We start from the raw sequence: 70,195 nt of genomic DNA, 5'->3' as shown, positions 1-70,195 counted from the left end.
TACACTTGAACCTTATTTTGTGGTTCATTAGGTTGCTGTTGTTGATGGGAGTTTTTCCTCTCTAATATATAAATGCCCTACTTGGGTAAAAATCCAGATTTAAGTGAAGGTAGTTTAGTGGAACGGTTTTTCATTTTATCTGGACTCGTCAGGCATTGGGTTTGGTATCTCAATGTTAAGACGGTTGTCAATATCTTGCTCCCATGGCTATATGTTTTACTCAGAATTTAAGATTGTTAACCAGTAAGATATCCATTTAATAACAATCTTGGGCTGTGCCTAGGTGGGTGGATAGTCGGTCAAATAAAGATTATGTGGCTTGAGATGCTTGTTGTCTAGCATTCTTTTTAATTTTTATTTTATTTAAATTTTTGGGGATCTTTTCCTTTTTGAAACTCTCCCCATTCTGTTTTGTATTATGGTATTACTCTTGATATCTTCTTCCCTTTATATATCTTTCTCTTTGTTTAGTGGGGTCCTTTGTATCGAAAAAGAGAAGACAATGATTGTCCACCTAATGCATATAAGTCACTTAATGGGCTTATTTTATTGCAAATAAGCCTTAGGTTGGGTTATGTATGTGTTGGGTCTTTGATTCTATGGGCTTTCTTTGTAATAGACCACTTTAATGAGCCTAAATTTGGGTAGAAAGTGATGCAGATTCTTCACCAAACTAGGCTTGTTTTATTAGGAATAAGTCTAGGGTTGGGTTGTATATGTGTCGGGCCTTTAGTCCATGTGGTTTGGAGTGTAATGGGCCACTTTTATGGGTCTAAAAGAGGGGCTTTAAGGTTGCCTACGGGATTACTAGTTTGTTTCCTTTTAAGTTGGGTTTAATTTAAGTTATTTTTGTTTTCTTAAGAGTCAAGTTATTAATTGAGTCTAGTCATTAGTAGTTAGTTTCCCTTTTCAGCTAGTTTATGATTTCGGTTTTTAGTAAGTATTGTATTAGGAGACTAAATTAAGGTTTCCTTTTTAAGGAACATTCTATTTTGTAATTCCCTTCCCCATCAACATTATAAATAAAGAAGAGGAGACTCCTAAAGCTCAGAATGATTTTAATAAAAAAATTAATGGCTGCTGCTATTGTCTTCTCCATGAAGAGTTGTCTTGTGTTTGATCAAGGCTGATGGAATTGGTGTTTGATCCAATTGACTCTCTGCGGTGTGAAGCCCGAGAGGTTCTTCTCTTCAAGTTATCTCTTTCTTCTCTATAGAACTCAAGGTGTTATAAATCTGTCCTAATTATACATGTATTTAAATCACTCTAATTCCATCCAGAGAAAAGAAGGTTCTGTGACAATCTTTCAGATTTTGCTCAGACCAAACCATCCATCGATTTGGGCTGAAATTTGGATGGAAGGTGCCCCTTACCTAGGGAAGAACACGATCCAAAGGGAGGCCTTTCTGGCCTGGGGTTGTTGAGATATACAAAATCTCCTTATTTTTGTCCTGTAGTGAACTCTAAGGCTGAAACTGGAATCAATAGGACTGTTCTACTGAGTTATGATTTCTATGCTCTTCTGTGCTGTTGCTCATATTAATTGGACTGTATGAGGTCTGTAATAGTCCCCTGCTAGGCTATTGGACCTACTTTCTAATTTGACCTGAGGAACCAGATCTTTTGGAATTGATAGTCTTATTGTGTCTTCTCCTCTATTCTGATTTTCTGTTATATTACTGGGCTGGTTATGGTTGTTCTTCTGATTAAAAAAATCCTACAGTTGAAGGCTTGGTAGTTTATCTATCCTAGTCTACATTAGAAAGTAGGAAAACGAGATTTAATTCATTAGTTTAGTTAGAATCCTATTTTGAGTCTATTTTCTTTGTTATTTCAGTTTTTTAGTTAGTTTAGGTTTCCCAATTAGTTAAGGCTTGGATTAGGCCTTTCCTTTTTAGTGTTCGAGTCAATTTTGAGTCTTCTATATAAGTTTGTAAGGGGCTACAACATTGAACACGAATTTGATTGAATGTAAAAAAAAAAAAAAAAAAAAAAAAAAGCTTTGCACTGGAAAACTATGAGAGACAACTTGGGTGAGATGCCCTAGGGAAGTGTGAGATATTCGACCCAACCTATTCCCCTACCTCCATTCTTTCCTTTATTCTCTTATTTCTGTTTTGTTCATACTATCTGTCATACTATCTTATTTTTATTAAATTTACTAAAGATCCTACCTGGGATTGGATCACTTGTGGACCAATCATTACCACCACAGTAGGCTTTTTCTTTTCAACAATGTCAATCCTGACATTGTCAGTTAGAAGCATGTTCTGTATCTTGATGATACAACTCAACTCAATTCATTCTTATCCTAACTAAATGGGGTCAACGACATGGATCATTTTTCTCCAATCAGCCCTATTCAAAGCCATACTTGTTACTTTTCCTATGCTATTCATGCATTTTCTCGCCACTTCTCCTAGAGTAATTTTAGTTTACAACTCTTTTAGCTCATTCGGTTTAAATCAAATCATTCCTCCGAGCTGGAGCACTCAAAGGCCTCTGTTGCTCATGTCCATGCCACCTGATACGACTTTCTCGCAACTTATCATGTATCGGAGCTACTCCTAAATTAGCTATAATTTGTTACTTCCTGATTTTATCTTTGCTAGTTTTACCACTCATCCATCTCAACATCTTCATTTTAGCTACACTAAGTTTGTTTATATGTTGTTTCTTGATGGCCCAACATTCGGCACCCTACATTATTGTTGGCTGTATAACAGTTCTATAAAATTTTCCTTTCTGTTTTTAAGTAATACATCGATCACACAACACTCCAGACACGTACGTCCTCTTCATCCTTGCTATTCTAATTCTTTGAGCAACAATCCTATATTTCTCCTCATTTATTTATGATTGACTTTAGGTACTTGAAACTTTCACTTTGTGGTATATCCCTATCATCAAATTTTACCACCCCACTTTTTAACCTAGTGTTCCTAAAGTTGCACACTATATATTCTGTTTTTGTTCTACGTATCTTAAACCTTTTGATTCCAAGGTCGAACTCCATAATTAAACTTTGCATATATCCCTACTTTTGTTTTGTCTACCAAAATAGTATCATTGGCGAAGAACATACACCAAAGGATCTGATCTTGAGCATCTCTAATCAGCTCATCAATGATTAACACAAACAAATATAGGCTTAGAGCTGATCCTTCATGTATACAGTTGTAATTGAGAATTCACCATGTTTTCCCCCCCATGGTTCTTACGGTGGTCACTAAATCATTATCATATATATACATATATATATATATATATGTATATATTCCCTATCTTTAATTATGTCTATATTTACTCAAAACACTTTTCTTCTCTAACATTTGCCAAATTAACTCTTTAGGGACTATCATAAGATTTTTCTATGTCAATAAAGACCATGTGGAGATCCACCATAGTTGTTAAGCCGTGGCCTAAGCATCAAATCCATGCATTATATATAATAATATATCTATATATCTATATATATATATAATATGAAAAAGAAAAGGGGAAGAGGCAAAGCTGCTGAGATCGAAGTGTGAGGGCAGAATGATTCCCACGACGACAGCCAGGTGTGGGACTACGTTCAACACTGTTTTGTTTCTTCTTCTTCTTCTTCTTCTTCTTTCATTCCTTTTTCTTTTCCTCCTCCTATGCTTCTTCCACTGCTTTCCGTTTTCCTCCCCCCCCCCCCCTCTTTTTCCTTCTTCTTCTTTACTTCTTCTACTGCCTATTTTTTCCACCCTCACAAAAATGGGTCATGAGTCCACAGCGGCTCAGCCACAGACACCGTGACACCAACACTTCTGTTTCTGTTTTTTTTTTTTTTTTTTTCCTTCTCTGCTGCTTCTTCCACCGCTGCAACTTTTTTTTTCTGTATGCAATGGGTTAGGAACCCACTCCAGCTGTCACCACTGCCACTGCCACTGCCACTGCCACTGCCACTGCCATCGCCATCGCCATCACCATCACCATCGTCGCTACATAAAAAAAAAGCTGACGACGAAGAAGATGGAGGAGGATTGATGCAGTGGCACTCGAATGGTTGGACTAGCACGACCAGGTTTGAAAACCCAAGCCCAGACGTAACAGGCTCAACTTGGGTTTTTGGTCTAATAACGGCTGGTAGTAGTTTACTTCTTTGGGTTATTTCCTTCTATAATTTTATTTATGTTGAGAGTTGTAGGATATAGTCTAGTTAGTTTTGAATTCAATTCTAGGTTAGAGTTGGAATAGGAATCTTTGTTTTTTTGTTCTTTCTTCTCTTTATATACTTGTAATCACTAATCAACGACAGTTTTGAGAATAGAACATGATTTTGACATTGGTTGGTTCTTCATGGTGGTGAAGGTGAGAAGATTTACGTGACTGCCTGTTTGTAAGGCAGTGCTTTCATCCTCCTCCTATTCTTGCTATATATTTCTGTTTCTGTATCCTAGATACAATTCCTCTTTCCTCGTCCTTTATTCTTCTTCTTTTTCTTCCTTATCCTGTCATCATTTTATTTATCTGTTCCTGTAACTAACATTATTGGCAGCCTTATGTCGTACCTCAAACTCCCTGGTTACTCTTATCTTTTGAGCCTGAGATTTGGGTCGAAGGAAGCCTATCTTTGGGTGACCAAACCCTTAGAATCTCTTCACATGCTACATGTAAGAACGAAGTAGAAACAAGGAGCTGGTTTACCCTTTACCGCTCTACCTGAGTTGCAGAAGTTATACTTCTTTTGATTTCTGTTCAAAATACCTATCAATGGGAGGCTGTAGACCATTGAGTGATCGAACCCCCTCTCCTTGAGTTTCAGCCCATTGTTCCCTTATCTGGGTTGAAACTAGTTCTTCTGCCTATTTTCTGCCACCCAAGGTTGTGCTTCTAATTCCTTTATATATTTGTTTTCCAAGATTTCCCCTTTCTTCCCCTTTTATTTTTGTCCTGTCCTTTACCTTACACTATGTTCCAAGTATATCCCTAGCCTTTATTTTCTATCACCTTTATATCCCTCCCCCATTTAACTTCCAACCTATCCTTTAATATTCCACCTATTTATAGTTATGCCATTCTTTTATGAACTTCAAAATAATTACAATTTTGACCCTAGTCCTTTGATTTAAGCTTTCTACTCTTTGTGTGGGCCCATAGTGATTCCGACCTTGGGATCACCATCAAGGAGAAAGAGAGAGAGAGGGAGCGTGACCGACAGTTGCCAATGGCTTGCTCTTCTTTGCATCTCATAGACAAAAAGGTTGGGCTATATGTCTTTGGCTGGACTTTTTATTTATTTATAAAAGGTGGGGCTGTCAAGAATTTGCTATCTCATTCCTCCTTTTATAAAAGTAGGTTGGGTGATGGATTGTCTTGGTGGTGGATATATAGCATGTAGGACGCTTTGGCTTGACCGATCTATATGGTACGTTAGGTAGACAGTCGGTAGACTCGGTACCTTATTATAGTCTATCGTTATAAGCATGTGGCTGATTTTCTGATTTTTAGTGGTGCGTCAGGTTGACAACCGGCACTTATTATAACTAGCCATAACTCTTCAATCTTTTTGCATGGATCCTTGCAATCGTCCTTGTTTGGAATCTCCATGTAGCCGACCCCGTTAAGTTGGGATAAGGTTTTGGATGTTGTTGTTTGCTGTATAAATAAGCCACCTGTATTTTCAATTAAATTAAAAGGATGGAGTTTCCCTAAAGCTACAATGAATAGGAACCCGTTCACCGCACGCATCAGGGCAACTTGGGGGGTGGGGGAGGCAGGATTTCCATCCCTTGGTTCACCGCCTGGTCAAGGGAAACTTTGTCCAAATTAAAAACATACTTTTTACGTTAGATCCCATATTCATATTTACAAGTAAGGAAATTAAGTCTTTTGTTTTGTACACAAGCCCCTCGCCCTTACTTACAACCACTTTGTTGTCTAGGCGGGGCGCCTTGTCGCCTAGGTGCCCTTCCAACCCCTAGGTTGCCTAATTGCCTTGACAACTATGCTTCTTACATTCTCTAAATCTTTCCATTTGTCTCCTAAGTAAATAAATAACTTCTTTGGTTGATCTTCCTAAATAAAATCAAATTAGTTATCTCAAAAATTAGTTTCTTGTCTCAGGCGAGTTTCAATTACTCTCTCCCGTAAGTTCATGGTATAATTCATAAATCGTATTCTTCTATGGTTATTACAACATTGAATATCACCTTTATTCATCTAACATTTTCTTATTGTACAACTTAATTAGCCAAGTTAATCCACAAATTCCTAAGCTCTTCGACACCTCTATTACCATCTATCCCTTTTGCTTTATCTATTTTCATCTTCTTTGAAGCTTCCTTTACTTCAGACACCCTAATTTTCTGTATATATCTAAGGTTATGATTATTACAATCATTTAAAACACAATTACTTTTTTTTTTTTTCTCTCTTTCAATTTAGTAAGTTGTGGAAATAGTTTTTCCATCTCTTTTTAATCTTCTCATCCCTTATTAATACGTTCTCATCTTCACTTTTAATGCTTCTAATATGGTTGAAACTCCCTTCCTTTCCCTTGTTGTAGCTAATTTATAGATATATTTTACCCCTTCGGTTGTACCTGAATTTTTATGGAGATCCTCATATTTCTTAGTCATTGTTTTCCCTACTATTTCTTTAGCTTCATTTCTAGCAAATTTATATCCTTTTTTAAATCCTCTTCATTCATAGACTGTTGCCAGGTTTCAAAAACTAGATTTTTTAGGCTTAATGGCTTCTTGAATTTCATCATTACACCAAGTTTCCTCGTGACTACTGTATCTTGATGATGGCATGGTAATTTCGGAAGCTATGATTAAAGCTGTGAGTGGTTGTAGAGCATTAACCACCAATTCTGGTGGCTGAAATAGCAATACTCATGTGACACTGAGAATCGAGCTTCAGATGTGTTAGATGGTCTGGTGCCCCATTACTATGTAAGGTGTTGAAGTTGCTTGTCTACCTCCTATTGCAATCATGGTTTATGCCATCTCTTCCATGTGGAGCAGGTTCCTCTCGCTGCTAGTGACCCCCATTGCAATCTGTTGGGAATAACACCAAACCATCTTGTCTTTGCAGGACTTGTAACCAAATTATGGATTTAAAGAATATCGATTTGTATTTTCGTCTTGCCTCTTATTATTTCAGCTAGGTCTGATAATATGCACTGTTGACAATTGAGATTTACTCACAAATTTGTTGGGGGATGACTTGGTGGATTGGTATTTAAGGCTTTTAGCTGCTGTGTGGGGAAATTCTATTCAGCAGGAGTGCAGGACATATGTTAAGTTGCTGACATGTGTTGTGATAAAATTAACTGGGTTGTAAACTATAAAGTTTCATTTGTGGCTGGCTGTTGTGTCCTCTGAAACTGGTGGATTGTTCTGTTCTTGCATTGTCGAGGACTTGGTCTTGTGAGGCCTTTTTATGGTGACTGCAAACTCACCTTCTTTCATGCTCTACTGGTCCTTTGTCAAGAACATTAGTTTGTAGTATCATGTCAGTAAACTGTGCAGATCAACAACAACAACAAAAAAAAAACTCAGCCTAATCCCAATTTAATGGGGTTGGCTACAAGGATCTATGCAAAACAAAGGAGGGAAAACTGAGGTCCAAGCAGAAAAAGAGAAACGTTAAAAATAGGAAAATAGGAAATGATAAAGAGAAATGACAAGAGAGATGAAAGTAAGGGGAAAGAGGCTGGAAAGAGGCACAGCCCAGCAAGTTAGGAGAAACTCAGCTAAATGGGGTCGGCTGCTACATGGATTCTAGCCCTCCAATAGGCGTTATCCAAGGTCATACTTGGGACAAGACCTAGACTGACTATGAATGTCATTCCTCACAACTATAGTAGCATATGATTATAACAGATGGTGGCCTGATTAAATTAGTTTTGCACACGCATTGGTTCATTTTCCTTTTACTGGGTAAGTTGCTGGGCAACTAGTCACTAGTCCCAGTTGTTTCCTTGTGGCCATCTACACATTGCACATTGGTATGATTTCTTCTTGATGTTTGTTTGTGCAAACATCCCTTTTATATGGAGGGCTATGACCATCAAATTCTCTAACTGTATCAATGAATACCATATTGGGAACAGAATCATTTTGGGAAGTTTTATGTTCATGTCTTCCATTTGTTCTTCTGAAAAGAAAATTCCCAGAATAACTCAATATTTTTCTGAAATGTGGCACTCTTGATTTTCCAGAATCCATATTCTGTCAACATCCTTTTGGCTGGCTATGACAAGGAGACTGGCCCATCACTATACTACATTGACTACATAGCGACTCTCCACAAGATCGAGAAAGGGGCGTTCGGTTATGGATCCTTTTTCTCTCTGTCCATGATGGACAGACACTACCACAGTGGGATGTCGGTGGAAGAAGCAATCAATTTGGTTGATAAATGCATACTGGAGATCAGGTCCCGGTTGGTTGTGGCGCCACCAAATTTTGTGATCAAGATAGTTGACAAGGATGGAGCAAGGGAGTATGCATGGCGTGAATCCATTAAAGATAATAGTGTTTCTTCAGCCTGAGTATGCTTTGTTTGTTTCACTTGGACCATCTATCCTATCTTATTGTTCTTTCAAAATTGGGCATTCTTATGGAACTTAACTTGTTGCACGTGGTTGACTCTTCAAAACTGTTGAAATGTCATGTATACATGCTTTATAACGGTTATAGCCCCTGAGAAGTTGCAGAGTTGCAGTAAAGGGTTGACAAGAAAGTACATTGGAGGAGTGCCAATGGTTTGCTTGCTTTGGAATTCTGATTTAATTTTGGACCAGCCACTGCTACCCCCATGTCCTTTCTGGATCCGGATCCTCTCCAATGGTGGAGGGTGCCCAGTGCGTGTCCAGTGGCTGAGTGCACAACCAAGGAGTTCCCAGCTGCTGGATGTGCGCTGGGTACCCTCTGGCGTTGGATAAGATCTCTTTCCTTTTCTGAATTGGAACAAGAAGTTTAGGAGTTACTCGGAATGCAATCAAGATATTAGTATTCTGTGGATTTCATAATTAGAGGTATAATAAGTCAATTTGTAATCTCTAATACCAGATTTTAGTCCAACTGTTGTTATCGTCTCTAACTTTTGTGACACAAGTCTCTCCATAAGTTAATAAGTTAAGAATTCTCACAACAAGGCTATTTGTCATGGATTATGCATTGATAAAATATTTCATAAGAATTTTGGATCGGGATATTTTTGTTGCCGCTGTGTAGTGCAGATCCAAGGACTGAGAGCATCTTCAGCTGTCTGTCTGAGGGCTCCCAACTCTTGGATCTGCACCACCTTGTACCATATGCTACGGACAAGCCTGATTCAAAAAAATTCAACTATTATTATCAATTGATCAGTTCATTATTAGACCTTGTCACAATGTTTATGTCGACGAATCTATAATTGTTGAATTTTATCATAAAAGGCTGGGCACCATTGCAGTATGACCAGCATGTGTCATTCTCTCTCGTACCTCCTTTGAAAAGACTCTCCTCATGGCCCATTTCTAGGTTTTCGTAAAAGGAGTCTTAGTTTGATGACCTTCCTCCTTTTTTTTTTTTTTAATGAAAATGACCTTCCTCTTATCCTCTATATGTAATGGGCGTATTCATCATCATTATTTATCTAAGTTTGAAAAGAAAAGGCTAATTGTGGTAGGAGCATTGATAGCGTATCCTTTTTTGGAAGTAAGAAATAAATGGGGTAGTAACATGGTTTCAAGTATACCGTATTAGATTGGTATCGATTGAGATCAATACTCAATCTCTAACTGATCCAGACATTTGAGGGGTCAAATAATAAAAAATTAGAACTTAAAAAAAAAAGGGGGCAAAATCTACTGATATGCACTGATCCAATCCTGATCGGCAATGGTATTAGTATCCGTATCTGCTGTCCCCTAAATCTATGGTAGTAATGAGTTAGGCTGAGTTTCCTCAAGCCTGGTGGAGAACTTCCATGACCATTGCTAGCTTCAATGGATACCAATAAATAGTGAAGGGTATTTTAGACCTCTAACAAATATAAAAAATAATAATTACATTAGATTTGTGGGGGTTTCATCACATTGAACGAAGTAAGACAACTTTCTTCAATGAGTGGTCCAAACTCTAATATATCTTGGGATCCTATCATACTATATACACTTATTTAATGGTTGGTGGTAGGAAACTCACTAACTAGAGTACTACACTATCCATATGGGTTTTTTTAATTGGAGAACCATGAATTTTTTCTTTTTGGTTAGGATAGTAATGTTTTATTATTATCTAAAATAATTTAAATTAGGGTGATAGAATGCCCTCTGGTTACGCGACTATTGCATCAATATGTGAGCCAATGGGAGGACAAGTAGAGATGGTCTTTTCACATCTTAGTGTGTTGGCATAGAGGGCACAACCAATGAGCAAGTAACATCCTTTATTATTTAAGTAAGAACATGGTGCATCCAACACATAGCCTATCAAAAATAGCTGTCATGAACAATTTTAATGGTTTGTTGTATGTTGATCTTGATCTCCTTTGTACGAATTTATATCATAATTAATTAGTAAAGCTTTAATAAAAGGCATCTAGTTTTTTGCCTTCCCCAATCCCCACCCCCTTACCGAGGGTGTCAAAAAGCAGTCGATTTGAATTTGATTGAACAATCAACTATAATTCTCATCTGTTTGGTACTTTATAATTTTTTAATGAAACAAAGCAAATTAAAGAAAACTACAGAGAAAGTAAATTGTTTAACATCCTCAAAAACCGGTTTGGTACTGTTTTTGGTTTTTAAAAACTGTTAAGAGGTGCACTCATCATTTGAATTAAAATAAAAAAAATTTAATGTTTTTTCTTCGGAAAAAGAACACTAACCATCTAACGTCTCTATGCCTAGACACAAATGGGCGTGAAAAAGACCCAATTGCCCTATGTGCGTGTGCTGAAAATACCTTAGTTTGTCCTTTCATTGGCCTGCACGCTGATGCAATAACCACGCAGACGGTTATCTTTCTTTTGCCATTTTTTCTTTATAGAAAAATAATCGTTCCTGATCACATGGCCTCCTGGAGGCATGCGCTTTGCTGACGAACCACCCACCAACTGACCTTTTATTATTTAAGTAAGAACCTAGTGCATCCAACACATAGTCTATCAAAAATAGCTGCTAGGGATAATGCTAATGGTTTGTTGTGTATTGAACTTGATTTTCTTCGTACTATATCATAATTAATTCGTAAAACTTTAATCTCATTGGGGAAGAAAGGCAGTTGTCTTCTTGCCTTCCCTACAATTTTTCTATTTCTTAAATGTTTTTTTTTTTTTTTTCTGATAATTGCAATTAGAGTACCCAAAGTTTAGAGAAACTGTACTTATGGTACCTTATGTTTGGAATTTTATGCTTGAGATACCTCGATTTTATGTGTATATTATGTTTGAGGTAGCTCACATAACAGCAATGCTATATTTGAGTTTTTTTTTTTTGGGTAAGAGAGTTTCCATCTTCAAAGAGCTTATTTGTGCACCACATGGGAGTCAAAAAGCATGTCAACTTGATTGAGCCTTCAATCAAATTTCTTATCGGTTTGATTTTTTTTTTTTATTATTTTATAAAAAAGAGTAATTTAAAGAGAACTACAAAGAAAGTAAAAATTGTTGAACGTCCTCAAATAAATTGAATAAGTTTGGCACTGGTTTTGCATCAACAATAACAATAGCATTCAAAATCTTATCAAAATATAATTGGGTTTGCTATATGGAGATTCTAAGTAAAGACCAGTGCGAGAATTGATGCAAAACAATTGAGGGGTTATTGCTAATTATAATAAGTGTCAACTATTAACCTGATGTACCATATAGATCGGTCAAGCCAGAATATCTTACATGCATTACATCTACCACCAAGACAATCCATCATTCAATCTACTTTTATGAAAGAAGAAATGACATGATGAATTTTTGACAACCCCACTACTCACAAAAGTAACAAATCAAAACACACTACTCTGAATTAAACTAGATATGGCATTATTGTTGGTTTCTGAAAATTGTTCAAATGATTGAACTTACATTTTAGTCAAAATCATAAAATCGATATGCATTTTTTTTAATATATATTTGGTAGTATTTTTTTCTTTTTGCACTTCCAAACATAATTGTTCAACATTCTCAGATATCCTGAACCGGTTTAATACTCTTTTTTATTTTTAAAAAATATTAAAAAGATCAAACTCATCATTTGAATCAAAATCGAAAAAATCGAGATATCTAATATATATTTTTTTGTTCTTTATGTGCTCTTGGACATAAAACTTTCCCTCAAAGGAAACTCCAAAGAAAGTAGAAATTGTTCAACATCTTTAAATACCTTCAACCGATTTGTTATTGTTTTTGGTTTCGAAAATTTGTTAAGAAGATCAAACTCACCGTTTTAATCAAAATTGAAAAATCAAGATACCTACTATTTTTTTTTTCTTTCAATGTATGAATGGAAGGAGACTACGTATGTTGGCGGCTTTCCTAGGGCTAATGACTCAACCAATGTGAGGATTGCGATGGGAGAGGATAGAGGACTTTTCCAAGGGGATGAAGAGAGAGATAGACACATATTTGGGTATATAGCTGGCATACCTAGCCTATATATATATATATATATATATAAATTCTGTCAGTCTGGCATAACAATTGGGTATTTTCATGTCCAATTGTGTATGGCATTCCTATGTCAGATCGACAGGTTTATATATATAAACTCTGTTAATCTGGCATAACAACTGGGTATTTTCATGTCCAGTTGTGTCTGACTATGTCAGTCAGGTTTGACGTAACAACTAGATATTTTCATGTCCCGTTGTGTTTGGCGTTCCTATGTCAGATCGAAAGGTTTATATATAAACTCTGTCAGTCTGACATAAGAACAAGGTATTTTCATGTCCAATTATGTTTGGCGTTTTTATGTCAGTCAGGTTTGGCGTACAATTGGGTATTTTCATGTCTAGTTGTGTTTGGTGTTCTTATGTCAGATCGACAGGTTTAAATATATAAATTCTGTCAGTCTGACGTAACCAAGGATTAAAGTATCGGTATCGATCGCTGTATCGGTCGGTCAAAATTAAGATACGTATCGGAGGGTATCGTATCGTATCGGAGATACACTAAGATACGCTAAAGATACACACATAAATGGATAGGAAACATTTTTTTAAACACTTTTGCATAAAGAATTTGTTAAAAAAAGCTATTGATAACATGTATTATGTATAAACACTAAATTGAGGGTATCGTACTAAGAATTCAAGGTTTGTAGTTGTCCCATAAATGTAAAATCCTTGTTCCCAACCTTGATTTCCACTTTAGTTAGAGAGAAATATGGCTGATAGCAACTTTGGAACAAAAACTCTTCAAAAAATCGTGTTTTTCTGAAAAATTACCCATCTTGGCCATTATATGACCGTAGCGCACTGTATCGATTCATACCGATACTCACCGATACGTATCGATATTCACCGACACGTACCGATATATATCGATACGTGCCGATATATACATACTGATACTCACCGATACGTACCAATACATACCGAAACGTACATTTTACCTCAATTTTATATTTTCCATAAAGTCGTATCGAGGCATATCGTATCGTATCGATGTGTATTGGTGGTATATTGATGCATATCGGTATGTATTGTAGGATATATATCGATACGAAAGGATTTTAAAAATTCCATGTATCGTATCGGTGTTTATCGTATCGGCCGGCTAAATTTAAGATACGTATCGAAAGGTATCGTATCGATATCAGAGATACTTAAAACCATGGACGTAACAATTGGGTATTCTCATGTCCAGTCGTGCGTAGCGTTTCTATGTTAGACTGACGAGTTCTTTTTTCCATATATATTTGGGAGTACTTTCTTCTTTATATAAAAAATTGAGATTGGACCGATACTGATATGTCATCGATAAAAAAAATAGTTCAAAGAATTGATTATGGACCATAACCGATCGGATCCATGGAGTTTCAGTTTGGTGTTTTGTAGATAAAACATCTTATCAGTCTGGTTTTGATCAAACAGCAAATATAAAACCCTACCACCCCTTCAGAAAAAAAACCAGACCGGGTGTCAAAACCGGACCCGGCGGCCGTTTTGACACCCCTGGAATGCGCTCCTTGATTGCAGGGTACATAACTGACGTGACCACTTGTACTGATTCACATCAAACCATTCAACATTCGATGTCTTCTGCTTCCCTCCTCTGTTTCAATAATCAGGTTCTGTTCTGTGGGGGCCATGAGTCGTATAACTTTCTGAGTTCTGGAAAAGCAAAAGTAACGTATCCTTTTCTTCTTGGTTCTGATTCTTCCTGAGGGAAGAGGGGAGCAGCCATTAAGGAACCCCAAAAGACGCTTTCTCACTTGCTACCTCCAGTCTCTACTGCTTTGAAGTCCGGAACCCCAAAAGGTATGGACTATGGACAGTCTTTGATTCTGTAGTTTGCTCAACTGAGTGAGTTCTTCTTTGTTACGGGTAAGAAAAGGGCCATTCTCATCTTCTCTCAATCTGCATTGGATCATCTTCGTCTTCTCTTCACATAATCTTTTTGGGTTTTGATTGAAAGGGGGAACTCATAGCATTTTTGTGCTCTTTGTAAATAGTGATGACGATGATGAGTATTACTTGCATTTCGGAACTATCATCTGTTTAACATCTGAATTGTAGTTGGTAATTCATATGGCTTGAACTCCTATTTCCCTTTTTAGGCAAAGGTTGGTTTCACATCTCCTATTTCTCAGTCTCATTAGCGGCTTATCTTTGCAGGGTTTTCTTCCCCAATAAACCCCATTCTGATTTCCTCATTTCCTCATCTGGGTAGTCGGGAAATGGGTTTTATTTCTTGGGTAAATTGTTGTTAGGATGCATCTCTTTCTCTGTTGCCCGCCGTTCTTCACATCGATTATAACCTCCATGGGGTCTCTTTGACGCCCTCTTTTCGTCCATCCTTTTCATCAACATAGTTTCAGTTGGTTCTTAGGCATTTAATCATGCTTTCTAGCAAAGTGCATGAAGTTATTCTATCCTTTGTAGCACTAAGGTGCCTGTAGCTATTCTATCATTCATAGCTTAAATCTTGGGTGTAAACTGCTTAGAGAATATTGTTTGTTTTTATCAGGGACTGAAGGTATTGGTTGGTATAAATATCAATTTTCTCATGGGTAGCATTAGGGGTGACGATTGGGATGAGGAATGCTCTTACATTGGAGACAAAGGAGAGATTGGATTTATTGATTACGAGGATGATAAATCAGTATGCAGCTACAATCCGCATGATGAAGGCCCAATTGTTATTTCTGTCCCATTCCCTTTTAACCGTGGAAAGCCTCAATCCGTATTTGTAGGGGAAACAGCTGCACATTCTATCACGATACATAATACCACCTCTGAACCAGTTGAACTTTGGGCAGTTAAGATTTACTGTTCAACCCCTGCAGACTCTTACACACTATCGTTGATGGAACCTCCTTCAGTGAATTCAGATATGGAGACCATTCGAGGCTTCTTAGAATCTTTTTCCTTGGAAGATAGAGTCCTTCAGCCAGGCCAGATTCTCAAAATATGGTTATCATGCAAACCGAAGGACATTGGTTTGCACACGACAGTGGTGCATTTTGATGTTGGTGATGACAGGATAGAGCGGGTTGTTTTTCTTTTGGTTGAAGATAAGGTTGCCCAATCTCTGTCTGCAGACAAGCCATATTCAAGAGCCCCCCGAAGGAAACAATTTGCAGTTAAGGAGTATGTGGCAGGTTCTCGTCCTGCAAGGGGAGCACCAATACGAAGTTTCAAGTATAGGCTTCCTCATTATGAGATCCCAAAAGACCTTAGGGATATGTTGGAGAGTAAAAAAGTCCCTTATGTTATCACAGAAGGTCTAACAAGGGAGAATTATGTTGAATACTTCAATGTTTTATTGATTATGGAAGAATTACATATGGAGGTAATTATCAGTAATTTTCTGAGAAAATAATAATGGAAATACTATCCTTTGTTTCTATCACTGAAATAATGAATTTCTACTTTAGGAAGAAATGAGGGGCCATGACATGGAATGTGTCACCATGAAGAAGAGGGGAGCTCAATTCTTGGCCCTTGAGGTACCTGGACTGGCTGAGAAAAGACCTTCATTGGTCTACGGTGACTATGTTTTTGCCAAGCTTGCTGCTTCAGATCTAGATGACAATGCCCCACCATATCAGGTTCTTTTTTTTTAATTTCTGCACTTTTGTGTTGTAAGCACCTTTTTTATTTGTGGTAGTAAGAAGACAATATATGTTAGTCCATTACGTCATCTTAAATCAATGCATGATGATTGCTGGTTTGTACTGGATGATGCAACACGAATCAGGATGCTGTAAAAACAAATATATGAATAGTTGTTAAAATTGATTCTAGTTGTGAAATCACAATTTGCTTTTAATACCAAATCGTATAAGAATTGTAAATCTTAGGGTTCTTTGCAATATTGTGTTTGCTATAAAAAATGAAGGAAAATTTAGCAAATCACAAATACTGACACAATTGTTATCCATCTTATTTCTTGTTGGACATTATCTTAAAAGTTAGTTTATCTAAATGTCCAGTTCTTGGAGTAAAAAATATGACAGTCTCATGTATGGAGGATTAGCATCACTGCTGCATAGTTTCTGCCAGTAAGATTTCCCAATCCTACTGTGAGATGCATGAATGTCATTTAACCAATCTCACCTCCAGCTTTTTTCTTCAGATTGTTCAATTGATTTTTTCACCATCCAAACAACCATTTAGTTGTGAACAGTTAAGATCAATGGTACAAGACTTTTTTGGCATAGGCAATCTACCAGGCAGAGCCATCCTGTGGTGGGCCCTGATCGTCTTTGTTTACTACAGATTAGGACATTTGGCCACTGCAACCAGCCTAGAAATACTTAAATTGATTTGTGCCTGTTTAAGGAGCCCATTTCTTGCTCCAAAATGAATGTATGAGATTGACTTTGATGCTTGTATTATTGATATGAATTTTACATAAAAAATGCCAGAACTTCTGATTTTGAATTTTATATTTTGTTGGATTTTACATTATGATTACTTAAGGTTCTGATGAGGTTTTACTTTAGTAATGTGATTCCCATCGCACAATTTTTTTCTCTAATCATATACCCAGATTTTTCACCAAATTCTTGGTGTTCTGATCCTCTGTAACGCACATATGAGGGATTGCTCTGGATGTCTCAAGTGTGTTTGATATCAACTACAGGTTTTGAATATTAATGACCAAATTTACCCTTTCATTCTTTTTTCCTTGCCATTGGGATTGCAACTCAAAGCTTTGATCTTAAAAGCATTGAAGTTGGAAGTAGGGGCAGGGATTCTCTGAGCCTACAGCGTTCTCTACGCCCCAGCACATTAATTGTTTTTTTCTCTCTCTAAAATGAAACAAATAAAAGATTCAATGTGTCTGAGCGTATGATATGCTGTAGGCACTGTGACACTTTCCTTAAAAGTAAATAATACATATTTTAAGTTATAAGGTGAGAATAATTATTCTGGGGGAGTCATATGTTAATCCACTGCAGTCACAAGAATCATTTTCTCACAGATATCAATGGTTTAAGGTTTAAAATGACCAAACTCTCTCCCCACCTAAAAAAAGAAAGGGGTTAATTTTTGTGCGTGTTATGTGCAGGGGTTCATACATCGTGTTGAGGCTGACGAAGTGTTGTTGAAGTTTGCCGATGAATTCCACCAGCGGCACTGTGACACTAACATGTACAATGTTAGATTCAGTTACAATAGGGTGAATATGAGAAGGCAATATCAGGCTGTTTCTTCAGCACAAAGTTTAGACAATGTTCTCCTCTTTCCATCGCAACGATCCAATAAGAGGGTGATCGATACAAACCCAATGGTTCCCTTGAATCAAACTCTCAATGAAGAGCAAATGGTTTCGGTTGAAATGATACTGGGTTGCAAAGGAGCACCACCTTATGTGATTCATGGGCCACCAGGTACAGGTAAAACCATGACATTGGTGGAAGCAATCTTACAGCTTTATACAAATGGAAAGACAGCCAGGATTCTTGTTTGTGCGGCCTCTAATTGTGCAGCAGATCACATATTAGAGAGGCTCACCTCTAAGGATATTATTGAAGTTCGGGAGAATGAGATATTCAGGTTAAATGCTCAAAACCGTCCTTATGAGGACCTTCACCCTGACCATATCCGTTTTTGCTTCTTTGAGGATCTGATCTTCAAGTGTCCTCCATTGAGGGCTTTGATGCGCTACAGGATCATTGTATCCACTTATATGAGTGCATCTCTGCTATATGGTGAAGGCATCAAACGAGGCCACTTCTCTCATATTTTCTTGGATGAGGCTGGCCAAGCTTCTGAGCCAGAGACAATGATCCCTATTTCACATCTTTGCCGAAGGGAAACTATTGTTGTTTTGGCTGGAGATCCAATGCAATTAGGCCCCGTTGTCTACTCCAGAGATGCAGAGACATACGGTTTAGGAAAATCATACCTAGAAAGGCTCTTTGAATGTGAATGCTACTACAGTGAGGATGGAAATTTTGTCACAAAACTGGTGAGGAATTATCGATGCCATCCATCAATCCTGGAATTACCTTCAAGGCTCTTCTATAAGGGGGAATTGATTGCCTGTAAAGAAGAGACAAATGCCTCTATGTGTTCTTGGTTGGATATCCTTCCTAACAAAGAGTTTCCAGTTATGTTCATTGGAATTCAAGGATGTGATGAAAGGGAAGGAAATAATCCATCGTGGTTTAATCGAATTGAGGCTAGCAAGGTTGTAGAGATCATCACGAAGCTGAGAACAATGGGCGATGTGAACGAGTCAGATGTTGGGATAATAACTCCTTATCGCCAGCAAGTACTTAAGTTAAAGAAAGCCCTTGAAAATCTGGATATGCTGGATCTAAAGGTTGGGAGTGTGGAACAATTTCAGGGACAAGAAAGGGAATTCATAATTGTCTCTACTGTCAGATCTACAGTCAAGCACAATGAATTTGATAGAGCACATTGTTTGGGATTTCTTAGCAATCCCAGGAGATTTAATGTTGCTATTACTCGTGCGAAATCTTTGCTCATAATTGTTGGTAACCCGCATATTATCTGCAAGGTATAACCCTCTACATCAACTCTCATATTTTTCATATCAATTTCAATGTTCTTGTCACATAGGGTGGGAAATAGAATATGCCTGTTTCATCCATGGATATTACATAACATACTCATTTTCTTAAGACCCATATGTGTGACAATTAGTTTCTGTAGATCTGGAGCTATACTTGATGGTGTTTAAAATGACCACTCTTCTTTCCCCTTCCCTTTCCTTCATTGTCATGGACTGTTTCTCATTTTGGTAGGTTTGATTTCTCCAGGAGCCGCAGTTTGTTGCTTATACTTTTGTTTTCCGTAGAAACATTATGTCAGTGTAGTGGAAGCTATGAGATGCAGAGCTGCATGTTTATGCTATTAGTCATTACATGATTAATCCCCAAGTAGGGAGATTCAATTGTAGTTCACAAAGAGTGAAAGTGAGCCTTAAATTATCTATGATACCAGTTGGCTATTATAAATTTTTTATTTATTTTATTTTATTTTATTTTATTTTATTTTATTTTATTTTTTTTTGCGGGGGTGGGGGTGGGGGTGGGAGAGAAAGGCTACTGTATAGATCTAGAAAAATGTTAACAGAACAGAGGATATTAGTATTAGGATTTCTTGTAAATTTGGGTCAGGGTTTAGAGTGGTTAATGGTGGATGCCTGGATGGTGGGGACAGGGTATCGTTGAACAAATTTATGGAATTGCGAAGTTGTGTTTGGGGGTTGGTGGAGGGAGTTAAAGTATTTGCATAGGAAGAAGACCAAGGGAGGCCAAACCGTGGCCTAGTTTCTGTTTTAGTTTAGCTACTTTCATACTTAATTTATTTTTCAGTTCTTTAGTCATGAACTGAACCATGGTCCAATGTTGGTCCAATGGGTGGTTCAATTAAAATGATTTTATTTTTTCATGTATTAATTTGTAATGGCCGAAGTATTAGTTTTCCTTGGCCAAGTAAGAAGAGACAACTAGGGGGTGTCCTTAAGCAATTAGAATTTTGTTTTTGTTAGCAAAGCTGGAGTTGGTTGGGGTTCTCCCATGCCAACTCAAACTCAGCTTTTGGAGGTTGATAAAAGCAAACTGGGGGAGGCATTCTTCCTCACCCATGATTCTGAAATTGGGAGTTTGCTGCTGTAACTATTCTTGATGTAGTTCTAGACTTTAGATTGGGCATCTGATTGGGTTCCAAGTTTGGTTCATACTTGGCCCAATTTTTGGGCCTAATAATCTAGTTCGATTCTGCCCATTTGTAATCGAACTCTCCCCAAAGAAAATAGCTATTGGCTAACTTAATTGGAGGGATAATTATGCCAATTGATTCTGGTCAAGGACATCTAATGTCCAGCATAATTTGTGGAAGATTATCTTCAGATTGAATAGATTCTAAGCTAGCATATTTTCCAGATTTGAAGATTATATCGTCCACCATGTCAAGCCAATATTCTCCTTACATAATAGGGATCGACCAGCTTTCTTGTTCGGGAAGTGATTGGCCAAATCGACCAACCTTATGTGAAGGGTATTTATAGTATATTTTGCCAAAGATTAGTCATCCCGCAGCCTGTCTAAGAGAAGATATTCTTCACATTTTGGTGGGCCCCGTGGGAAATGCATGGAGGATTATAGAAGATTATTTTACAGGTTTTGTTAGTGCTAAATTTTAGTGAAGTTTAGGCCTTGCTTGGGGGATTTCATTTACTAAGTTATTTCCTATTTTATTGGCTACTTTATGTAATTAGTATTTTTTATTCGTAGGACTCATGTCTAAAAAGAAAAGGGTGTACCTAGTGCATGAGGCTCCTGACACTGCATGGTAGTCATAATGTACTTAACCCCCACTTCATGGTGAGGCTGTTTCCTGATTCCTAGTACTCATTTCAGCTATTTAGATGGATTTGAATTGATTTATAATTAGTTTCCAATTGGGATAAGTCCAGTTGTAAGGGGATTTCTTTCCTTTCCATCAAGGAAGGATCCGATTTCTGTAATCAATTTATGGGAGAAAAATGCTAACCGCTTACATTCCCCCACACCTAGACACATCAAGACACAGAAAGACCATGCTGCCCCACCCCACCATGCGCTGAAGATGATCTCGCACTCCCTCCCATTGGCCCACGCTCTGGTGTGCACCTGCACCAGCAGGGTAGCGTTCTTTTTCCCTCCAATTTATTATTATAACTAAGGGATAGTGGCTGCTGGATTTCGGTAGCCAAACAAGAATGAAAAAAAAAAAAAAAAAATATATAGCTTTGTGCTTGCTCTGTGAGCGAGTATGGTGAGATGCCACTGGTGAGAGACCAAACAACGGTGAGAGGCTGTGGGTGAGAGACCCGAGTCTGTGAGAGACTATCCCCAATCACCCTTCTATCCATTGGTTCTTCTTTCTCCCTTTCTTGTTTTCTATTTTTTCTGTGCATGCTGAGACTAAGCCGAGCCCTCTATTTGGACTGCTGATCAGCACCAATATTACCAACCTCAAGTTGTTACTGAGTGATTGCTGCTGATTATAGGAGGACCCCTTACCTGTGATACTGGAAGGGTTTCCTGCTGGGACCTTTGAAGCCTTGGATCTCCCTAGTCTACCATCAGAATTGGCTCAAATTTTGAGGATCAGTTCCCCTCGCCAGAAGCCCCACTCGACTGAAGATTGAACTTGTTCTGGTCCCTGGTTTGAGAGAGCTCAGAATTCTCTCTAGTACCCTAAACCAAGAATTGGAGAATATTAGGAACCGACCATCAGTTTGATCTGAAACTTGGAGGAATGATTCTCCCCTACATAAACTCCATTCAACCCTATTATGGTGCCTTTCTATTGTTGGGTTTGTTATCTCTTTCATTAATTAAAACTGAGTTTATGTTTGAGATCCTGTCTAGAGTTAGGGTTTGTATCCTTGCTTTACATTTTTTTTTTTTGTAATCCTTTCGTTACATTAATTCTTCTTGCTTGAAGAACGTTCCTTGTATGTGATCAAAATGAAGGAGTTGGTGTTTGATCCAACTGACGTCCTGCGGTTTGAAGCCCGGACGGTTCACTTACTGTTATTACTTCTTTATTGGTGCTGGAACTTCATTCTTTATTCTTATTTGATCTTCCATGACTGTCCTAAATAAGTACTGCTATTGAAGTTCTTCAATTAAGATTCCAGTTTCTAGAAGGTTGGGTACCAAGGTGATTTGTCAAATTAAGCAATTCATCCATCTGATTGAATTGATACTTGGAGCATATCATCCTGAGCCCAAGATCAGAGCTCGATCCAAATCCTGTTCTGTTCTAATGTCTGGATCTAGAGATATTTTTCCAATTCTGCCCCTGCCTCCTTTAAGCCCTGTTTAAGACCTTGTAGAAGACCCTAAATCGATTCTGGTTTCTCCTTTGTGCTCAGCTACTGTGTTGAGTTCATCAACACTCATAACAGCAACTCGATTTACCTGTTTTCAAGCCCTAGTTTCATTACTTTAATTCATAGTTTTCAAAGTGTCGCCTTAGTGCAGCACACAACACTTATTTTTGCCAATATTATTTAGGTAAATATTTTTTATATTTGTTATTTCATTTACTTAAGATATTATTCAAAAATAAGCAAATACCCCCTATTTGAATCTAGAAAAATAGTTTAAAACTCAAATTTTAAAAGGGTAGAAGTCAACCCCCTAGTCCAATAACAAAAACTTGATTTTTGTTGTAGGGGTGATTTCAACTTTCAAATACTTGGGTTTTTTTTCTCAATTCTAAAAATTGCATAAATCTTATCGTGGTAAAATATAGCTAAAAACTAAAAGTGCGGTAAAATAATATTTTGTTTTGATGTACAAGAAATTATTCTCATTTAGGCAATTTCAATAGCATTCATGCACTTTAAAATAAGTTCGACCGGAACATAACTTTGTCATTACGACTTAGATTTGAGTAAACTTTGACTTGATGGGAAGCTGGTTTTGTACTCTACCTAATATAAAAATTCTCATGTAAAAATAAAATCATTTGACCAGTCAAACTTATTAGAGAACAAAAACTTTTCTCTAAATGTTGAATTTTGATGACTTGATGTGGCTTACTGTTGAGTATATGTAGCATACTAAATAATGTTGGAAAATAGGGAAATAAAAAATAAGTCTTGGCGCCTTGTGATGCCTAAGCACTTAGACACCCGTCACGCCCCTCCACCTCCTTTGGTTGCCTTGACAACTATGCTCTAATTACCTAAATACCCATAGTCCTACCCTCACTAGGATTTCCCCGTACCTGCTGGAATACTTAGCCAATTGGGCTGTAATTTTAAGCAAAGCATTTCCTTAGTCCCTCCCCACTTGACCTCCATCTCAGCCCTTTCCATCCATCTTAACCTAACCTATTCATTATCCCATATAATCTAAACTTATCCTTGAATTATAGATCCTATCTAATTGGCAGTTTTTCAAATGCATTACTACATTATAAAGGCTCAGCTTTCTACCATATGGAAATGTAAAGTAGAAAGTCTGGCCAAGTAGCCCAATTGCCTAGTGTTTATGTCTGTCGGGGGGCTGTTCTATCAGTGAAAGTTTAATGGAGAAAATGTAGGTAAAAAGAGTTGGTCATTGCGACAGGTATGAGTTGCAGAAAGTTTAAAGCAAGAAGGAAGGAAAGAAGATAGATTGGGGGTTACCTACCAATGCACCTAGGGCTGAAGATACTTCAAGTATTTGTGACTCCACATTGTAGCACTAAACTTTTAGACGAACCGAATTATTTCTGTTCCTAAAAACATGACTAGGTATATGGAAACCACTTGGGGTAATTCACTAAACAACTTGGACTTGAATTTCTAACCACTTCCTAATCCTATAAATACAGAAACTGATTCAAACTAGAGAAACTAAACGTTTCTTCCAAGTAGTTATGATATTGCCCTTGTTAGACAAAGACAACTTTCCATCACTACCAAACTACTGTACAAAAACTGTTTAGCACAGGTAACCATGAAAGCCTCCCTAATGAAATTTGGACCTATGGTTCCTGGAATGTTTAAATACCTGAAAGATCACTTCCCACAAATAAAAAAAAAAAATAATAAATAAATAAATAAAAAAAAAATGAAAAATGAAAAGAAAAAAGGGAAGGGCTATGACCCAGTGAAAGTCCTGGTTTCACAGGATCTGGAGAGGGCTGGACTGGAATCAGTTATAGCCTTTGGAGTTTTTTGGATGAAGTAGTTACCATAAGACTCAAACTATGTCTTCATGCTAGCAGACCAAATATTTACCATTGTACCCAAATGATGGACCTCTGCAGCGACCTGTCTAAACCATAGTAAATCTGTACCAGTCCTCTGTGTGTGTATGTGTTGTTTGTGCAGGTGTCTGTTTCATGTCCTGTATACCTTATCAGCACAACTTTATCCTTTTTTCACAATCTCTCAAGTTCCAGTAATGTAAGTTTTGACTCTCTTCTAGGTTGCCGTCTGCAATCTCTTCTTCTGAGTTTGATTCTTTGTGCATTGTATCCGAGGGTAACACACACAATCTCTCTCAAAATTCAAAATGCTAGAAAGAATAGAAAGGAACTTGTTCTGCGCCTTATTTAATTAAGAGATATCCAAGTTGACTGCAGAGTGTAGAAGACTCCAGTTATTCACCAAAGAAATGAGAGAAAACTGGACCTAATTAACGATATAGTTATTGAATGAAATAATCTCTTTCCCCTTTACCTTAGGATTCTAAAATTGATGATTTATGGGTTGAAAGCTAATAATTCATTTCCACGTGTTGCTCCCTGTCTTTTACTGGTAGACTTAAGTTGGCGAGTTGGCAAGGGACCTTCGCCTCAGGAAGCGTGTGATTCTAAGTTTGACTCCTCTTACCTCCTTGGGGCCACTCACATGAGGGTCTTTAGTGTTCTTCATTGTTTTTGGTGAAAGTTGATTGGTTCTCATTCAATCCTGGTATGAAGTATGAACCGGTCCATGCGGTTGTGGGGTCAGTATGGGCCCGCGGGACTAGTCAGGCCAAAGGCCTGGATACCCTTCATTATCATAAAAAAAAAAAAAAACAAAAAACTAAGTTCGACCTACATAACTTGACCACTTAATCATTGGTCTTGTGATATAGGAATACAGAAGACTTTAAATTTTGAACACTGATTTGCCCTAAAATTATGTTAGTGGACTCTCTTTATATCATTTATTTTTTTTTGCTTAGACAAATGATGAGCCGCCTTAAGATATAGGAATACAAAAAATAGCTGAACAGTATAATTCAGCTGTTTTCCTAAGGGAACGTGATAGCACTGGGTATGTTGCGTCAGATGGCTAATAACTGGCATCTGGCTGTTTGTCTGGTGTCCAACTCTGGTGTATGGGAATGTATCATCCTGCTTTATCCACCTGTCAAACTTCTGGTTAAACAACATCTCCAATGTGCCCAAGGAAAGAGTCAAAAGGTGGTTCAAAAGTCAAAATAGGGGTATAAATTGATGATGGTTGAAGAAATGGACAAAGTCCAATACATGGTGGGCCATTAGTTAAGTTGGACCACCAAATTTTAGAAATGGTCAATCCATTGGGCATCCTACCTATTGAAAGATTCAGGGCAGTCATGCTATCCCTTCCTGTTGCTCAAAATCAGGAGCGCATTTGTGTCACGCCTAGTACTGCTTATGCCCCCTTCTGTTTTTCCTTTTGATTGATTTGACATTGTTAAAATTTAGTTCAAAAGAATAAAATGATCCAGTTTTTTTTTTTGGATGACTGAATTGTCCAGCTTGATATGCCTCTTTCACTGATTCCACACAGAAAGCATATATATTATAAATTTTCTATGGGTTTCTGGGGTTCACCTTTTATTCATGGCATCTTTATTCCACTTGTCCAATTCTTGGAGCTCCAATACTGAACCATAAGTTTATGAAAAGCATTTTATTGGGCTAAAGAGGGCATTTTAAGATTTCAAAGATAATCATTTCTATTTCATTGCTGTTCAGGTAATGATTTCATCTTCGGTTATGAAAACATGAGCAAAATGTACACTGCAAAATCAAAATGATTAATGTTATCCCATGCGCTTTGCAGGCAGTCTCAGAATTATTGTTATAAAATGGCTTAGTTTCTTATGGGTGGGTGCTCAAGTGGTTATGTACTGCTGATCTTACTTGTTTTTGTTTGGCAGGATCCATATTGGGCTAAGATTTTATGGCATTGCTCTGACAACAACTCTTATCAGGGTTGTCCTCTCCCTGAAAGGCTAGAGGATCCCAAGGAATATTGGGATGGTGAAGACAATACACAGCCCTCTGACAATGCAGCATGGGGTGATGAATCCTTCCAGCCCCAGGTAGAAGAGACACCTCAGCCAGTTACTGATGAAGCTGAATGGTCAGATGGGTGGAAGTAAACAAATTCGTCAGGAGTGTGGCACTGTAAAGTTTCCTTTTCAGTGTATGTCTTTTCTTACTCAAATGGGTCTGGGGAATTTAAATGACACACATGAAATGCTGATGGGAGAAGTATTTTTTTCAGGTTTTCTTATACTATGATGAATCATTTCTTTTCTAGTAAATGCCATACCCTTCTACGGGTAATTTCAGGTATTATAATCTGGTCCATTTGGTTAGGGTGATTTTATTTATTGGAGTGGAAGTTGTAATTTGAAAGAGAAATGGGGTGGACCTTTTCATACATTGGGTTATCCTGAGCGGTAGTATTTGTTTACTATGAAACCGAGTGTTATTATACTATCACAAGGCAATTCACTCCCCCAACCCATCATCTGGATGTACAGAACTTTTCTGTATACTGAATGATGTTGAGCTTTAGTGTTTGTTGTTACTCTCAACGATCTAAGCTGCAACTTCAATACATTTTGGTAGAACCTGAAAGGCTGCTGTTGTTGACTGACATCATTTTAGCTGAGTCTGCCTCTCCACAAAGCAGGGTAAGGCTTCGTACATTATAACCCTCCCCAGACCCCGCAGTGGCGGGAGCCTTATGTACTGGGTACACCCCTGCCCCATGTGTTGGTGGTTGGTGGCATAGCTGAACATGCATCTGATTCTGGTGGACAAGCTTATTGATGGGGCTGAAGAATTTTCAGAGCCTGCAAGTCAGTGTTCTGGTTGGTAATTCACAAGTCACAATTGAGTCTAACACCCACACTTTTTTTCCTTTCATTGAGAAATATCACATGGCATTGTGTGATCGGAGTGCAGATCTCTCCGATTGCATTTCAGCAATCACTAATCAACGAAGGCTGCTGGAAGTAGAAGAAAACCACTCCTTTTTGATATTATTAAGGCTCTTATGAGTACCTCTCCTTTTGTTTGATTAGATATATTCCCTGGAATTTAATTCAATCTGCCTACATTGTGGCTACCTAAAACAGCGGTAGTGAATTATCAGAAGAAAAAACCAGTAAAAGAAAATTTGAAACTTAGCACTGATGAAGCGTTATGGACTATGAAATGTTCATTTTTATAAAACCACCTTAGTTATTACAGAATGCATGTCTGAAGAAGAATCACTACAACCCAAACCACCCAGAGGTAGTTCCAGATCTTGACTTGTTTTGTGGACTCTCCACTGTACATGTATGACTTCACAAAACCGCCATTATTGTAAGGCACGGTCGAATTTAATGGACCATTGTTGTTGGAATGTGGCTCTTCCTCTACTACTGTTGTGATGCTCTTACCCTGAGTCAAGTTCATCAACGTCTGTATGCCAAGCGGTGGTGGCAGTGGCAGTGGCAGTTGAGGTGATGGCGGTGGTGGTGGTGGCGTGAGGATGGTGGCATCAAGCAGTGGTGGTGATGGTGGAGGTGGCGGTGTGAAGTTGGTTGCCATGGAAGAAGGTGGATTCATGGGTTCACTGCCATTGATGTTGGGTGGGAGAACCAGTGGAGCTGGGACTGAAAGCAAGAAAATTAAGTGAGTTATGCTGAGATCTTATTATTTGCCAGAAAAATAATTAAGATAAAAAAGGAAAATTATTAGATCAAACCGTTTGTGTTGCCTGGACATTGCCTCAAAGGAGGTACATAGATGTAACAATTAGCAAATGGCAATGAAAGTGGGGCACTTGAGAGTGAGCTTGTGGTGGAGGTGGAAGATAATAACAAGCACATACAGTTATATCCGTCCTTGACCATTTGATCAAGAACTTGGCAGCAAGCATCCGTGGAGCTTTTAACTTGGTAATTCAAGCAAGGTTCAAGGTGGTCTAGGCCTACCAAACCTTGGGTGGAACAACCAGGGAATTGGGCTTTAACCATGGAAGGTAGAATAAGAAGAAGAACACACGGTAGCAGCAATGTTGAAAGCCATGTACTTCTTGCCAAAACCAGTCCACTTGATCCCATTTTGCTGCAACTGAAATCAAGCTAACTCTTTTTGTTTTGACTTGTAAGCCTACCTCTTCTCCTCCTATGCATGGGAGGTTAGAGTTTTTCTACATTATTTCCAAAATGTCCTGGTGGTAAAATTTATATGGGTAAGAGAATGCTATCCACTTGTGCGGTCTCTGTATTAACATGCAAACCAAGGAGAGGCCACGAGGAGGCATCTTTAGCACATGAGACAGAGAGAAAAGTGCACTCTTTTTGTACCCACATATGTCTGCGTGTAGACACAAGCAAGTAGGTTACTTTCTTTTTCCCTATGTTTTTAATTAGAATTTCAGTGGGATGAATAATGTTCTGTTACATGAAATGGGTATATTTGTAATTGTGGGACAACCAGAATTCACATACATTGTGATGGTCTTAAGCCTTAACAAACTTAGAGGCTTGTCTTTGATGTTCAATACATGAATGCAGCATGATTTAATGGACATTAATTGGAGCGGGTCAAAAACATTATTCCTGCCTGATCCATACCATCATGATACCCTTTTGGTTTTAAACCAATCTAAGTCCTTATTTAGGAGTCACTCATGGCCTAAGCCTTGAACCGGAATCGGCCAACCCTCATTGTATTAATTTTGATTCCACAACTTATTTTGGATTCTGATGAATGTTCTTTGGTCTTCATTTTCTGTCATTTTCTATCGTTTATTAGTCAATGAAACTATCTCCTATAGCAAGATCTATTCAATCTTTTAAATAGAATAATAAAAAAAATTCACAGATCTACAAAAATCTTTGCTTCATCTTTCTGAATGTAATTAGTGTTCTCGTTGATTCTAGATTGATGGAAATCGATCCCATATCTAATTTTAGAATTTTACGAATTTTCTAGCATTTGACTCCTTACTACTGAAAAAATTAGTCATATACTCGAAAGTTCACCCAGAAAATTGGTTTATATCGATCCTGCCCTGCTGAGACCAGAACTAAAAATAAGATTGCACTAAGGCCAAAAGACAATGACATTAGGTTTATAAAATAATGAACTATTATGCAATGGCTGATAGATAATAAATAAATAAGGGTACACTCAGATCGGGCTCAAACCTATAGAATCTCAGATCCACAATAACTCCCAAAAAAAAATTTGGAAAAAAAAAAAAAAAAACCATACATAGGACATTCAATCATGAAATAATTTTACATGGTTGACAAAGATAGGGTTCAATTCAATGGTAGTTCAAAACCACGACTCCAATGACAAATGATAGGAGAAATGGTGAGGAACTGTGGGAGGGATAGGCAGCTGATGGGGTCAATACTGGCCGGATCCCTGCTGCTGCCGGACCTTCTGAGCTCACCGGTGAAGATACTGGAGGTAATCCTGTAGTGGTTTCCGGTTGTGGTGCCAGAGCTGGACCCGTTGATTCCGGGATTGCAGAAGCTGACCAATAAAATAAGCCATTAACATCTTAGCCAAGTATCACTCTGAATTACAGTTTGAATGGTAATTAAACAAAGGGCAAGAGAACCTTGTCCACTTGTGTGGTCAAATGATCTAATAGAAGGACATGCGGAGGCATCTGGACAGGAGGTAGCTTTGTTTTTTTCCTGCCCGCCTGTATCTAGGTGTAGAGACATACAAGCGGGCATAGTTCTTTTCTTCTTAAATAAAATACTATATGAGGAGATTACCTGTAGGACTAGGGGAAAGGGAAGCAGTGGGAGGCAGAGTTGGCCCAAATGCCGGAGGACCTGCCAGAAATCAATTCTCTTAGTCTAGACATCTTAACTCAGTACCTTAATTAGTGACTTCCTACATTAAGGGTCAAGGTGGTCCATACCTGGAGCAGCAAGAGGAGAACCAGCGGCTGCAAACAGAGTGAACCCACAATTAGTAATCTACACAAGTAAATAAAAAGGAGTATTAAATAGGTGCACGAAAATCAAGTATTCTTATCCAACGACTAAAAGTGTTGACCATATTCATACGCAAACCATACATATAATATGGGATTACCTTTGCACTGTAAGGGGACGCTGGACATGTTACAAGCACTAGGGAGGGAGACCGTGAGGGTCCGATTGATGGGTAAAATAATAGGAACATTTCCGGTGATGACGAGGCAAGCACATTCCATGTTACTTCTCACAAGTGAACTAAGTGATTTACAACAAGCAGAAGTGGGTGAAGACCCATTAGCACTACTTCCTGTAATGTAACTCAAGCATGGGGAGAAGCCAGTGATCATTGTGTTTGTGCATCCAGTATTGATCTGCCCAAATACTGGCATTATAGACATCATTAATGCCATTGAAGAGATGGCAATGAAGCACAACTGAAAACCCTTGAGCCCCTCCATGTTTGTAGTTTTACAAGTGTGGAAGACAAGCAGGAGAGATTGAGAGAATAATAGGAAAAAGTATGAAATGAGTTGGGGGGGGGGGGGTGTTGGGAGAAGAGAGATTGAAAAGGGGGATTTATATAGATAAGAAGAGAGGTAATGTGGAGGGAAAAGAAACAGGTAGATTTGAAGTGGGTTTTGGAGCTCACCAACTTTAACTAATATGGCTGGCTAACTATTTCTTTCTAGTGTGTCTTGGATTAGTTAGGTGGGGTTGGCTTATATGTGTAGGGTTTCTGGTGATCTTAGCTTGTAGAAAATTTGACAAATTTTAGTCCTCCGTCCTTCCTGGTGTTATATGTGTAATTTGGTGAGTCAAAACGGATTTGTTGGTAATTAAGCTAAACTAATGAAAGAGCAAAACTAACGAACTCTGGTCGTATTAAAAAAAAAAAAACAAAGAAAAAAAAAAGGGAAAACACGCGCCAGGTAGGGGTCGAACCTACGACTTTCTGCTTAGGAAACAGACGCTCTATCCACTGAGCTACAGGCGCTTGATATTTACTTTGTTGCACTTTAAATTAAATAATTATTTAATTGTTTAGAAGTTCCACTTTCATGGATCAATTTCAAATTTATAAATTGAGGTGGTAACTTAACACCCGTTTGATAACCTTTCAAGAAACATGTTTCTACCGTTTCTATGTGTTCAAGAAACATGTTTCTGTCATTTCTGGACACACAAAAATTGCAAAAACGGAACAAAAGCGTTTGATAAAACTGTTTCATTTCACTTATTTTTAGAAGTAGAAATTGAAATTTCGGCCTATTTATGGTTCAAGAAACGACCCAAAACTTGTTTCTCCATTTCTGGAAACGATTCGTGGCCATTCTTTCGTTGGCTACTATCGACTTTTAGAAACATGACTTATTAAACACTTTCAATTCTGTTTCTGTTTCTAGAAACGGAAATTTATGTTTCTATCGTTTTTTGAAACAGAAACGGTAGAAACATTATCAAACAGGCCCTTAATGGTGACACAAGATTCCAATCATGAGATTACATCACTAATGTAGAAGGAATTCTTTCTCCTTTATAGGTGAAGAGAAACTTAGGGCCCGTTTGATAACGCTTCTGCTGTTTCTGTTTCAAGAAACGACAGAAACATAAATTTCCGTTTCTGGGAACAGAAACAGAATTTTGGGTGTTTGATAAACTTTGTTTCTTGAAACTCTTATTAGCGGCCATACGAGTCTCTATGCATGTGGTTAAACCCAGGTTTCTGGTTCAACACCGACATTCAAAACAAACACCAGAGTTCGATTGTTATCACGGGTGAAGGAAATGGATTCATTCAATATGAGGATATCGGCAATGATGAGAACAGAGTCGTTATTGAAAAGGAAACCAGCTTTGGGATCAAGAATTGTGGAAGAGGTTTACCAACAAACCTCAAAACTATATGAAACCCTAGATTACCCAAAGTTTTAACACTTACCAAGGCTCATGGTTCCTAGGAAAAAGAGAGACAACGAGCATGCGAGAGAGAGAGAGAAGAATGGGACAGAGCAAACGAGAGAGAGCATACTTGCAGGTTCGAGCAGCAACAAGGATGGTGGTTGTCTACTTTGTGCGGCTTGAGACAATGGAGTCGCTAGTCGTGCCTTTCAACTGAGGCCCGAAAATTTGGATTCTGGATGAAAGAGATGAAGGGCCTCCCGGCAGATCAAGATTCAGAATTAGGTTACGATTTACCGGAGAAGTGGAGAACTAGGGCAGAATTTGGAGTTGATTCCTCATTGATTGGGGCCTTGCAGCGGAGTGCCGCCGGTAGATTGAGATCCAGAGTTCGATTACGATTTACGAATGTAAGAGGTAGGACCTGAGGAGTGGAAGAAGCGGCGACGAACCTGGCCGCCCCCTTCGCGGGACCCAGAGGTGATTAAGGAGTCCAGTAGCTTCACTATCGTTGAAGGGAGGCGTACTGTTGAAGAGGGTGACGATCGTGGTTGGTGTTCCACCAACGAGATGAAGCTCCCCGTCGTCAGGTACGCCGGAGAAGCAGAGCTCCCCGTCATCGGGTACGCAGGAGAAGCAGAGCTCCTTCAACGAAAATCAGAGGAAGGGGGGTGTCGATCTTTGAATGAACATGATAAATTTTCATAGATTTTTAAGTTGGTGTGTCGGTCGATCGTGGAATTGTGCCCCTTTTTTGTTTCGAGAAACAAGCGAAACAAGTAAAACTTGTTTCGTCATTCATGTTTCTTGAAGCATAAATTGTTATAAATTTCAATTTATGTTTCAAGAAACAAGTGGAACAGAACACTTTTACCAAACGGTATTTATGCCGTTTCTGTGTTTCTGAGAACAAGAAAACACAGAAACACGTTTCTGGTTACGTTATCAAACGGGCCCTTAGTCCATTAGAAAAAGATAGGAAAGACCTAGAGCTTGATACAGTTGGTGAAAAGGTTCATCACTAGTGGACCAGTCAAGCTAGGTGTCAAGAGATACAAATACTCATTGTGATATGTTTTGTACTACATTTATATATAATTCATGTAAAACCGATGCAGAAGATAATGGAAAAACAAGAACAAGCAATGCACACAAATTTACTAGGTTCGGCAAAATTGTCTATGTCTTCAATGAGATGAGATCCTACTTTACTATCAATGGAGAATAGGGTTACAACGCTCATCCTCACATCTCTCAGTATTGCTTGCATTATAAATAAAGAAACTCTCGCTACAAATATATAACGAAAAACTCTAATCCGGAAAATACAAAACTGCCTTCAAATAAAAAATTCAAGTCCCCTACACCCCCATTATGCAGGGGGGCCTCCTGCTCCCTTGCAATCCCCACGACTCGCTAACCGGCTAGCGGGATCATCATCCTGCCTGTCGAGGTGCCTGCACCAGTACTTCCTAGATTAAACTATGACAAAATACAAGATTTCGTACACCAACAATTCATACCCATGCCCCCCACCTCCCCACCCTTTCTTAAAACCTCTTTTTTTTTTTTTTCATGTTTGTTAATTTTTTTGGGACTTGATTAGAACCACATGATTGTTACCTTAAGCTTGCAGGTATATATATTGTTTTCAAGCAACAAGTATTGATTGGGTGAATAAATTATGGATTACTCAATAGAGAAAAGTGCATTCATCCGCGAAGCAGCCATGAGACATTGTGGTCTATAGCAATAGATCATAAAAATAGTATAAAACTTGCACTATCCATATATCAACCAACCGAAATACCCCTTTGACTCATGACTTTGTGTCCAAAATGCACCCTTCCATCGTTGTTGTACCCAACCAATGATCATTCATCCCTTACATAATGATATTCGTATTATGAATCACTTTTTTGGTAACTCGAAAGTTACTCGTTAGAACATGAAGGGTGCACAGCTGTTAGACCAGAACACTCTTCTAATCATGCAGTGAAATTTGGCCAAATTGTGGCACATATTACCAACGAAGTAATTTCTTTATTAAGGAATCTGCAACAATATTGATCTCCCTAGAAATATAATGAAAAGAGCGAGCTTTAAAATATGATGAAAAATGCAAGACATCGTCCAGAATTGATTAAACCATTAACGGATTATTTGATGTTGTTCCCATCAAGTATAAAACGAGCTCTCGGCAATCAGATTGCACCAATAATTCCATGATTCGAAAGGCAGCAAAACAGATTCAGCCACAAGAGTCTAGAATAATCTAAACCCTCGGAAATTGAAACGTGAAGGGTGGTTGTTACATTTGTACTTCTAATTTTGTTTGGTAAACCTAATATTGTTCATTAATCAAAACCCTTAACAACTTCTATTAGTTCTCATCTCAATCTGGACTCTTGGAGACTTGGATTGACACGTTACTTAATAACTTCTATATATTGAATACTCTTTGTCTCATTTTCAAAGCCCCATAATTTAGGAGGAGTTGGCCAACGAAAAACCCCCATTTAGTTTTCGTCTCCATTCCACACTACCCAAAAACTTCTAATTTAAATAGTAAGCTTCCCCTGCTTCCAAACACATTGAGCTCTCTCACCAATCACCAAATCACCTTCTGCAACACTTGAGGAGAAGTCTAAGAGGATCCATAAACATAAAAAATGGCAGCAATGAAAGGATTCGAGATGGGTCTAGTAGCAATAGCTTTGACAATGCTTTGGGTGGGAGCTATGGCTCAATCAAGTTGCACAAACGCCATTGTTGGCATGGCACCTTGTCTTAACTATATTACAGGAAACTCATCAAACCCATCTTCTTCTTGCTGCCAACAGCTTTCAAGTGTCGTTCAATCTCAGCCTCAATGCCTCTGCCAAGTTCTTAATGGTGGTGGTGCAGCTTTGGGCATTGCCATTAATCAAACACTTGCTTTGGCACTCCCTGGTGCTTGCAATGTCCAGACTCCATCAGTTAGTGCCTGCAATAGTAAGCTCAACATAACACAACACTTGCTTTATTAGTGATTTGTTATATTTGTACTTAGATTAACTTGAAACCATTTGTGGGCAGCTGTTAATGGACCATCTACTTCACCGGCGACATCGGAATCTCCTGTGGGTTCTCCAACAGCTAGTACTTTCTCTAATGGAAATACAGATTCTACAACTACTACTCCAGTGTCAGACTCTCCTTCAGGTATTGGAGATAACACAGTTTTCTTTCTTTAATTTCCCCCCTTTCAATTTAGGAGACACTAATTGTGATTTGCAGTTTTAATAACTTTTTCTTGATTTCGATTGGATGCAGGAACTGGGTCAACGACGGTACCATCTACGGGGGTTAATGCATCTGAAGGAACTAGAATTAGTAGATCATCACCACTTCATCTTGTTATTCTGGCTCTGTTCTTGGCTTCATTTGCTTCAACTCTCACCAGCTTTTGAGTTTTTTTTTTAACTTTATAAGGGTTGTTGATCCTGCTGCTTGTGGCAGTGTGGTTGTATCAGCTACCTATTCTGTAACTCTTTAGAGATTGTTTTTGGTTGTTTGATTCATGTACTAAACATAAGATCAGTTCTTGGCTGTACTATAAAACAGAAAAATTCTCAGTTTTTGACAAGAAAAATAAAGGATTTTTGTGGCCATTGGGATTATTTATGCTTGATTATTAATTGAATTGCTAATCTAATAAGTGTATTAATCTATGGCAAACGACCCCATTCTTATTTGTGGGGAAGCATTAACTGTGACAAAAATGCTAGCTTAGGACTTGTACCAAGCATAGTTAGCAAATTCGGATTCGGGAATTATTCGGAATAATTTGGTTGATTAATTGAAGGATTCGGTCAAAAAAGCTTATTGGGTTTTTTTTGTTTTTTTTGTTTTGGTTTTTTTTTTTTTTAAATACTGTTTAAGTGGACCGAATAATTCGGTTTAATTCGGATTTGGTCCGAATTATTCGCGTTTTATATTCACTTTTGAAAAAATCACGAATTTTACCAAATTTTATTTTTAATTCGGATTCGGTCAGAATTTTTGATAAAATTCAGAAAAATTTGGTTCGGCCGAATAATTCACCGATTATTCGGTCGAATTGATAACACTGGTATCAAGTATGGCCTTTGAATAAAGCGATTGGAGGGCAAGGATCCATATAGCCGACCTTGTTTAATTGGGATCAGACTGCATTATTGTTGTTGTACAATAACTATGACAGAAATGCTAGCCTTATTGCAATTGTCAAGTCACATTCTATTCCCATTGTCAGGATCCCATATGATTTGTGTAAATGGGTTGGAGAGGTGCCCTCACAACCATTTCTGTGAGGTTAGCATAACCATAAACAAAGTAATTACATACATGAATTGTCTGAATAACACCTCTATAGGTGTACTTAAAAGATGTAATCTTCTTTTGTTTGCTCTTGTCTTATTCTGAAGTGTTTCAATCAACCGTAAAAGAGGGTTTCCAAAATTATTTAAAAATAACTTACCATAATGACATGTTCAAGAGTTGTCATTGTTCAACACAATTTTTAGCACACATGAAAGAAAGTGGATATTAATAAGGCTACAAATTATTTGACACTTGAGTGCGTCAATAAGAAAATCCCTTACATAAAACTAGTGCGTAGTCTTGTGAAACCATTATCTGATCATTTCACAAATTAAATAGCAGAATTAATTTTTTCTGATCACATGAATTATTTTATTAATTCTTTTAATAAAAAGAAACAATGATTAAAAAAAAAAAAATAGTGTGAGGGAATGTAGATTACCTAGCTTCTTCTTAATCAGGACTTTGTACAGGTTATTATTCAATTTCATAGCCAATCTTTGATGATCGGCAGCAACTTATGATCAATATTTCTGGCATTTCTTTTGATTGATCCACCAGATCAGTCAAAGACGTTTAGTACAAGCAAAAGGAAAATGCTACTCTCTCTTCTGTTTTTGTCTTTTTTTTAGAACTGAGATTCTGTTTCTAAAGAATTGTATCCACAATAAGGTTTCATGGAATAACATCTCACTAAGATGCTGCTTTCTAGTTAGCAAATTTTGGACCACATGAGATTGCTAAACTGTCTGAAAGCGCTGGAGAGAGCCCAGCGCACATCCAGCAGCTGGCAGCACCTCAGGTATGGATTTGGATCCTCTCTGAGATAAACATAAAACAGGAAAGAGAAAACATGCATGAGAGAGAGAGAGAGAGAGAGAGAGAGAGAGAGAACCTCACGGGTAACTCTCCAATACCCTTGGTGTTGGAGAGGATCTGAAACCCCTGGGCACCCACCCTAACACCTAGGCGTGCACCCAAGGGGTTCTGATCCTCTCCAGAGAGAGAGAGAGAGTCCAGCCACATTCACTGGCTGGGACCCTTGGGGTGCATGCCCAGGGTACTCCTAGCCACTAGATGTGCATTAAACTCACTCCCAAGTTAGAGAGGATATGGATCCCACCCCAAGGGGTTCTCTACTGCTAGATGTGGCTAGAGGGGATCAATATCCAAAGAAAAATGGGTTGAATCAAGATTCAGATCCTTTCCAATGCCTTAGTACGCCCAGCACACATCGAACGACTAGAATCACTTGGGCACATACTCTGACTGGTAGATACACACTATTGGCACACTTGAGAGGATATGGTTCCATTGAATCAACCTCCGGCTTGTAAATGCTGTTTTTTTACCTTTTTCAAATTGATTAAAAAAAAAAACAAAACCTTACTTCTTCTAAGATAAATTAATTTTACATTATAAAATCCTTTTTTTTTTTGGTAACATTTATAAAATCCAATGACCCATATATCAAATACTAATATTTTGTTAATAAGACATGAGTTGATCCCAAAATTTATGTGTATATTATCTTTTTCTGATCCAATACTATTTTTAAATGTAAACATTAAGACCCGTATCAGTGGTGCCATCTATTTTCCCTTTTTTTTTTTTTTCTTCCTCAAAATGTTTGACCATATTTTTTACTGTCCTGTTTGAATTTTGCACCATTTTATCTATACTGTACTGATTTTTTTTTTTTTTTTTATTACTACTTCCATTTTAACTAATCATGGTCCACACCAGCTCACTAAACATCCGAGTCATGAAACACAACAGGGAGGCCGGTGGGGGAGCTCATTTTAGGAGGTGGGGTTGGTTTCATTCCTATCAGCAATGCGGCAACTAATTTGGAAAAAATTGGAGAATAGTCCTGCAGTCACAGCTTCATTGAAGAAAAGAAAATAAAATATTCCACAGCACAGATGTAGCCTAGCCTAGCCAGGCCAAGCCAATCCTGGTAGGAGACCTACAAGGTTTTGATCGCTTTTGGAGTAATGCCTTTGTCCACACTCGATAACACCACCATACGCTTCCCATATATTGCATTTATCCCTTGTCAACCTGCCAAGGTGTTATCTTATAAGAGTCAAAAGGACCAAAAGTCCCCTTAAGACAATTCATTATTCAAAAGGTGTGGAGCCCTTGTTTCCTGCCCTTGCCAGAGGTGAGCCCTAGATCGGAGATTAACATAAACTTGGACAAATCATGAGCTCTCCTTCCAATAAGACCTCCAGAACCTTAAATTTTCCTTTCGATAGAGGATTCCCTTTTGAATTACATATAAAATTAAAAGGTGAGGTTGTTCACCAAAGAAAAGTTAGAAAGTAGGCGAAATTTGGCCACCAAAAATAAACATTACCTCTAGTCACTTCCTCACCATGTATTCCTTTATAAACAACCAACCCCTGGTCTCCTCCTTCCATCCCAAAACCCCAACCGCACAGCGCAGCACAGCAACTTAGACACACATCTCTCGACGTCTCCCACACAATTGGAGTGACAACACTAGCCATTGTACCCAGCAACATCTATTGAAATGGCAACAAAAGCAATGGAAATCGGAATCAGTCTGGTAGCAGTTCTCATGGCCATGCTCTGGGTAGGAGCTTCAGCTCAATCCAGTTGCACAAATGTGCTTGTCAGCATGTCTCCATGCCTCAACTACATCACAGGGAACTCATCAACTCCATCTTCCTCATGCTGCTCTCAGCTTGCCAGTGTTGTGAAGTCACAACCACAGTGTCTCTGCCAGGTCCTCAGCGGTGGAGGCTCTTCGTTGGGAATCAACATCAACAAGACCCAGGCACTGGCACTCCCCGATGCCTGCAATGTCCAAACTCCATCTGTTAGCAAGTGCAATGGTAGTAAGTCAAACTTAATTGTCATCAAAATGCAATGCCCACCCCCAGTAGTTTCTAAATTATTATAGAAGCTGCTCAGGATGGAATTTAATCTTATGCCAAATATTCACTTATTGTGCAGCAGCTTCACCATCACCAGCAAAAACACCAAGCACTCCATCATCAGGTAAAAGATATTTAGAAACTGGCTCAAGTGATCAAATTTCAAGTTTAGATATAGAGTTATAAACTATTTGTTGGCGACAGAATTTCTTGTTTGATGCTTGCATGGATGCAGGAACTGGATCCAAGACTGTCCCATCAACAGACGCATCATCATCAGATGGAAGCATTTGCAAATTGTCATTTTCTTTGCTATTCTTCCTTCTCTTTGTTACATCATATACTTCAACCTTCGCCAGCTTCTAAGTTCTGTTTGTCCACGTTTGGTCCTGTCACAATTAGTATGATTCTTTATGTATTCTTGTTCTTTGGTTGAGTGGGATTGTATTATTTATTTTCGAGAGATTGGCTTTGTATTATTCATTTTTTTGAGATGAGTATTGGAATTTGAATAAAATAAGAGCTGTATTACTCTCCTTCTCAAAATAAAGAGGAATCATTAGTTATGAATCAATGACTTGGAGATTGGAAGAGATTTCCTGAATACGTTTCTTTTCTCTCTTTCTTTTTTTTTTTTGGGGGGGGGGGTTTGGTCTTGGGGAAAGGAATCAAGATCCAAAGGCAAGCTGTTGTTTGAGAGGAAATCAGTGAAGTGATTAATTGCCATCCCACATCACAAATTCTGTGAAGACCCAAGATTGAACCACTGAAATGCATAATTGTGTCATGCATGGGCTGATAAGTTCCAAAGCCTGAATTTGAACAGCCCATGGTAGGAAATCAGTAAATTGATTACTCTAGCTAGATGAGTAAAAGGGCTGAAATCGGCAGGTCAAGTTCAACGCCATCCCCTGAACATGTAAACAACACATACAGAAATGCACTTATGTGACGCATACTAACATTTGAAAATTTACTGAGACAGAATGTATGAGTTCTCATCCTATGGCCCATTGATGAAGTTAATAGACACATTTAGCAAACAAAAGGGCTTGGAAGAATTGAAAAACTGATAATTGGTATGCTTTAATATTTTGTCCCCAATACACAGCTAATCATAACAGGACCAGAAACTTACTTTTCTATAAATTAAATTTGACACTTCAAGTATGTGACCAAGACCGTGACCGCATGAATTCTTCCAACCTGTCCCATACCTCAAGAGCTGCAGCTCTGTCATGGTGTCTCTTGTTCTAGCTAATCTGTGCATATATTCACCACTTATGGATCTTTCTATGAAAAGAAAATCAGCAAACATAATGCCCAAAGAACAGAAAGCACTTGATGACTAAAAAGGAAAAGAACAAAAGGGGAGGGAAGAAATAAGAAAGATTCTTTGCTTACCAAGAGGATGTTGACATTCCACTGTTTCACCATGTTTGCTGACTCAACACAGTCATCCTCAAAACGTATGTAAAACCCAATAACTGCATACGTTCAACACACATTTAATCCTAGAAGATTGTTTCTCTTGCCTGAGTGTACTTAAATTAGCCAAGAACAAAATGACCCTGAATCCACCAGCAATTTAAACTGTAAGGAGTGCATCTAAATAGATCAAATAAACCATCAAATTTGTCTTACACAACAAAAGCACCCTTCTACAAATCAAGAGAAGTCCTCCCCACCATCCCCCACCCCGGCACCCCCCAAAAAAAAAAAAAAAAAAATTGCGTACCCATTTTGATTTTTTGAAGCAGCACATAAGAACATTGTCTAGTTAGCATCTACTCCACTAGGACCAAATTTTCACATTCAGAACGGCACAAGAAACAAAAAATTCAAAATTTGAAGCAAATCTAAGAATGCGAAGTTATATAAAGTGTTCTCTGGAATTTCTTTTGTTGAATATAAAAAATGATCCTTAAAAAAGGCCAATCCTTGAACTGCTATTCCTTCCCCAATACAAATACCGCAACCATCCTCCGCCTTCAAAGTCGACGGTTTATCCCTAACCTCATAAGCCGTCACCACCTACACAATCTGGCTTAGCTCCCTTCATCTACTTCACCTTCACATCTGTTGGTATGAAGACCCCATCTTCCACAAACTCTTCCACATTATAAATCGTGATCAGTGTCTGGAATGCACAGGGCACCCCATCACCAATCTTACTACCCTTCAAATGCAACTTCGGTTTCGATGTGGAATCATAACCCAGATCCTCTCCATCCTTCCAAAACCCTAAACCTCTCTGGTCCGACCCCAGCAATCTGCTTTTGGCCACCAACCCATCCTTTCTTTGCTGCAACTCAATCCACTGCCGCATCTCCTCCCACCTCGTCGATGAAAATGTCTCGTATTCCGTCACAGTTTAATCCAGGGAGTACTGGTGCAACATCTCGACAGGCAGGACTGCGGTCCTGCTAGCCAGTTAGTGGGCCGTGGGGGTTGCAAGGGGCCCCGCTCGAATTTTTTATTTGAGGGCAATTATGTACTTTCCAGATTAGGATTTTTTCGCTATATATTTGTTGCGAGGGTCTATTTCTCTGTAATACAAGCAATACTGAGAGGTGTGAGGGGCGAACGCTATAACCCTATTCTCCATTAATAGTGAAGTAGGATCTCATCTCACCGGGGACATAGGCAACCTTATTGAACCTCGTAAATCTGTGTGCATTGTTTGTTTTGTTTTTCCATTATCTTCAGCATCGTTCTAGGGTTGCGTTTCTACAACAAGCACACTGAAGTCTCTATGTTATCTCATATTTAGGGACCAAGCAAGGGATAGATTCTAGGTATAGTACTTCTGCCTATTCGATAGCTTTATTTCACACACGCTACATAGAAATTGCCATAGATCGAGATTCATTTATAACGGAAGAAGGAAGTACCAGCTATAGGATCGATCAGATAGAGCTAGCAGCGTCAGGGAAGGCTGACTCACAACTAGAGGAAAAGGGAAACTATTAAATAAAAAAAGAAGATATCGATTAACAGATTGACTGTTGCGTCTCAGTCATTACTATATGCTAATGGAAGAAATGAGTATCATAGCTTAGCTGTTGCGTCTCAGTCTTCTTCACGCTTCAAGTGACCCTATGTCATGGCTTCCACAAGGTCCATGGGGCTAGTTAAGGCACAACTTTTATGATTCTATTTTTGACTGGTCTTTACAGAGCCTGAATGCAAGAACGCATTGATTCTGCTCGTTCCTGTCCTTCACTTCAGGGCCTGTCCGTCAGTGTGGTTAGTACTCCATATTGTCGGGCAGCGAACCTTACACTTGTTCACAAATTATGACGGTTCACCAGGGCCTCTTTCCTCCTCCCTTTTCTGCTCACTCGTAGGGGTCCGGACCCCCACAAAGGGGGAGGGAGTCGACTGAACATCTTAGCCATTGCCTGGAATTTTGCCCTCATTCGATCCCCAATTCTTGTTCATCCTGGATGATCGTGTTGGGTGAATTGTGACCTCGTACGATGGTGTCGGGTGAGCAAGAGCCGCTTCGTCACAATACTTACTTATGGGCTAACAAGTCACACTTTGGCCTAGTATCCTACAAAGAGACTCCCAAGAGCCAGAAGTATTAAAAGAATGGCCATAGGAATGGGTGCATCATGACATCGTAAGATGTCTTGCCTGAATAACAACAGCTCCCGATCCTTCAAGTGCCTCTCAAGAGCTTTAATCATCGAGAAGTAATCGAATTTCTCAAGAATTCTAAACCTATACTTCTCGTCTTCATCTTCGTCGGCCGTCGCTCAAATTCCGACCAAAACAGGATCCTCCGGCCTATACTCTCCCACATCGATGGGGACAGGACTCGGGTCTTTAGGATTTTGAGGGACAACGAATTCGATGGCTTCATTGGATGAAACTTTGCCTTGGAGTTACTCGAGTAAGGGTTTATGGTCGGGTGGGGTAACAACTAAGATCTTTTGAGTGCGAGAGTTCTGTAGATACTGTCAGTGAGCTTGATATGGTGATTCCTGAAGTAATAAACAAGGGTTTTGAGGGTGTAGAGATTACCATGCTTGGATCGACACTCAGTCTTGGCTCTGCAGGGGAAGATGTAGTCGTTGCCGAATCGGAATTCGTCACCGACTTGAACGATATTGTCCACCTCGCCTCGTACGGTGAAGTCTCGGAGAGCAGACAAAGGATCCATGCGAGAAGCAGAACAATGTAGAAGAAGATGATGGAGTACAGTTTGAAGTTCGAACCCAAAGATTGCGGGAACAAGGAATTGCAGAGAACAAAAAAAAAGAAGAAGGTGGGTGGGTATAATAATTTGATAATTAAATAAATAAATTAAAAAAAAAGATAAAATAATATTTGGATTTTTTAAAGCAAAAAATAATAAAAAAAGAATTAAAATCATAATATTTAATCCACCTAATACCATCATCCATGCAATAATAATAATAATAATAATAATAATAATAATAATAAACCATAAAAGCATAAGAATAATTATATATCCAAACTCAAATAAAATCAAATAAAACTATCTAGGGTTTAAATCTCTCGATGTGGGGGTTGAGGTTGAGTGCGGCTCTCAGTGAAAATGCCAACCGCAAACCCCACGGGGTTAGCATAGCTGGCTTGGAGGGGATATGAGACTCCACCTCAGGAAGCAAGGTCTCGTAAACTCAGACATCTGAAGTTTGACTCCCACTAGGCACACCTTGGGCCACTCACATGGGAGTGTTTAGTGCTCTTCACTTCTTTCAGTGAAAGTTGAATGGTTCTCATTCAACCCTGGTATGGCCCGGCCCATGAGTTGTCAGGTCAGTATGAACCCACAGGACTAGTCAGGACGAAGGTTTGGATATCCATCATTAGCAAAAAAATAAAGAAAAAAGAGAGAACCGCTATGACAATGAGTTTTCTTTTCATTTTATTTTTTATTAGTTTTTTGATAGAGAGAAAGAATGCTACCTGAACGTGTGGCCCCTACAACTAACACGGGGACCAATGGAAGCGGACATCTACACATCCAATAGCTAGGGAGGGCGCAAAGAGGTCCTTTTGCCATTCTTGTGTCTGGGCGCAAGAGTGCACGACTGGATAGCGTTCTTTCCTCCTTTTTTTTTTTTTTTTGTATTATAATTAACATTTGAAAAACTTAGATACGTAAATGAAATATTCACCAATGTCAACCTCAAAGTGGACCAAGATCTCCATTATGAATTTGAATACTAGTCCATGTAGGAGTGTCAACTGATCAATCTTGTTTGATTTCGGTTGGACCTAATTGGTCCCTAATTTAAGATATTTCACCATGACCTCACCATTTAGCTTATTGGGCCTCATAGTCCAAGCATGAAACTATTACCGGTCCACAATCAAGCTCGTGATAGTAATTGATCTACAAACATATTAAATGAGCTAATCAGGCTATAAATGGGTCATAAATAGACTGATCGAGCTCTATCGGGCTATAAACAGTCTACTACAAGTTTCGGTGGGGCACTTGTTGCTTTGCCATCAAGAGTCGAGTCTGACCAAATGATAATCAGGCCAAGCTGGAGACCAAATCATTTACTAACCGATCAGGCTGATTTCGGTTTTAATTCATCAGGTCCAATTGGTTTAACCGGTATGGTTCATACCTTGACGCCCCGAAAGCTGTGTGATGTCCACATTTGCCCTACATCCCTACTCAAAGTCAATAGAGGAGTAGATTACTAAGATTCACAATCCTAGTGGGTTCTAGTAAAACTTCACATAACCAAAATGGAGTCTTTTTGATCCCAAACCTTAGACAAAACTACAACATTTTGACCACAATCATCGGTAGTCAATTGCAGATTTCAAAAGTTAGCCCAGCACAATTGAGACATTAAGGGTGTCCACGTTCATATGAACCGGTCCGTTCAGATTGGACTGAACGGAGTTGAAATGAATCCATAAACAGAACTGATAGAAACCAAAATCAAAATGGACCAACCAAATCCACCAATCAAAAAAAAAATGAAAAAATGGACCAAACACGATAAACAACCGAGTGAACCGACATTGGATAATAAAATGATAAGGAATCGAAAACCTGAAAACTAGAATTTTCCCATTGATTTTCCTTGTATATTAGTGTATACATTTAATCAAAGGGGATAGCGCAGTTGGTGAGCAACAAGTTTGATACGAGCTGTAAACTTGGATGTTCTGAGTTTGACTTCCACTAGGCACACCTGGGGCCATTCACATGGGGTGTTTAGTACTCTTCATTTTAGCAAAAAAAAAAGTGTATACATGTAAAACTCAAATCCAAATGGATCAAACCCAATAGTAGACCTGATCACAAATCTATAACGAAAAAAAGGAGAAAAAAATCAGAGCAAATCGAACCAATTCAACCTGACCAAAATTAGATCGAACCAAACCAACCATTTGGCACCCTTAGAGAGAGAGAGAGAGAGAGAGAGAGAGAGAGAGAACGATGGACCACAATGTTGCCAAGTGGACAACAAGCTGGCAGCTAGCCACGCCTAAGTAAAAGGCCATTGGGGGCGAATATTCCTTTCGTTTTAGGGTAAGTGACTCGCGAGTCACACGAGTTACGAGTCACGTCGTCCCCATTGCACCGTTTAATATACGACCTCTTTCGAGTTTCGGTTCTTAAAAAAATCTCTCAACAGGGGGGGTGGGGTTACTGGCACTGTTAAAGGCTTTCTTTGGGTACATCTCCGATAACGCAACTAATAGCAGATGTACTTAACCTTCACCAGAGCTCAACAAATACTGAAACCAAAACGGAAGAGCAGATCTTAATACGTTTCGTGTTCCTTTCGTCTTTCACCACTCTTCATCTTCAAGGTACCTTTTCTCTTCCTTCTCTCAACATCTTCTCAATCCAAAATTCCTTAAAATTCGTTTGGTTTGTGCGTTATTTCCTTGAAAATCACTCAATTCCGTTCTCAATAAAGAGAATTTGAAGTGGTTTTTTTTGGTTAAAAGTGAGGACGAAACGCATTCATTTCTTTTCGGTGAAGGGGAAGAGAAGGTACATACGTTTTGTTGCCTGGATGGAAGTGAATATTGGCATTTTGTGGGAAAACGTGGAGTGTTTGTCTTTTAATTTAAATGGCTTTGGACATGAATGGGCCGATGAATTCATGATTTAGGTGTTCTTTAACGGTTTTGGGATTTAGTTTGGGATTTTGTTCCAGTTTTCGATTACTCAAATAATGGATTGCGTTGGGTTTTTTGGAATTCCGGATCCGATGGTGTATGTGTTTCGTCTTGATTTTTGTTTTCAAATATTATGTAATGTCTGCTTCACGGGTTTGGTATTGTGGTTCATATGATGTGGCTTTCGCTCCAAGCACGAAATGTCTCGATGATAATTAAGCAGGAGGGGCTTGCTTGCTCTATGATCGTGGAATATGGGTTAAGTTTTAAAATTTAGTTCGAAACCCTGTTCTATAATGGACAAGTATTGAGTATTCATTATAATTCGACTTTTTTGAGTGTGATTCTTCTGTGACTGGGTTGTTGTGCTCAGGAATGCCTGTTCCAAGATTTTCTTTTATTGTTATGAGCTAGGTTTTGCCATGACAGAAAATTGGTTTGGCTATGGTTTACCTTATCCGATGATGTTTGGAATTGAGCTTAACATTGAGGCTTTTGAGTTTTGAAAACAGTGTATCTTTCATGAATACATAAGGTTTGGTTTTCCTTCTGATTAACTTCCTGTGTTCATGCTGCATTTCCAAATTTCTTTTTTAACATTAGTTATTTATGCTGAGAAGTTTAATTTCTGAAATATGTATTTTTCCAAATTGATATGCTTGCTTCAGAATATTCTACAGAAAGAGGGGTACTAACAAAGGGTGTACCCAGTGTATGAGGCTCTCGCCACTGCGGGATCTGGGGAGGGTCATAATGTACGCAGCTTTACCCCTGCTTTGTGGAGAGGCTGTTTCTTGACTTAAACCTGCAACCGTATTGTTGTGCCGAGGTCTTTACTGGAGCCTATATAATACTCTTCTTGCTTTGAAGAATCCAATCAGATGGGTTTAATAGGAATTTATACAAACATTTCTTTTTGGGTGATTGGAAAATATATTAAAGAAAAAGAGCAGGTTACAACATAGAAGCCATAGAGGCTAAGATCCCCAACTAGTTAAATAAAACAAACAATAGAATGTACGATACAGCAAAATCTTTGGGGGGGGGTGTTGAACAACTATCAAAACTCAAAAGGATGATACTTCAAAAGACGGAAGGGGTAGGAGAAACAAATATTGAAAGAATGATACAGAAAAAACCAGGGAAGGGAGAAATAACTAACAAAGGATAATTGTTTGAGATTTTAAATGTAACCGCAAGCGTACGGATCAGTGTAGCTACGGGTCGAACACAGGGAGAGCAGTCACTTTATTTTTTTTATTTCTTTTAATAATGCGAAAGTGAACCGATTAATGGTTGTGATCTAATTCTAATTACCGTCCTAAATATATGTATCTAAAATAACGTCCTAACCATTCGTCATCTAAGAATTTTAAGACACAAGCCACGCAATTAAAATTAAATAAATAAATAACTGAAAATAAACAATCCACGCAATTTAAAAAAAAAAAAAAATAATAAATGAAGAAAAAAAATGCTGAAATAAAAATAAAGTAAAAGAAAGGGGGGGGAAAGCTAGAGAGAGACTCACAAGTAGGTTTCTCTACTTAGCCCGAGGGATGCATCATAATATGAACTTCCCTACTTGACCAGAGAGTCACTTGTACAAGGGTTACTCTACTTGGCTTTAGGGAAAGAGAGACAATTAAAATAAAAGCAATAAATTGATGGTTATATGGCTAGGAGGGGCAAAACCAACACATACACTAGCCATGAACCTTGGGGGAAAGGGATAGCAATAATGTAACGACTGAAATTAAAATCCTAAATTAAGAAAGAAAGGGTAGTTAGAAGAGGGAATGAGAGGGGGGAGAGAAGACTACTGAAGGAGCCTACTTACTTGAACTTCAACCCTTGAACTGAAAACTTGATCGATTTGAGATACTACCAGTACTAAAAACCAGATCTAGAATAAACCAAATCTGAAATTTCTAGTACTAGAGAAAACAAATCTGAAGAAAAAAAATTGAACTTGAAAGACATGCTTCATAGCTTGTTCTTGTCACCTAGAACTAAGCCTAGAACTAGAACTTGAAAATTACAATTTCAATTACTTAAATAATAAAAATAAAAGACTGAATCAAAAATAAAAGTGCTTACATTAATTTAATAAAAGAACTTACAAAAGTGTTTAAAGCATAAACCTAGAACTAGAGATAGAGAAAGAGAAAACTATAGAAAGAGATAGAGCAACAAAAAAACCCTAGAAGAAGAATGAATTAGAGAGGAAGAGAGGGACAATTTTTTAGAGTTTTGTGGACTCCATTTTATAGGGAATAAGAGAGAGAGAAGAACGTCCAAGGGTGGATCCCCTTAGACGATTTTGTGGTGAGGTGGAGGAGAGAGAAGAGAGAAAACGTGTGGAGAGATCTCCCACGATTTTCTTGCCTTTTTTTTCCTATTTTTTCTTTTTTTCTATTTTTCTCTCTCTTCTTGCACAAGAAACCCCCCTTGGCCGATTTTCCTTGCTTGGATTTGGACAATATTCTATTTTAAATGGGAAATTCCATCCATGCCCTTGTCTTTCTTTTCTTTTTCTTCTTCTTTCCTATTTTTTTGTCTTTATTTTGCTCTCTCTTCTTCAAACTTGCGTACAACTATCTTGGCCGACCTCCTTTGAGTGATGAGTAGGAGAGAGAAAATATTCTAGAAAAAAAACCTCAATAAAATAGCAGCTAAGAGGTTCAAACTTAAGACCTCCTAATAAGGAAGAGAATTTGCACACCACAACTCACCAACTACGCTAGGTAGTTGTTACCAAAAATGAATCTTCAATCACTTAAGGATGTGGTCCATTGATCCTTGTTGATATTTGAAATATTCCTTATACCTTTGGGACAACTGCAGATGGGCTGGTTCTGCATCTCGGTTTAGTTTTAATCCATTATTCATTTTTTTGCCCGAAAAGAATAATCACTTGTATGGTTGACCAAACGAATGTGTACTTTTAATTAAACACATCCATCTTACTCAGAATTTCTTTCTCTTCGCAACCATGAAAAGAAATAGGACCTCTTTACGTGTAAAATTAGAGATATAGCGTCCGATAGTCCTTAAGGCATTGAAAGTATAAAACCTGCAAAAAGAGAGTAAAACCCAAGGTAGCTCCATTCTAAATATGTAAAATGCATGATTTACTACCCTAGATTTCACACATAAATGTGCTCATTAGAATTCCCCCACACTTAGACTTTGCTAGTCCTCGCGTAAAACAAAAAGAAAAAGAATAAAAAAAAAAACCAACTCACTTTCGTAGGAATCACGGTTGCACATAGCATGTGCAATAAGCCTTTAAACCCCTAAGTTACCCTAGTGGACGAGTTGTGTCTCGTGGGTATTTGTAGTGAATATACACCCAAAATTCAGAATAAATAAATCCTAACCTTAGCTAAAGGTAAGGCTCATACCGATCTAGAGCAAAGATAATTTTTCTTATAAGGGACCCCCACACTTGAACTTTTATTACCCTTGATCAATTCCAGGCACTAGTATATTTCTTAATTTGGAACTCACCTCATCTCTTCCAAAACATCCTTATCTTGAGGCAAAACCACTTGTGAAGAAATACGGAACTAATGACTAAGGCGTTGGAGTGCTTTTGACCAAAACATATTCCTAAGCATTAATGACATTTGCACATTTTTTTTTTCTTAATTTTTTTTGCTTAAACTCTATTCTACTCCACTACTTTTGGCCTGAATGCCATGGTGGAGCAAACACCAGACACCCAAGTTACTATGTAGCTTCGATTTTTGCATATGCCTACAAAGACAGTGATGCTAGAGTTCCTTCAGAAGTTTCCTCCCAAGGAATTTCGATCAAGACACCACACTTCCTGAGGCGCAATGCCCTGTCTAGTTCCAAGGGAATCAACTCTTATTCTTCTTTATACCACATTTCACATTTCATTTAAAATTGTGCATTTGTCAACCCATGCCAAATTAAAAAGAAGGTCTCAACTCCAAATCAAAAGTACAAGGAACCCACAGACTTACATATGGTCCATCACCATAAAACAGGGGTCTCTTATTTTTCAAAAGAAAGTCCCATCTCAAGACACATGCTTGTTTCTTTCTTCTCAACAGGGTTTTTATACGTTCAAAATGGGTACCTTAGTCAAAACTTTTACTTTCATACATCAAGTAACCGAATGGTATGATCATTAGCCAAAAGCCAAAGTAGGACTTCATCCTTTAGCAAGCTCAAAAAAAAAAACAAAAAGAAAAACAAATAAAATAAAGTGGAAAAAAAGCAGAAACTGGTTTCCCTCCCCCACACTTAAGTCATGCAATGTCCTCAATGCATGAAAATAATTAAAAACGAAGACAATGCAAGGGGGTCGTACCTAATTAAAAGTTAGTCATCAGTGTAAAGAGGTTCATGGAGATCCATGACCTATTCACTACTAGTATTAGGAAACTCGAGGAATGGCTTCAAACGCTGACCATTAACCTTTGAAATTACCCCTGTTCCTGGATTCAAAATCTCCACAGCCCCATGGGGATATACATTATGGACAATAAATGGGATATCCCATCGAGATCTAAGCTTACCAGGAAAAAGATGTAATCGAGAGTTGTACAATAAGACCTTATCACCAATTGCAAAAGATTTACGCAGAATGTGTTTATCATGGAAAGCTTTGGTCTTTTCCTTGTAAATCCTAGAACTTTCATAGGCTTCATTCCTAAGTTCCTCCAACTCAGATAGTTGGAGCCTACGATGAATTCCCGCATCAGACAAATCAAAGTTGAGCTTCTTGATGGCCCAAAAGGCCTTATGCTCCAACTCAACTGGTAAGTGACAAGCTTTCCCATACACCAAACGGTAGGGAGACTGACCAAGATCGGTCTTGAATGCAGTCCGATGGGCCCACAAGGCATCAATGAGCCTAAGGGACCAATCCTTACGGTTGGGATTAACAGTTTTCTCCAAGATTTGTTTGATCTGCCTATTAGACACCTCCACTTGGCCACTAGTTTGAGGGTGATAAGGGGTAGATAACTTATGGGTGATCCCATACTTTTTCATTAGGGCCTCAAAAGGCCAATTACAGAAATGAGTACCTCTATCACTAATTATTGCACGTGGTGCACCAAAGCGGGAAAAAATGTTCTCTTTGAGAAACTGGACCACCACTTTGTGGTCATTAGTTTTACAAGATATGACCTCTATCCATTTAGAAACATAATCAACGGCCAAAACTATGTACAAATTACCAAAGGAATTAGGGAATGGTCCCATAAAATCGATGCCCCAAACATCAAAGATCTCAATTACCAAAATAGGGTTGAGGGGCATCATGTTCCTCTTATTGATATGGCCAAAAGACTGGCAGGCAGGACAAGCCTTGCAAAAATCAAAAGCATCTCTAAAAAGAGTGGGCCAATAAAATCCGCATTGGAGAACCTTTGCAACAGTTTTCTTAGGTCCAAAGTGTCCATCACATGCATGATCATGACAAAAAGAGATAACAGAATGTTGCTCATGATCAGGAACACATCGTCGGATAATCTGATCTGGACATATCTTAAACAAATAAGGATCATCCCAGAAAAAGTGCTTAACTTGGGAATGAAATCTATACTTATCTTGGGTGGACCAGTGATCCGCAGTCACACCTGAAACTAAGAAGTTGACAATGTCAGCAAACCATGGTTCACTGGACATTGCAAATAACTGTTCATCTGGAAAGTTCTCGTTGACTGGAGAATCGGCAATCAAGGAATTGAGAACCCAGGATAAATAGTCTGCAACTAGGTTTTCAACTCCTTTTTTATCCCTAATTTCTAAATCAAACTCTTGCAAAAGTAAAACCCACCTAATGAGACGGGCTTTGGCATCCTTCTTCTGAACTAAGTATCTGAGAGTAGAATGATCAGTATACACCACCACATGTGAACCAACTAAGTAAGACCAAAACTTTTCTATTGCAAACACAACCGCTAAAAATTCTTTTTCAGTAGTTGTATAATTGAGTTGTGCATCATTTAAGGTCCTACTCGCATAATAAATGACAGTGGGCAACTTATTAATCCTTTGACCCAAAACCGTTCCTATGGCAAAATCTGAAGCATCACACATCAATTCAAAAGGTTCAGTCCAAACAGGTGGTTGAACAATGGGTGCATTGATCAACTCCTTCTTAAGTTGTTTGAAGGATTCTAGGCACTCTTTAGAAAACTCAAAAGTTTGATCTTTGGCAAGTAATGAAGTGAGAGGTTGGGCTAACTGACTAAAGTTCTTAATAAACCTTCTGTAGAAGCCCGCATGCCCTAGAGAAGATCGGACATCCTTAACAGATTGAGGAGGTGGTAAATTATCAATTAAATCTACTTTGGCTCTACCTACCTTAATTCCCTCCTTGGATATTACATGGCCAAAAACAATACCAGATTTAACCATGAAATGGCATTTCTCCCAATTCAAAATCAAATTCTTAGATATGCACCTTTTCAAAACTAGAGAAAGATGATGAAGACATTCAAAATAAGAATTCCCATGAATTGAAAAGTCATCCATAAATACTTCTAAGAATTTTTCGACCATGTCAGAAAATATGCTCATCATGCATCGTTGGAACGTAGCAAGGGCATTACAAAGCCCAAAAGGTATACACCCGTAAGCAAATGTTCCATATGGGCATGTAAAAGTGGTCTTATATTGATCTTCTAAAGCAATTGGGATCTGGTTATAGCCGGAATATCCATCAAGAAAACAATAATATTCATGTCCAGCTCACCTCTCTAACATCTGGTCAATGAATGGCAATGGGAAGTGGTCCTTCCAGGTTGCCACATTAAGTTTCCTGTAGTATATGCACACTCTCCACCCAGATTGGACACGGGTTGGAATTAGTTCATTATTGGTATTGGGAACTACAGTCACACCAGACTTCTTAGGCACAACGTGAACTGGGCTTACTCATTGGCTGTCAGAAATAGGATAAATTATTCCATGATCCAAGCAATTTAGGATCTCTTTCTTAATAGCTTCCATCATCACTGGGTTTGCTCTTCTTTGGGGTTCCGTGGATGGTTTGGAATCCTCTATAAGATGTATATAATGTTGCACAATAGAAGGGCTTATACCCTTGATATCAGCCATGGTCCAACCTAGGGCTTCCTTATTATCTTTTAACACTTTAAGTAACTCCTCTTCCTGGCTAGAAGTCTAATTTGAAGAAATTATTACATGAAGAGTTTGGTCAGGCCCTAAGAAAACATACCTCAAATTAGATGGTAACTCCTTAAGATCTAGCTTAGGGGGCTCAACTATGGAAGGTTTATGAATGGAATTGGAAAGGGGTCTTAAGGGCTCCATAGGTGTGTGAAGACTCAATTGAGTTTTGTCTAGAATTTGGTCTGGGATTTTATCACCAAAAGAAATGGCACGATCAATAGGGGTTAAGGTACCCTTATCGATCAAATGACCAAGAAAACGAACTTTTGTTAGGAAAAATTTCATTTTTCTTTTTGAGAGGACAAGGCCATTAGTTTTGATAATTTGATAAAAAGTTCTTAAGTGTTTGAAGTGTTGTTCCACTGAATCAGAAAAAACTAAAACGTCATCAATATAGACAATTGTAAATTGTCCATAGGAATTAAAGATGTCATTCATAATTTTCTGAAATTCACTGGGAGCATTTTTTAGGCCGAATGGCATGACATTTCATTCATAGAGGCCAAAAGGGGTTGTAAATGCAGTTTCATAACGGTCCTTTTCATGAATTTGGATCTGCCAAAACCCGGATTTCATATCAAATTTGAAAAAGATTTTGGCTTGATGTATTCTTTGTAAAAAGTCCTTTTGGTCTGGGATTGGGTATCGTACCCATTGAAGGGCATCATTTAGGGGTTTGTAATTAACAACTAACCTTTGAGTGCCTCTTTTAATTTCAGAGGCTTTGTTAACATAGAAGGCAATACAACTCCAAGGGGAGGTGCTAGGATGAACAAGCTTTTTGGCTAAAAGGTCGTTGATTTATTGTTTACAAGTTTCAAGAAGTGTTTGATTCATTTGAGCAGGGCGAGCCTTGATTGGGATTTGGAGATCAGAAAATTCTTTGGTGTAGGGAAGGGATACCATGTTTCTTCCGATGCCAGAAGGCATCGGGGACCTCAGAGCAAAGATCATGCTCAAATTTAGAACAGAGTTGGTTTATTTGGTGAATAGTTTTGAGATGTTTGATATGTTCTATAATTCTTTGATGAAGGAGATCAGTTTTGAGAAAATTTAATTGTTTAGTCTTGTTGATATTTTGGTTAATAGGATTTTGAGCTTGTATAAAGGGAAAGATAACGGCCTTGAAATTTGGTAGTTATACTGTCTTGGGTAATTTTGAACGGTTTAAGAGTTTCAAGAAATGGTTGGCCGAGGATGATGGTTTGGTCAAGGTCTTTGGCTAGAAGGAAGGTTTGGGGAAGGCAAAGACCATTTTTGCAGACATGGGTGTTGGCCAATTTGTACTGGACATTTAATCCAGACCCATTAGCAATGGCAAGCCGCTGGGTAGTGCATTCATGGTACTGGGTTGGAATGACACCTTCATTGATACAATTAAGCTGGGCTCCTGAATCAACAAGGGCAATGGTTGAGAGTTTGAAAGAGGTATTTACCACAAGGGTTATGTGGATGTACCAATTTTGGGAAGAAATGCTAAGGACAAATCCTGGAGGAGGGGTGTTATTAGCAAAAGGATTTTCAAATGGTTCAATTGGAATTGGTTCTTTGGTTGTAGGGTTTTGTGGAGGTGTTTGTCGAGACAGGAGGGATAATTGTTGTTTGATAGTTTTGACCTCATGCTGCAGAGTAGGGGCTGAGATTTGTGTTTTATTAAATTTGTGAAGTATATTTTGTAAATTATAAGGTTGGACAGTGGTTTGATTTTTAATATTTTGCTTGAGGTGTTCAAGACACGCCTTTTTGTGTTCGGGATCTATCAAATTATCAATGTATTAAAAAATGTTTGTTTGGGAAGAAGCTTTTAACATACGAATAGATTTGGGAGCACAGTCTTCATAACTTAAACCAATGATGCAAGAATCACAAGCACAAGCTTGGAAATTGTCATTATCAGTTGAGCTGAAATCAGAATGCTTAGAAGCTTGATTTGTAATCTTGTTCATCAGAAGAAGAAGAAGATGTTTCTTGAAGAAGAGCAAGGATTTGAGTTTTGTTTTCTTCAAAAATTTACAGGGAATTAATCCGTTTAGAAACACGACAATATTTGGCGATATGGCCAGGTTTGCCACATCGAAAACATCCTTGGGGATTTAGGTCTGGTTTAGAATCTCTTTTATTTTTAGGTGCCTTGAAAGGCTTCTTTTGTTTATTATATTTTGGTTTTTGGTAAAATTCAGGAGTTGTGAAAGGTTTGCGGGAAACATAATTCTTTGATCTATAAAATTTTTTATAATATTTGCGAGAAGATTTGTATTTATGTTTGTGTTTTGTTGGTGGCCTAAGGGGAGCAAAGCCAAATTGTTCACAAAAACCTCCTAATTCTTTTTTATAGGATTTCTTTTCTTTGTTAATTTGTTTCTTTAACCTGATATCAGTGCACAGGGCTAAGCCCTCTTCATGAATCAAGTTAATGATTTGTCCATAAGTCATTTGGTCGTAGGAAATAATTTCATCATTTTCTGATTTTTTCAAAAAATAAAGTTGGAAGACCTGTAAGAAACTTTTCTTTCCACCAAGGGAGGTTTGCGTCAGGTCTAGTTAAGACTTTGGTTAAGAAGGTATCTTTATACCATTCGAAGTCATGTAATTTCTTACACCTAAGGTTTGATAATTGTTCGACTGTTCTGTCCTTGAGGCGAGAAGGGTTACCTAAAAAATAATTTGCAATGCTGAAAATCAGGGTATTAACAGCATCTTCAATAGGTTGTCCTTCGGCGTCAAGAAGGGGAGTACCATCAGGGGTAGTTTGGATGGCCATTAATATTTCAGTTTTTTGGTCGTCAATCAAGACATAATCCCACCAACCTTTGAGTTGGCCGGTAAAGCTAGAAATAAGCAAGGTTGCAACAGCACTGTCGGCCGTATTTTTAATACGATTTGCGTTACTAACCATGGTCATTTCTTGTAATTTGTTTATGAGATTATGTTTGAACAAGCCATTTATGTTGCATTCATAGATGATTCCGCTTTGGTAAGAAGCTTGAGGAGCAGTTCTTCTGGCTTTAATTTGAAGGTCAGGGAAGACCGGATGTTGGGTTGAACTTTGGCCAATTTGGTTAACTTGGGGAATCTCCGAATCAGAGTTAGATGAGTAACTCGAAGAATATTTTGAAAGAACATCTATCTGACGAATAATAGACTCAGCAGTTGATTGATTTTGTATTGGTGTGTCAGGAGCTTCTAGATTTGCGAGACGATAATTGATTTGATTAAGTAAAAATGATTTGTTAAGTTCTCGTTGTTGTGTTTGTGGAATGTTGTATGGCTTGAAAAGGGGTCTGCTAGAGGAATAGTGGCCGGGATTAAGGATGAAGAGGCCACAGGTTTTGGTTGGACAAGGCATTCAACTTGGGAGAGTCGTTCGTCTATAGTTTGAAGACTTAAATTTGTAAAATTTAGTTGTTCAATTTGCTTTCTATTTGGATTATCTTGTTCGGCTACTTTGAATGGAGAGGCAATTAAATATGTATTTTTGAAGTTATATTTGATGCTTTCCACGGGGGGATGGATAGGAATGGTAGATAGACCGGTGCTAAGGGTCCAAGATTTATGGGTAGTAGTTTGGGTACAAACTTGATTATGCCATGGATAATTAATTTTGTTATCCTGGGCATAAATATCAAAGTATGTAAAAAAGAAAACATTTGCTTTAAGATTTTTCGTAAAGTTATATCAATTTGTTCTGATTTGATTTTGTTGTTCAAAATCAAAAGTTTTGAAAAACCAATCACGTTTTGGTTTATTTTTTGGTGATTCGAAATTGGTTCGTAAAAGGGGCTTGTCAATTTGATATTCTTCGTTGGTTTGGACCATATAGACTTCTGGGTCACGTTAAGGTGGAGCCACCTCAGACTAGGTTAGAGATTGGGGGTGATTTTGGTTAGAAGGAGTTGAATCAGGAATAGAGGATGAGGTCTCATAAGTTCCATGGACAACATTTTGGCCAGAATTTAATCCAGAAAGGTTTGGGCTAGGAAGAGGAGTTCTAGGGGGGAGAACTCAAGGGACAAAAGTTTGAAGAGGTTGATGCATCAGAGCAAGATCTACGGGAACTTTAGTAAATTGGAGGGGGAATATGTCAGTTGAACCGAAGGATATCTAACCCATCTATTGTTTGGGAGATAGACTGAATATTGGTGTTTGAGATTTGGGGTTGAGAGGTGTAGCGGTTTGTAATTTCCATTCTTCAGGGAAAGAGATATCTTTCCACTGAATGAGCCTGGGATAAATGATTTGACCTTGGATACAGTCTGTTGGAGATCGTTTGAGGGCTCTGGGCTTGACAATTTTCATAGGTTTGTATTTGATATGATGAATGACAGCAATATGAATTGATCCATGCATCATTGTGTATCCATGAGTTTTAAGGTTAATTTTGAGGGAATGTAGAATGTTTGGGTCTGTGAGTGCTATGGACATGTTTGGGTAAATTAAAATGAACAGGACAATAACAAAGGCTTGTTTCAATGGCTCCTAGAAGGGAATCATCGAAATCTAAAAATCTTTGGTCACGTAAGGCCAATAACATGGAAGTGTTAAGGCCTTCACGGTGAAGGGGTTTGATGGCAACTTGAACGAGGCCGATATGGACATAATTAAAATTGTTTTTGAGATGTTCTTGTAAAGACCTTGGATCAAAAAGGGTGATTTCTTGTATTTCATTTGTAAAATTAATAGTTTGTTCAACAGTTTTGATGGTCTCAAAATATGTTTGCCAGTCATTTTGGTATACTTCTCTTTGTGAAATTTTTGGCATATCCCAATTTTGGAGTCTTTTGTCTATGTTTGTTATTTGTTCATCATAATTGAGCACATTAGAACTTGTGCTCGCCTCACTTGTCGATCTCATCGACATGGAGCGGGATAGACGATTCATTGTCTGAGAAATCTTAAACTTGGGGTAACCTCCTAGATCTAGTCATTTGAAGGGGTATTTCCAACTTAAGTTGGGCACAAACGTGGTCTTACACTCTTCTGCCATTCCTCCCAACAGTCTAAAGGCTCATACTCCGCCAAAAACTAAAATTAGAATGATTACACAAAAGAAAAGAAATCTGCAAAACAAAAAAAAAAAAAAACAATTCACAACACCATGGCTCTGATACCATAACAGATCGATATATACTAAATATATTGAAGAGAGAGAGAGAGAGAGAGAGAGAGAGAGAGAGAGAGAGAGAGAGAGAGAGAATAAATTACAGAATTGAAGTCAGAACATAGTTGTCCAGTTTACAATTGTTTAAAAAAAGTTTTTTAACTATTGCCTTGTAGGCTAAGTTGGCGAAAAGAAAAAAAAAAAAAAAAACAACCACTTCATTGTTGGGCTTGAGCCAAAAAGATTGTTTGATATCATTTGGTGATTGAGTCATCTCGGCAACTAAAGGTAACAAACTAGAGCCTAGTAATAATTGGATGCAGATACATATGCTCCATCATCTCACTCGCTTGTCCACAACATAGGAATTGATTAATAGGGAGTCAAGGGACAATGTTTCACTTTTTTTAGATCTACTTATAGTAGCAATATTGATGCATATTTTCCATAGGAACACCTAAAAATTTTGTTTGTTTGTTTTTTTTCTTTAGGGGAGGGGGTAGATTATTGGAACCAGGGTCCTCTCCAATGCGCCCAATGCCCCAGCTAGCATGGGTCGACTGGGTGGACCTTAGGGTGCATACCTAGGTTGTCACACCCCGTTCTACATAGAACCGGACCGGTGACCGAGTTAATCCTTGTTAACCCAAAACCTGCCAGAATCACATGACGCAGTAACCACAACACAGCATACACACACTAAGTCAAATAAAATTTGTATTTCAACGAAAATCTTACCTATACATATCAGTCAATACCCTAATACTCTTGATACCCAAATTGTATTATATATAACATAATTACATGTGGGCCCGAAGGCGTGATATATACACAAGAAATACAATTTAAGCATCTAGAATACAAAGGGATAACATTTCTAAAATAATAAAAGAGAATCTCTGTATGGTATCAGTGTTGCTAACTCGCAACACAGCTTTCGCACGGGCACTCGGCCCCATGCCCAAGATCTTCAAGGGTCCATCAGTCAGTCCTCGACTAAAAATTCTGCAGTGGGTCCTGGCTCTAGCTCTCCGACCGAAAAACTTGCAAGATCAACTAAAAATGGTGTGCATGTGGGATGAGTTCACCAGCCCTGTAAGTGAAAAGAAAGACCACATAAGTATACGCAATACAAATGAACCTATATACATGCAGTTCGTTTTATTATCTTAGTCCACCTAGACAACAATTCTAAGTCATAGGTTATGTGCTACTCACAACCACAGTGCTCATATGCCTCGAGTCCTAGTCACGAACCCCATCCCGCGATATGCCCATAGGGTTGTCGGAGAAGGTCAACCATTGGTACTGAAAGATAAAATGCTCACCCAGAGTGACATGAAAGTAAATTACTCTCCCAGAGTGACATTAAAGCAAAATGTTCACCTAGAGCGACATTAAATTTAAAAGCAGTATGATTGGCCCTCTGTTATATCACTGAAATTACCGATGGGATATACCCAACACCTAAACCACTGCTGGGAAGGGTCATAGTACAGGGATATGTCAATCCTAACCGCATGCTCCTATGTGAGATAATACAACTACATAGTGCCACCATGTCCTATACCACGAGCCACCAATGCATTCGTGTTCAAGCCAATTACGGCATCTAGTCTAGCAAGCATCATAACCAATAGTTAAAATCACTAATCTCATATCACGACCAAGAACAAACACTTAACAATTAAAGATATAAACATGTTAAATCATAATTGAATTTCATAATGCTCACATCAATGCATGCAATGGCATTCATGGATGACTAGTCTACACAATAATAAATGATGACATGAGAATGGCATGATGCAATGTCCTCTTCCCACTTACTTATTTGTGTACGATGATCACCCTTGGTACGAGGTAGATCCAGCATACAATGTTGCGAATTCTAGTACAACCTATCATAAAAGAGTTAGGTTCAGTATACCTCCACTTTAAGGTCATAACCAATAAGGTTTGATGATTCCAATGTGTTTAGAATCACAAGAGTAGGTTACCTGATAAATTTGGGTCCAATCGAAATCTGAGAAGTCGGATTGGTAGGTCGACCAGTGGGCAGGGCACCCACCAGTCATTGCTTGCCTGTCGATCCAGGAACACTGCCTGGATCGACAGGCCAAACCGATGGGCAAGGCACCCACCAGTCCTTGCTCGCCTGTCGGACCAGTAGCACTACTTGCACCGGCGGGCTAAGAGCAGTGGGCAAGACACCCACCAATCCTTGCTTATTGGTCAAGCCAGCAGCCCACCCAAGACAATTAGGTGCTGGATTGGGGGGTCCCATCCATTTCCAGGCACTCACCAATCTCTCGTAGATTGTGTTATTCTACGATTGTGAATCGAGTACTTCGAGATAATTCAAGTTTTTATTCCTTTTCATCATTTAAAAATTGTACAAATGATTGACAATGTGATATGCACTACAGTGTAGTTGTAGTCACAAAAAAGTACACAACATTGGTATCAGAGTCAACCACTATAGTGCTATAATTGAAGAAAATAATAAAAATGAATCAAAAAAGTGGTTCTAATGTTTGGGTGTCTTGGAAGTAGCACGTTTAAAATTTTCATCCTTAGTTGATTGCGAACCCGATTCAAAATTTTCTTTTTTATAAACAATCATATCAGTTTGAAGACATTTTGAAACTTTGAAAATAACGTTCTTCTCACTTATTGTATTTTTGAATTTTTATGTTGTTGCAAGAAGGAAAAAATATACAATGTTGGTATCAGAGTCAACCTCTACAGTGCTATAAACGAGGAAAATACAAAAACTGGATTGAAAAAACAAGAGTTCTGGTATTTCGATTTCGGTGAAATGCCCCGCTCAATTTTCTTTTCTCAGTAGATAGCGAATCCGATTCAGAATATCGATAAAAATCTTCCAGTAAGCTTTGGCATTGATATATTTAGTTCCCTAGTCTCTCGTAGATTGTGCTATTCCAAGGTTTTGAGCTGAGTATTACGAGATGATTCAAATTTTCATTCATCTTCGTCATTTGAGAATTATGCAAATGATTGACAAAAGTCTTATGCACTACAGTGTAGATGTAGTCAGAAAAAAGTACACAACATTGGTATTAGAGTCAACCAGTACAGTGTTATAATCCAAGAAAATAATAAAATTAAAAAAAAGTGGTTCTAGTGTTTGGGTATCTTGAAAATAGCACGTTTAAATTTTTTATTCTCAGTTGATTGCGAACCCGACTCAAAATTTTCTTTTTTTATAAACAATCATATCCGTTTGAAGACATTTTGAAACTTTGAAAATAAAGTTCTTCTCACGTATTGTATTTTCAAATTTTTATGTTGTTAGAGGAAAAAATATACAATATTGGTATCAGAGTTAGCCTCTACAATGCTATAATCGAGGAAAATACAAAAATCGAACAGAAAAAACAAGAGTTCTGGTATTTTGATTTCGTTGAAATGCCCCGCTCAATTTTCTTTTCTTAGTAGATAGAAAATTTGTTTCAGAATATCGATAAAAAACTTCCAGTAAGCTTTGGCATTGATATATTCAGTTCACTAATCTCTCGTTGATTGTGTTATTCCAAGGTTTTGAGCTGAGTATTACGAGATGATTCAAATTTTCATTCATTTTCGTCATTTGAGAATTGTGCAAATGATTGACAAAAGTCTTATGCACTACAGTGTAGATGTAGTCACAAAAAAGTACACAACATTGGTATTGGAGTCAACCAGTACAGTGTTATAATCCAAGAAAATAATAAAATTAAAATAAAAGTGGTTCTAGTGTTTGGGTATCTTGAAAATAACACGTTTAAATTTTTTATTCTCAGTTGATTGCGAACCCGATTCAAAATTTTCTTTTTTAATAAACAATCATATAAGTTTGAAGTCATTTTGAAACTTTGAAAATAAAGTTCTTCTCACTTATTGTATTTTTTAATTTGTACGTTGTTCCACAAAGGAAAAAATATACAAAATTGGTATTAGAGTCAACCTCTATAGTGCTATAATTGAAGAAAATACTAAAATTGAATTGAAAAAACAAGAGTTCTGGTTTTTCGATTTCATTGAGATGCCACGCGTAATTTTCTTTTTTCAGTTGAGAGCTAATCCGATTCAGAATATCTATAAAAATCATTCAGTAAGCTTTGGCATTGATATATTTAGATCACCAATCTCTCGTAGATTGTGTTATTCTACGGTTGTGAATAGAGTACTTCGAGATAATTCAACTTTTTTTTCCTTTTCATCATTTAAAAATTGTACAAATGATTGACAATGTGATATACACTACAGTGTAGTTGTAGCTACAAAAAAGTACACAACATTGGTATCAGAGTCAACCACTACAGTGCTATAATCGAAGAAAATAATAAAAAGGAATCAAAAAAGTGGTTCTAGTGTTTGGGTGTCTTAGAAGTAGCACGTTTAAAATTTTCATCCTTAGTTGATTGCGAACTCTATTCAAAATTTTCTTTTTTATAAACAGTCATATCAGTTTGAAGACATTTTGAAACTTTGAAAATAATGTTCTTCTCACTTATTGTATTTTCGAATTTGTATGTTGTTGCACAGAGGAAAAAATATACAATGTTGGTATCAGAGTCAACCTCTACAGTGCTATAAACGAGGAAAATACTAAAACTGGATTGAAAAAAAAAGAGTTCTGGTATTTCGATTTCATTGAAATGCCCCGCCCAATTTTCTTTTCTCAGTAGATAGCGAATCCGATTTAGAATATCGATAAAAATCTTCCAGTAAGCTTTGGCATTGATATATTTAGTTCCCCAGTCTCTCATAGAATGTGTTATTCCAAGGTTTTGAGCTGAGTATTACAAGATGATTCAAATTTTCATTCATTTTCGTCATTTGAGAATTATGCAAATGATTGACAACAGTCTTATGCACTATAGTGTAGGTGTAGTCACAAAAAAGTACAAAACATTGGTATTAGAGTCAACCAGTACAGTGTTATAATCCAAGAAAATAATAAAATTAAAAAAAAAGTGGTTATAATGTTTGGGTATCTTGAAAATAGCACGTTTAAATTTTTTATACCCGACTCAAAATTTTCTTTTTTTATAAACAATCATATCAGTTTGAAGACATTTTGAAACTTTGAAAATAACATTCTTCTCACGTATTGTATTTTTGAATTTTTATATTGTTGCGGAGAGGAAAAAATATATAATATTGGTATCAGAGTCAGCCTCTACAGTGCTATAATCGAGGAAAATACTAAAATTGAAAAGAAAAAACAAGAGTTTTGGTATTTTGATTTCATTGAAATGCCCCGCTCAATTTTCTTTTCTTAGTAGAAAGAAAATTCGTTTCAGAATATCGATAAAAATCTTCCAGTAAGCTTTGGCATTGATATAATTATGCACTAATCTCTCGTAGATTGTGTTATTCCAAGGTTTTGAGCTGAGTATTACGAGATGATTAAAATTTTCATTCATTTTCGTCATTTGAGAATTGTGCAAATGATTGACAAAAGTCTTATGCACTACAGTGTAGATGTAGTCACAAAAAAGTACACAACATTGGTATTAGAGTCAACCAGTACAGTGTTATAATCCAAGAAAATAATAAAATTAAAAAAAAAGTGGTTCTAGTGTTTGGGTATCTTGAAAATAGCACGCTTAAATTTTTTATTCTCAGTTGATTGCGAACCCAACTCAAAATTTTCTTTTTTTTATAAACAATCATATCAGTTTGAAGACATTTTGAAACTTTGAAAATAACGTTCTCGTCACTTATTGTATTTTTGAATTTTCATGTTGTTGCGCAGAGGAAAAAATATACAATATTGATATAAGAGTCAGACTCTACAGTGCTATAATCGAGGAAAATACTAAAATTTAAAGGAAAAAACAAGAGTTCTGGTATTTTGATTTCGTTGAAATGCCCCGCTCAATTTTCTTTTCTTAGTAGATAGAAAATTTGTTTCAGAATATCGATAAAAAACTTCCAGTAAGCTTTGGCATTGATATATTCAGTTCACTAATCTCTCGTAGATTGTGTTATTCCAAGTTTTGAGCTGAGTATTACGAGATGATTCAAATTTTCATTCATTTTCGTCATTTGAGAATTGTGCAAATGATTGACAAAAGTCTTATGCACTACAGTGTAGATGTAGTCACAAAAAAGTACACAACATTGGTATTGGAGTCAACCAGTACAGTGTTATAATCCAAGAAACTAATAAAATTAAAATAAAAGTGGTTCTAGTGTTTGGGTATCTTGAAAATAACACGTTTAAATTTTTTATTCTCAGTTGATTGCGAACCCGATTCAAAATTTTCGTTTTTAATAAACAATCATATAAGTTTGAAGTCATTTTGAAACTTTGAAAATAAAGTTCTTCTCACTTATTGTATTTTTTAATTTGTATGTTGTTCCACAGAGGAAAAAATATACAATATTGGTATTAGAGTCAACCTCTACAGTGCTATAATTGAAGAAAATACTAAAATTGAATTGAAAAAACAAGAGTTCTGGTTTTTTGATTTCGTTGAAATGCCCCGCTCAATTTTCTTTTCTTAGTAGATAGAAAATTTGTTTCAGAATATCGATAAAAAACTTCCAGTAAGCTTTGGCATTGATATATTCAGTTCACTAATCTCTCGTAGATTGTGTTATTCTACGGTTGTGAATGAGTACTTCGAGATAATTCAACTTTTTTTCCCTTTTCATCATTTAAAAATTGTACAAATGATTGACAATGTGATATACACTACAGTGTAGTTGTAGCTACAAAAAAGTACACAACATTGGTATCAGAGTCAACCACTACAGTGCTATAATCGAAGAAAATAATAAAAAGGAATCAAAAAAGTGGTTCTAGTGTTTGGGTGTCTTAGAAGTAGCACGTTTAAAATTTTCATCCTTAGTTGATTCCGAACTCTATTCAAAATTTTCTTTTTTATAAACAGTCATATCAGTTTGAAGACATTTTGAAACTTTGAAAATAATGTTCTTCTCACTTATTGTATTTTCGAATTTGTATGTTGTTGCACAGAGGAAAAAATATACAATGTTGGTATCAGAGTCAACCTCTACAGTGCTATAAACGAGGAAAATACTAAAACTGGATTGAAAAAAAAAGAGTTCTGGTATTTCGATTTCATTGAAATGCCCCGCCCAATTTTCTTTTCTCAGTAGATAGCGAATCCGATTCAGAATATCGATAAAAATCATCCAGTAAGCTTTGGCATTGATATATTTAGATCACCAATCTCTCGTAGATTGTGTTATTCCAAGGTTTTGAGCTGAGTATTACGAGATGATTCAAATTTTCATTCATTTTCGTCATTTGAGAATTATGCAAATGATTGACAACAGTCTTATGCACTATAGTGTAGGTGTAGTAACAAAAAAGTACAAAACATTGGTATTAGAGTCAACCAGTACAGTGTTATAATCCAAGAAAATAATAAAATTAAAAAAAAAGTGGTTATAATGTTTGGGTATCTTGAAAATAGCACGTTTAAATTTTTTATTCTCAGTTGATTGCGAACCCGACTCAAAATTTTCTTTTTTTATAAACAATCATATCAGTTTGAAGACATTTTGAAACTTTGAAAATAACATTCTTCTCACGTATTGTATTTTTGAATTTTTATATTGTTGCGGAGAGGAAAAAATATATAATATTGGTATCAGAGTCAGCCTCTACAGTGCTATAATCGAGGAAAATACTAAAATTGAAAAGAAAAAACAAGAGTTTTGGTATTTTGATTTCATTGAAATGCCCCGCTCAATTTTCTTTTCTTAGTAGAAAGAAAATTCGTTTCAGAATATCGATAAAAATCTTCCAGTAAGCTTTGGCATTGATATAATTATGCACTAATCTCTCGTAGATTGTGTTATTCCAAGGTTTTGAGCTGAGTATTACGAGATGATTCAAATTTTCATTCATTTTCATCATTTGAGAATTGTGCAAATCATTGACAAAAGTCTTATGCACTACAGTGTAGATGTAGTCACAAAAAAGTACACAACATTGGTATTAGAGTCAACCAGTACAGTGTTATAATCCAAGAAAATAATAAAATTAAAAAAAAAGTGGTTCTAGTGTTTGGGTATCTTGAAAATAGCACGCTTAAATTTTTTATTCTCAGTTGATTGCGAACCCAACTCAAAATTTTCTTTTTTTTTATAAACAATCATATCAGTTTGAAGACATTTTGAAACTTTGAAAATAACGTTCTCGTCACGTATTGTATTTTTGAATTTTTATGTTGTTGCGCAGAGGAAAAAATATACAATATTGATATAAGAGTCAGACTCTACAGTGCTATAATCGAGGAAAATACTAAAATTGAAAAGAAAAAACAAGAGTTTTGGTATTTTGATTTCATTGAAATGCCCCGCTCAATTTTCTTTTCTTAGTAGAAAGAAAATTCGTTTCAGAATATCGATAAAAATCTTCCAGTAAGCTTTGGCATTGATATAATTATGCACTAATCTCTCGTAGATTGTGTTATTCCAAGGTTTTGAGCTGAGTATTACGAGATGATTCAAATTTTCATTCATTTTCATCATTTGAGAATTGTGCAAATGATTGACAAAAGTCTTATGCACTACAGTGTAGATGTAGTCACAAAAAAGTACACAACATTGGTATTAGAGTCAACCAGTACAGTGTTATAATCCAAGAAAATAATAAAATTAAAATAAAAGTGGTTCTAGTGTTTGGGTATCTTGAAAATAGCACGCTTAAATTTTTTATTCTCAGTTGATTGCGAACCCGATTCAAAATTTTCTTTTTTAATAAACAATCATATAAGTTTGAAGTCATTTTAAAACTTTGAAAATAAAGTTCTTCTCACTTATTGTATTTTTTAATTTGTACGTTGTTCCACAAAGGAAAAAATATACAAAATTGATATAAGAGTCAACCTCTACAGTGCTATAATCGAGGAAAATACTAAAATTTAAAGGAAAAAACAAGAGTTCTGGTATTTTGATTTCGTTGAAATGCCCCGCTCAATTTTCTTTTCTTAGTAGATAGAAAATTTGTTTCAGAATATCGATAAAAAACTTCCAGTAAGCTTTGGCATTGATATATTTAGATCACTAATCTCTCGTAGATTGTGTTATTCTACGGTTGTGAGCTGAGTATTACGAGATGATTCAAATTTTCATTCATTTTCATCATTTAAAAATTGTACAAATGATTGACAATGTGATATACACTACAGTGTAGTTGTAGCTACAAAAAAGTACACAACATTGGCATCAGAGTCAACCACTACAGTGCTATAATCGAAGAAAATAATAAAAAGGAATCAAAAAAGTGGTTCTAGTGTTTGGGTGTCTTAGAAGTAGCACGTTTAAAATTTTCATCCTTAGTTGATTGCGAACTCTATTCAAAATTTTCTTTTTTATAAACAATCATATCAGTTTGAAGACATTTTGAAACTTTGAAAATAATGTTCTTCTCACTTATTGTATTTTCGAATTTGTATGTTGTTGCACAGAGGAAAAAATATACAATGTTGGTATCAGAGTCAACCTCTACAGTGCTATAAACGAGGAAAATACTAAAACTGGATTGAAAAAAAAAAGAGTTCTGGTATTTCGATTTCATTGAAATGCCACGCGTAATTTTCTTTTTTCAGTTGAGAGCTAATCCGATTCAGAATATCTATAAAAATCATCCAGTAAGCTTTGGCATTGATATATTTAGATCACTAGTCTCTCATAGAATGTGTTATTCCAAGGTTTTGAGCTGAGTATTACGAGATGATTCAAATTTTCATTCATTTTTGTCATTTGAGAATTATGCAAATGATTGACAACAGTCTTATGCACTATAGTGTAGATGTAGTCACAAAAAAGTACAAAACATTGGTATTAGAGTCAACCAGTACAGTGTTATAATCCAAGAAAATAAAAAAATAAAACAAAAGTGGTTCTAGTGTTTGGGTATCTTGAAAATAGCACGTTTAAATTTTTTATTCTTAGTTGATTGCGAACCCGATTCAAAATTTTCTTTTTTTATAAACAATCATATCAGTTTGAAGACATTTTGAAACTTTGAAAATAATGTTCTTCTCACGTATTGTATTTTTGAATTTTTATGTTGTTGCACAGGGGAAAAAATATAATTTATTGGTATCAGAGTCAACCTCTACAGTGCTATAATCGAGGAAAGTACTAAAATTGAACAGAATAAATAAGAGTTTTGGTATTTTGATTTCATTGAAATGTCCCACTAAATTATCTTTTCTCAGTAGATAGCGAATATGATTCAGAATATCGATAAAAATCTTCTAGTAAGCTTTGGCATTGATATATTTAGTTCACTAATCTCTAGTAGATTGTGTTATTCCAAGGTTTTGAGTTGAGTATTACGAGATGATTCAAATTTTCATTCATTTTCGTCATTTGAGAATTATATAAACGATTAACAAAAGTTTGATGCACTACAGTGTAGTTGTAGTCACAAAAAAATACACAACATTGGTATCAGAGTCAACCTTTACAGGGCTATATTTGAAGAAAATAATAACATTGAATAAAAAAAATGGTTCTAGTGTTTAGGTGTCCTGGAAGTTGCACGTTTAAAATTTTCATCCTTAGTTGATTGCGAACCCGATTCAAAATTTTCTTTTTTATAAACAATCATATCAGTTTGAAGACATTTTGAAACTTTGAAAATAACGTTCTTCTCACTTATTGTATTTTTGAATTTGTATGTTGTTCCACAGAGGAAAAAATATACAATATTGGTATTAGAGTCAGACTCTACAGTGCTATAGACGAGGAAAATACTAAAATTGGATTGAAAAAAATAGAGTTCTGGTATTTCGAGTTCATCGAAATGCCCCGCTCAATTTTCTTCTCTGTAGAAAGCGAATCCGATTCAGAATATCGATAAAAATCTTCCAGTAAGCTTCGGCATTGATATATTTAGTTCCCTAGTCTCTCGTAGATTGTGTTATTCCAAGGTTTTGAGCTGAGTATTACGAGATGATTCAAATTTTCATTCATTTTCATCATTTGAGAATTATGCAAATGATTGACAAAAGTCTTATGCACTACAGTGTAGATGTAGTTACAAAAAAGTACACAACATTGGTATTAGAATCAAGCAGTATAGTGTTATAATCCAAGAAAATAATAAAATAAAATAAAAAGTGGTTCCAATGTTTGGGTATCTTGAAAATAGCACGTTTAAATTTTTTATTCTCAGTTGATTACGAACCCGACTCAAAATTTTCTTTTTTTTATAAACAATCATATCAGTTTTAAGTCATTTTGAAACTTTGA

At 37.3% G+C, this 70,195-nt stretch overlaps 6 protein-coding genes, 1 long non-coding RNA gene and 1 other non-coding gene across 14 annotated transcripts in view; 4 read left to right on the top strand and 4 right to left on the bottom strand.

The window, feature by feature from the left end:
* LOC122061906 (proteasome subunit beta type-2-A) overlaps nucleotides 1–8,784 on the top strand; it is a 13,339-nt gene extending 4,555 nt beyond the window's left edge. The window contains exon 3 of the mRNA XM_042625452.1: nucleotides 8,201–8,784. Coding sequence (XP_042481386.1) covers nucleotides 8,201–8,533 — 333 coding nt within the window. The 3' untranslated portion in view covers nucleotides 8,534–8,784. The remainder of the gene's footprint in view (nucleotides 1–8,200) is intronic.
* A 5,428-nt stretch (nucleotides 8,785–14,212) lies between these two features.
* On the top strand, nucleotides 14,213–26,942 carry LOC122061582 (probable RNA helicase SDE3). Of its 3 annotated transcripts, none has more exons than XM_042624930.1 (5): nucleotides 14,213–14,447; nucleotides 15,157–15,981; nucleotides 16,067–16,240; nucleotides 17,707–19,164; nucleotides 26,297–26,942. In XM_042624930.1, the coding sequence occupies exons 2-5, from the start codon at nucleotides 15,196–15,198 to the stop codon at nucleotides 26,519–26,521; spliced, it is 2,643 nt and encodes an 880-aa protein (XP_042480864.1). In that variant the 5' UTR covers nucleotides 14,213–14,447; nucleotides 15,157–15,195; the 3' UTR covers nucleotides 26,522–26,942. The 3 variants fall into 3 exon arrangements, with proteins under 3 accessions (XP_042480864.1, XP_042480863.1, XP_042480865.1); XM_042624929.1 differs by having other exon boundaries at nucleotides 14,213–14,513; XM_042624931.1 differs by having other exon boundaries at nucleotides 14,213–15,981; nucleotides 26,297–26,565; nucleotides 26,647–26,942.
* Nucleotides 26,943–27,617: 675 nt separating this feature from the next.
* Nucleotides 27,618–28,868, bottom strand: LOC122060769 (non-specific lipid transfer protein GPI-anchored 10-like). The gene is made up of 2 exons (XM_042623869.1): nucleotides 28,126–28,868; nucleotides 27,618–28,033 (listed from the first exon to the last, which is right to left on the bottom strand). Exons 1-2 carry the CDS (start codon nucleotides 28,481–28,483, stop codon nucleotides 27,618–27,620), a joined length of 774 nt encoding a protein of 257 aa, XP_042479803.1. The 5' UTR covers nucleotides 28,484–28,868.
* Nucleotides 28,869–29,472: 604 nt separating this feature from the next.
* On the bottom strand, nucleotides 29,473–30,915 carry LOC122062097 (non-specific lipid transfer protein GPI-anchored 20-like). Its single transcript, XM_042625742.1, has 4 exons — nucleotides 30,489–30,915; nucleotides 30,313–30,339; nucleotides 30,164–30,223; nucleotides 29,473–29,912 (listed from the first exon to the last, which is right to left on the bottom strand). The coding sequence occupies exons 1-4, from the start codon at nucleotides 30,829–30,831 to the stop codon at nucleotides 29,698–29,700; spliced, it is 645 nt and encodes a 214-aa protein (XP_042481676.1). The 5' UTR covers nucleotides 30,832–30,915; the 3' UTR covers nucleotides 29,473–29,697.
* Nucleotides 30,916–31,294: 379 nt separating this feature from the next.
* TRNAR-CCU lies at nucleotides 31,295–31,367 on the bottom strand. The gene has a single exon. It is a non-coding gene; the product is annotated as a tRNA-Arg (tRNA).
* A 3,482-nt stretch (nucleotides 31,368–34,849) lies between these two features.
* Nucleotides 34,850–35,925, top strand: LOC122062130 (non-specific lipid transfer protein GPI-anchored 5-like). The gene is made up of 3 exons (XM_042625795.1): nucleotides 34,850–35,266; nucleotides 35,351–35,476; nucleotides 35,588–35,925. Exons 1-3 carry the CDS (start codon nucleotides 34,945–34,947, stop codon nucleotides 35,722–35,724), a joined length of 585 nt encoding a protein of 194 aa, XP_042481729.1. The 5' UTR covers nucleotides 34,850–34,944; the 3' UTR covers nucleotides 35,725–35,925.
* A 3,131-nt stretch (nucleotides 35,926–39,056) lies between these two features.
* LOC122061202 (non-specific lipid transfer protein GPI-anchored 5-like) lies at nucleotides 39,057–40,068 on the top strand. 4 transcript variants are annotated; one of them, XM_042624418.1, is made up of 3 exons: nucleotides 39,057–39,480; nucleotides 39,605–39,646; nucleotides 39,758–40,068. In XM_042624418.1, exons 1-3 carry the CDS (start codon nucleotides 39,156–39,158, stop codon nucleotides 39,886–39,888), a joined length of 498 nt encoding a protein of 165 aa, XP_042480352.1. In that variant the 5' UTR covers nucleotides 39,057–39,155; the 3' UTR covers nucleotides 39,889–40,068. The 4 variants fall into 4 exon arrangements, with proteins under 4 accessions (XP_042480352.1, XP_042480349.1, XP_042480350.1 ...); XM_042624415.1 differs by having other exon boundaries at nucleotides 39,602–39,646; XM_042624416.1 differs by having other exon boundaries at nucleotides 39,057–39,483.
* LOC122061203 lies at nucleotides 39,305–43,794 on the bottom strand. 2 transcript variants are annotated; one of them, XR_006134586.1, is made up of 4 exons: nucleotides 43,555–43,794; nucleotides 40,927–41,093; nucleotides 40,661–40,784; nucleotides 39,305–39,442 (listed from the first exon to the last, which is right to left on the bottom strand). It is a non-coding gene; the product is annotated as an uncharacterized LOC122061203 (long non-coding RNA). The 2 variants fall into 2 exon arrangements; XR_006134585.1 differs by having other exon boundaries at nucleotides 40,927–41,009.
* Nucleotides 43,795–70,195: the final 26,401 nt, after the last annotated feature.

Source organism: Macadamia integrifolia, chromosome 14 (assembly GCF_013358625.1).
Source record: "Macadamia integrifolia cultivar HAES 741 chromosome 14, SCU_Mint_v3, whole genome shotgun sequence".
Taxonomy (NCBI): Eukaryota; Viridiplantae; Streptophyta; class Magnoliopsida; order Proteales; family Proteaceae; genus Macadamia; species Macadamia integrifolia.
The sequence above is the reverse complement of the archived record's forward strand: the minus strand, read 5'-3'. Positions and strand labels throughout refer to the sequence as shown.

What these genes read in the sequence shown, in the direction of transcription:
- LOC122061202 (XM_042624414.1), top strand. Translation starts at nt 39,156, where the DNA reads ATGGCAACAAAAGCAATGGAAATCGGAATCAGTCTGGTAGCAGTTCTC. An exon ending in TGTTAGCAAGTGCAATGGTA is followed by an intron (nt 39,484 to 39,601) that starts GTAAGTCAAACT and finishes CTTATTGTGCAG; the next exon opens with CAGCTTCACCATCACCAGCA. An exon ending in ACCAAGCACTCCATCATCAG is followed by an intron (nt 39,647 to 39,757) that starts GTAAAAGATATT and finishes GCATGGATGCAG; the next exon opens with GAACTGGATCCAAGACTGTC.
- LOC122062130 (XM_042625795.1), top strand. Translation starts at nt 34,945, where the DNA reads ATGGCAGCAATGAAAGGATTCGAGATGGGTCTAGTAGCAATAGCTTTG. An exon ending in ATCAGTTAGTGCCTGCAATA is followed by an intron (nt 35,267 to 35,350) that starts GTAAGCTCAACA and finishes ATTTGTGGGCAG; the next exon opens with CTGTTAATGGACCATCTACT. An exon ending in AGTGTCAGACTCTCCTTCAG is followed by an intron (nt 35,477 to 35,587) that starts GTATTGGAGATA and finishes GATTGGATGCAG; the next exon opens with GAACTGGGTCAACGACGGTA.
- LOC122060769 (XM_042623869.1), bottom strand. Translation starts at nt 28,483, where the DNA reads ATGGGATCAAGTGGACTGGTTTTGGCAAGAAGTACATGGCTTTCAACA. An exon ending in ATGTCCAGGCAACACAAACG is followed by an intron (nt 28,034 to 28,125) that starts GTTTGATCTAAT and finishes TCTTGCTTTCAG; the next exon opens with TCCCAGCTCCACTGGTTCTC.
- LOC122062097 (XM_042625742.1), bottom strand. Translation starts at nt 30,831, where the DNA reads ATGGAGGGGCTCAAGGGTTTTCAGTTGTGCTTCATTGCCATCTCTTCA. An exon ending in CGTCCCCTTACAGTGCAAAG is followed by an intron (nt 30,340 to 30,488) that starts GTAATCCCATAT and finishes CTCTGTTTGCAG; the next exon opens with CCGCTGGTTCTCCTCTTGCT. An exon ending in CCTTTCCCCTAGTCCTACAG is followed by an intron (nt 29,913 to 30,163) that starts GTAATCTCCTCA and finishes TTTATTGGTCAG; the next exon opens with CTTCTGCAATCCCGGAATCA.
- LOC122061582 (XM_042624930.1), top strand. Translation starts at nt 15,196, where the DNA reads ATGGGTAGCATTAGGGGTGACGATTGGGATGAGGAATGCTCTTACATT. An exon ending in TGGAAGAATTACATATGGAG is followed by an intron (nt 15,982 to 16,066) that starts GTAATTATCAGT and finishes TTTCTACTTTAG; the next exon opens with GAAGAAATGAGGGGCCATGA. An exon ending in ACCCGCATATTATCTGCAAG is followed by an intron (nt 19,165 to 26,296) that starts GTATAACCCTCT and finishes TTTGTTTGGCAG; the next exon opens with GATCCATATTGGGCTAAGAT.